The 72,089-nt window shown below is 44.4% G+C and overlaps 1 protein-coding gene across 1 annotated transcript; it reads right to left on the reverse strand.

Annotated features, from left to right (window-relative positions):
* Positions 1–38,697: 38,697 nt before the first annotated feature.
* On the reverse strand, positions 38,698–58,278 carry LOC110536785 (procollagen galactosyltransferase 2). Its single transcript, XM_036936940.1, has 12 exons — positions 57,824–58,278; positions 55,999–56,109; positions 55,433–55,550; positions 51,652–51,786; positions 51,220–51,424; positions 50,656–50,775; positions 50,448–50,524; positions 49,262–49,368; positions 48,959–49,091; positions 48,453–48,580; positions 43,903–44,106; positions 38,698–40,271 (listed from the first exon to the last, which is right to left on the reverse strand). The coding sequence occupies exons 1-12, from the start codon at positions 58,024–58,026 to the stop codon at positions 40,040–40,042; spliced, it is 1,773 nt and encodes a 590-aa protein (XP_036792835.1). The 5' UTR covers positions 58,027–58,278; the 3' UTR covers positions 38,698–40,039.
* Positions 58,279–72,089: the final 13,811 nt, after the last annotated feature.

The following is a 72,089-nucleotide window of genomic DNA, read 5'->3' on the forward strand; positions in this document are numbered from 1 at the left end:
ACGGTATGAATTCATTTACAAAACATCCCAACACATTCATTAATCCATAGCTGCATAAGCCAAAGCCCACAGGGTTGTTGGTAGTGGGTAGTACCTACCTGCTGTGTGCCAGTTGGTTCCGGCGGGCAGTCTGTCTCTCTCCAACATCCCCACATTGGCCAACTTGGCTAGGTGGTAGACGGTCTGGCATCTCAGACTGCCCCCTCCGATCACCACAGCCTCTGCTGACTTGTGTAGGGGCTTGGTGGGCCCACTGCCACCCTACCTACACCTGCCATGACATGTTTCTTAGACACATTTTAATCAAATTGAAAAATACATTTATTTCACCTTTAACTTAACCATGCAAGGCCCGGTTTCCAGGATAGCAATGGAATTTAGGCTTACGAGTGTTTAAACGATGCATCATTCCTACAAAGGCATAAGAAGTAACGTGCATTTTCCAAAACACCACACAGAGAGAACGGTCACTAGGTGTGTCTTTGGAGCATGAGTCTATACTGGTACGCTCAAAACAACTAGAGCGCTGCTTTCTCAGATCAAATCTTACTTAACATTAGAATTATTTCACAATACTGACGATGGATCAGCTCCTGGAGAGATATCACCTACAGCTGCAAATATAGAGGCAGATTGTTCTGGGTATCCTATAATAATACACTAGACCAGGGTTTCCCAAACTCGGTCCTGGGCCCCCCCTCTGGGTACACCTTTTGGTTTTGCCCTAGCACTACAAAGCTGATTCAAATAACCAACTCATCATCAAGCTTTGGTTATTTGCATCACCGATTTGGCATATCTAGACTACACATCATGGAATATATTGAGACAAATGACAGACAATAGCCTACAAGTAGCGAAATAGAACTCAGTTGATTCATATCTAGACTACACATCATGGAATATATTGAGACAAATGACAGACAATAGCCTACAAGTAGCGAAATAGAACTCAGTTGATTCATATCTAGACTACACATCATGGAATATATTGAGACAAATGACAGACAATAGCCTACAAGTAGCGAAATAGAACTCAGTTGATTCATATCTAGACTACACATCATGGAATATATTGAGACAAATGACAGACAATAGCCTACAAGTAGCGAAATAGAACTCAGTTGAATGAACATGAAATATATGTCAATATGATTGAAACAGGTCTATTAGCTTACTGTTTACAATTTAATGCAGGCATCTGCTTTTTCATTTGAACCATCTTCTTATACGTCACTTTTTGTATCAATTGCAAAGACATTGGCAACATTGTATTTGTAGTCGACTTTGTTCTGGAGTTATCAGTGGTCACAGAGAGACGGATAAACCATGTAATGTTTAGTGGAGATCTTCTGTGCATAAAGTGAAGCAGGAGGGCAAAAATGTATCTAACAAAGCTGTTCTACAAGTGGTCTGAGGCAAGCATTCAATTACAAGCATCAGGGATTTGAATTAGCCCAACACTGTTAACTGCTAACAGACACTCTTACCCAGAGCAACTACAGTTAAGTGCCTTGCTCAAGGGAACATCCACAGATTTTTTTCACCTAGTCAGCTCGGGATTCAAACTAGCAACCTTTAGGTTACTGGCCCAACGCTCTTAACCTCTAGACTATCTGCAGCACCCAAGACTTTTACTAACACTGCTAGCTTATTTTGGGGTTAACTTTTTTGCACAGATACAGTGAGACACATGGAAATTCAAGTGTAATGTTAATAACGATTGTTTTGGGAAACAGCTCGGAGATTTAACGATGCTCCTACGAAGGTTCTAACGATGAACTTAGTCTTCATATTCTTTTGGGAAACGGGGCCCAAGTCAATTAAGTACAAATATTTATTTACAATGATGGCTTATGTAGTGCACTACTCTAGACCAGTGCCCATAGAGACTAGGGCAAGAGTGCTCAACTCTTATCCAACGAGGTCCGGAGCATGCTGCTTTTCTGTTCTACCTGATAGTGAATTGAACCCACCAGTCCCTGATTAGAGGGGAACAAAAATAATGCAGTGGAACTGGCTTTGAGGTCCAGAGTTGAGTTTGAGGGGACTAAGGAATGGAGTGCCATTTCAGACATACAGTACCTATAGCATAGAGCAGGGTTACTCAACTCTGACCCTACGACGTCTGGAGCCTACTGGGTTTCTGTCCTACCTGATCATTAATTGCACACATCTGGTGCCCCAGGTCTAAATCAGTCCCTGATTAGAGGGGAACAATGAACACAATGTAGTGGAACTGACTTCAAGGTCCAGAGTTGAGTTTGATCGGCATAGAGGATGACAAAACCAGTCACACAGACCTTGAGTACGTTCTCGTAGGGGACTCTCTTCTCAGTGGTGGGTTCTGAGGTGGAGAAGGTGGGACGTGTTAGCAGAGCGGCACAGGGGGGAGAGGGCCAGGCGGAAGATTGCTACCCTCCACACTGCTGTCCCCAGGAACGCCATGGCCCCTGCACACAGAGAGAGACAGAGACACCTTTACTTGAGTAACTTTCTATTAAGGTATCTATACTTTTATGACAATTGGGTACTTTTGCCACCACTGAAACTGTGCCAAGCCCTAAACTGTACTCAGTGGGCATACGACGTGATAAAGATTTATTTTTCTGGTTGAAATATGGTTGGGACAGATCACAACCAGATTAAGGCGTATTTTTCGACGTCATGAAAAAGACATCTTATTTTGGTTGTTGTCTGTTTTTAGGTTGAAATCTGATTGAACACTAAATATGTGCGTAGTGTTTGTTGGCCAGTCACCCATTCGATATAAGACACTAGAACCATCACAATTATACAAATCGGAGTAATGTTTTTCAGCAGGGTTTGCATGATTCATCTTAGCCCAGTTGGCAAACTACAGCTGGCAGAGCGCACCAAAGTGGGCTCCGGTTAACGGTCCTGGGCCAAGTCCACTTCAGCTTATCCGGTCCAATTCACTTTTTTCTGAAGATTTTTTTCATTCGGCAGGTGATGAAATACCAATTTTAAAAAACTAAGAAATGTGACATACACTGAGTGTACAAAACGTGAACTGTTCTTTCCATGACATAGACTGACCAGTTGAATCCAGGTGAAAGCAATGATCCTTTATTGATGTCACCTGTTAACTACACTTCAATCAGTGTAGATGAAGGGGAGGAGACAGGTTAAAGAAGGAGTTTTCAGCCTTGAGACAACTGAGACATGGATTGTGTATGTGTGCCATTCAGAGGGTGAATGGGCAAGACAAAATATTTAAGTGCCTTTGAATGGGGTATCGGGGCAGGCGGGAGGTCAAGTTGTGTACATTGTTCGCAGGAGGTTCCTTGATTGATGAAGCGTGTTAGAGTTAGAGATCCATAGTTTGGGGAATGGGAAATGGCTGGTGAAGCAACAGCTGTGCTGGAATGAGAACAATATGTGTGTCTGATGGTACGGAGCGGGAGGATGAGGGTCAAGGACCAGAATGCTCGGTAGTGGAAAGACATAGGAAGAAGAGAGATCATGATGCAGAAAGCAGTGGAGTGTCTAGTAAAGAGAGCATAAAGAGGGCCAAGGTAGGAAGCAATAGTAGTGATGTGTTGGAGTGGAAAGTGGTGTTTGATGAGACCACTAGGCCTCACACCCTATCCAACTAACTAATGCCATAGAGAAAGAGGTCGGTGAAGTGAAATGAGCTTATTTCATTGGAAATGGTAGATTGTTAACATTGTGTGGTAGACGGGCTCAGCAAGAGGAGATTCTGAAAGTGGAAAAGCTTAATGGGAAGAAGATTAAAAGCCTTGTCCCTGGTGATAATGCTAGATTGAGGGGTCTTCACTGGGGTCCCAATATCTACGTCCACAGTTGATAATAAAGAGAATGGGAAGGAAGGCAGAGTGATTGAGGCCAAAAGGTTAATCAGTAGGAAAGAGGGTCAAACAAGTGAAAGCTTATCAGTGATGCCAAGGTTTGAGAAAGTCTTCCTTAGTTTCAATGTTAGAGAATTTGTCCCATATGCACTGTGGTGTTTTAAATGCCTAAAGAATGGGACATGTAGCTGCTCAGAGTAAAGGAAGGACAAGATGTGCCAAGTGTGTAGGGGAACATGATTATGGTGAATGTGGAAGCAATGTGAAGGTTAAGTGTTGTAATTATGGGGCAAAACACAGAGCAGCTTTTGGTGGATGCCAACTACAGAGAGGCTAGAGAGGCTCAGAGATACAGGATCAGTCATGATGTATCATATGCAGAGGCTGGAAAACAGATTGGTAGAACTACAGTGTAGACTGATGGATCATGGATGTACCTGTAGTAAGTGGACCTACTGTCAGACTGATGGGTCATGGATGTACCTGTAGTAAGAGGACCTACTGTCAGACTGATGGATCATGGATGTACCTGTAGTAAGTAGACCTACTGTCAGACTGATGGATCATGGATGTACCTGTAGTAAGTGGACCTACTGTCAGACTGATGGGTCATGGATGTACCTGTAGTAAGTGGACCTACTGTCAGACTGATGGATCATGGATGTACCTGTAAGTGGACCTACTGTCAGACTGATGGATCATGGATGTACCTGTAGTAAGAGGACCTACTGTCAGACTGATGGATCATGGATGTACCTGTAGTAAGTGGACCTACTGTCAGACTGATGGATCATGGATGTGTCTGTAGTAAGTGGACCTACTGTCAGACTGATGGATCATGGATGTACCTGTAGTAAGTGGACCTACTGTCAGACTGATGGATCATGGATGTACCTGTAGTAAGTGGACCTACTGCCAGACTGATGGATCATGGATGTGTCTGTAGTAAGTAGACCTACTGTCAGACTGATGGATCATGGATGTACCTGTAGTAAGTAGACCTACTGTCAGACTGATGGGTCATGGATGTACCTGTAGTAAGTGGACCTACTGCCAGACTGATGGATCATGGATGTGTCTGTAGTAAGTGGACCTACTGTCAGACTGATGGATCATGGATGTACCTGTAAGTGGACCTACTGCCAGACTGATGGATCATGGATGTACCTGTAGTAAGTGGACCTACTGTCAGACTGATGGATCATGGATGTACCTGTAGTAAGTAGACCTACTGTCAGACTGATGGATCATGGATGTACCTGTAGTAAGAGGACCTACTGTCAGACTGATGGATCATGGATGTACCTGTAGTAAGAGGACCTACTGCCAGACTGATGGTTCATGGATGTGTCTGTAGTAAGTAGACCTACTGTCAGACTGATGGATCATGGATGTACCTGTAGTAAGTGGACCTACTGTCAGACTGATGGTTCATGGATGTGTCTGTAGTAAGTGGACCTACTGTCAGACTGATGGATCATGGATGTGTCTGTAGTAAGTGGACCTACTGTCAGACTGATGGATCATGGATGTACCTGTAGTAAGTAGACCTACTGCCAGACTGATGGGTCATGGATGTACCTGTAGTAAGTAGACCTACTGTCAGACTGATGGGTCATGGATGTACCTGTAGTAAGTGGACCTACTGTCAGACTGATGGATCATGGATGTACCTGTAGTAAGTGGACCTACTGCCAGACTGATGGGTCATGGATGTACCTGTAGTAAGTAGACCTACTGTCAGACTGATGGGTCATGGATGTACCTGTAGTAAGTGGACCTACTGTCAGACTGATGGATCATGGATGTACCTGTAGTAAGTGGACCTACTGTCAGACTGATGGATCATGGATGTACCTGTAGTAAGTGGACCTACTGCCAGACTGATGGATCTTACATGGATGTACCTGTAGTAAGTGGACCTACTGTCAGACTGATGGATCATGGATGTACCTGTAAGTGGACCTACTGTCAGACTGATGGGTCATGGATGTACCTGTAGTAAGTGGACCTACTGCCAGACTGATGGTTCATGGATGTACCTGTAGTAAGTGGACCTACTGCCAGACTGATGGATCATGGATGTACCTGTAGTAAGTGGACCTACTGTCAGACTGATGGATCATGGATGTACCTGTAGTAAGTGGACCTACTGTCAGACTGATGGGTCATGGATGTACCTGTAGTAAGTAGACCTACTGTCAGACTGATGGATCATGGATGTGTCTGTAGTAAGTAGACCTACTGTCAGACTGATGGTTCATGGATGTGTCTGTAGTAAGAGGACCTACTGCCAGACTGATGGATCATGGATGTACCTGTAGTAAGTAGACCTACTGTCAGACTGATGGATCATGGATGTACCTGTAGTAAGTGGACCTACTGCCAGACTGATGGTTCATGGATGTGTCTGTAGTAAGTAGACCTACTGTCAGACTGATGGATCATGGATGTACCTGTAGTAAGTGGACCTACTGTCAGACTGATGGTTCATGGATGTGTCTGTAGAAAGTGGACCTACTGTCAGACTGATGGATCATGGATGTGTCTGTAGTAAGTGGACCTACTGTCAGACTGATGGATCATGGATGTACCTGTAGTAAGTAGACCTACTGCCAGACTGATGGGTCATGGATGTACCTGTAGTAAGTAGACCTACTGTCAGACTGATGGGTCATGGATGTACCTGTAGTAAGTGGACCTACTGTCAGACTGATGGATCATGGATGTACCTGTAGTAAGTGGACCTACTGCCAGACTGATGGGTCATGGATGTACCTGTAGTAAGTAGACCTACTGTCAGACTGATGGGTCATGGATGTACCTGTAGTAAGTGGACCTACTGTCAGACTGATGGATCATGGATGTACCTGTAGTAAGTGGACCTACTGTCAGACTGATGGATCATGGATGTACCTGTAGTAAGTGGACCTACTGCCAGACTGATGGATCTTACATGGATGTACCTGTAGTAAGTGGACCTACTGTCAGACTGATGGATCATGGATGTACCTGTAAGTGGACCTACTGTCAGACTGATGGGTCATGGATGTACCTGTAGTAAGTGGACCTACTGCCAGACTGATGGTTCATGGATGTACCTGTAGTAAGTGGACCTACTGCCAGACTGATGGATCATGGATGTACCTGTAGTAAGTGGACCTACTGTCAGACTGATGGATCATGGATGTGTCTGTAGTAAGTAGACCTACTGTCAGACTGATGGTTCATGGATGTGTCTGTAGTAAGAGGACCTACTGCCAGACTGATGGATCATGGATGTACCTGTAGTAAGTGGACCTACTGTCAGACTGATGGATCTTACATGGATGTACCTGTAGTAAGTGGACCTACTGTCAGACTGATGGATCATGGATGTACCTGTAAGTGGACCTACTGTCAGACTGATGGGTCATGGATGTACCTGTAGTAAGTGGACCTACTGCCAGACTGATGGTTCATGGATGTACCTGTAGTAAGTGGACCTACTGCCAGACTGATGGATCATGGATGTACCTGTAGTAAGTGGACCTACTGTCAGACTGATGGATCATGGATGTACCTGTAGTAAGTGGACACTACTGTCAGACTGATGGGTCATGGATGTACCTGTAGTAAGTAGACCTACTGTCAGACTGATGGATCATGGATGTGTCTGTAGTAAGTAGACCTACTGTCAGACTGATGGTTCATGGATGTGTCTGTAGTAAGAGGACCTACTGCCAGACTGATGGATCATGGATGTACCTGTAGTAAGTGGACCTACTATCAGACTGATGGATCATGGATGTACCTGTAGTAAGTGGACCTACTGTCAGACTGATGGATCATGGATGTACCTGTAGTAAGAGGACCTACTGCCAGACTGATGGATCATGGATGTACCTGTAGTAAGTGGACCTACTGTCAGACTGATGGATCATGGATGTACCTGTAGTAAGTAGACCTACTGTCAGACTGATGGATCATGGATGTACCTGTAGTAAGTGGACCTACTGCCAGACTGATGGATCATGGATGTACCTGTAGTAAGTAGACCTACTGCCAGACTGATGGATCATGGATGTACCTGTAGTATGCGGACCTACTGTCAGACTGATGGATCTTACATGGATGTACCTGTAGTAAGTGGACCTACTGTCAGACTGATGGATCATGGATGTACCTGTAGTAAGTAGACCTACTGCCAGACTGATGGATCTTACATGGATGTACCTGTAGTAAGTGGACCTACTGCCAGACTGATGGATCATGGATGTACCTGTAGTAAGTAGACCTACTGCCAGACTGATGGATCTTACATGGATGTACCTGTAGTAAGTGGACCTACTGCCAGACTGATGGGTCATGGATGTACCTGTAGTAAGTGGACCTACTGTCAGACTGATGGTTCATGGATGTACCTGTAGTAAGTGGACCTACTGTCAGACTGATGGGTCATGGATGTACCTGTAGTAAGAGGACCTACTGTCAGACTGATGGTTCATGGATGTACCTGTAGTAAGTGGACCTACTGTCAGACTGATGGGTCATGGATGTACCTGTAGTAAGTGGACCTACTGTCAGACTGATGGATCATGGGTGTACCTGTAGTAAGTGGACCTACTGTCAGACTGATGGATCATGGATGTACCTGTAGTAAGTGGACCTACTGCCAGACTGATGGATCATGGATGTGTCTGTAGTAAGTAGACCTACTGTCAGACTGATGGTTCATGGATGTGTCTGTAGTAAGTAGACCTACTGTCAGACTGATGGATCATGGATGTGTCTGTAGTAAGTGGACCTACTGTCAGACTGATGGATCATGGATGTACCTGTAAGTGGACCTACTGTCAGACTGATGGTTCATGGATGTACCTGTAGTAAGTAGACCTACTGTCAGACTGATGGATCATGGATGTACCTGTAGTAAGTGGACCTACTGCCAGACTGATGGTTCATGGATGTGTCTGTAGTAAGTAGACCTACTGTCAGACTGATGGATCATGGATGTACCTGTAAGTGGACCTACTGTCAGACTGATGGATCATGGATGTACCTGTAGTAAGTGGACCTACTGCCAGACTGATGGATCATGGATGTACCTGTAGTAAGAGGACCTACTGTCAGACTGATGGATCATGGATGTACCTGTAGTAAGTGGACCTACTGCCAGACTGATGGATCATGGATGTGTCTGTAGTAAGTAGACCTACTGTCAGACTGATGGATCATGGATGTACCTGTAGTAAGTGGACCTACTGCCAGACTGATGGATCATGGATGTACCTGTAGTAAGTGGACCTACTGTCAGACTGATGGATCATGGATGTACCTGTAGTAAGTGGACCTACTGCCAGACTGATGGATCATGGATGTGTCTGTAGTAAGTAGACCTACTGTCAGACTGATGGATCATGGATGTACCTGTAGTAAGTGGACCTACTGCCAGACTGATGGATCATGGATGTACCTGTAGTAAGTGGACCTACTGTCAGACTGATGGATCATGGATGTACCTGTAGTAAGTGGACCTACTGTCAGACTGATGGATCATGGATGTACCTGTAGTAAGTGGACCTACTGCCAGACTGATGGATCATGGATGTACCTGTAGTAAGTGGACCTACTGCCAGACTGATGGATCATGGATGTACCTGTAGTAAGTGGACCTACTGCCAGACTGATGGTTCATGGATGTGTCTGTAGTAAGTAGACCTACTGCCAGACTGATGGATCATGGATGTACCTGTAGTAAGTGGACCTACTGTCAGACTGATGGATCATGGATGTGTCTGTAGTAAGTAGACCTACTGTCAGACTGATGGATCATGGATGTACCTGTAAGTGGACCTACTGTCAGACTGATGGTTCATGGATGTACCTGTAGTAAGTGGACCTACTGCCAGACTGATGGATCATGGATGTACCTGTAAGTGGACCTACTGTCAGACTGATGGGTCATGGATGTACCTGTAGTAAGTGGACCTACTGCCAGACTGATGGGTCATGGATGTACCTGTAGTAAGTAGACCTACTGTCAGACTGATGGATCATGGATGTACCTGTAGTAAGTAGACCTACTGCCAGACTGATGGATCATGGATGTACCTGTAGTAAGTGGACCTACTGTCAGACTGATGGATCATGGATGTACCTGTAAGTGGACCTACTGCCAGACTGATGGATCATGGATGTACCTGTAGTAAGTAGACCTACTGCCAGACTGATGGATCATGGATGTACCTGTAGTAAGTGGACCTACTGCCAGACTGATGGATCTTACATGGGTGTACCTGTAGTAAGTGGACCTACTGTCAGACTGATGGATCATGGATGTACCTGTAGTAAGTAGACCTACTGCCAGACTGATGGATCATGGATGTACCTGTAGTAAGTGGACCTACTGCCAGACTGATGGATCATGGATGTACCTGTAGTAAGTGGACCTACTGCCAGACTGATGGGTCATGGATGTACCTGTAGTAAGTGGACCTACTGTCAGACTGATGGATCATGGATGTACCTGTAAGTGGACCTACTGTCAGACTGATGGTTCATGGATGTACCTGTAAGTGGACCTACTGTCAGACTGATGGGTCATGGATGTACCTGTAGTAAGTAGACCTACTGCCAGACTGATGGATCATGGATGTACCTGTAGTAAGTGGACCTACTGCCAGACTGATGGGTCATGGATGTACCTGTAGTAAGTGGACCTACTGTCAGACTGATGGATCATGGATGTGTCTGTAGTAAGTAGACCTACTGTCAGACTGATGGATCATGGATGTACCTGTAAGTGGACCTACTGTCAGACTGATGGTTCATGGATGTACCTGTAGTAAGTGGACCTACTGCCAGACTGATGGATCATGGATGTACCTGTAAGTGGACCTACTGTCAGACTGATGGGTCATGGATGTACCTGTAGTAAGTGGACCTACTGCCAGACTGATGGGTCATGGATGTACCTGTAGTAAGTAGACCTACTGTCAGACTGATGGATCATGGATGTACCTGTAGTAAGTAGACCTACTGCCAGACTGATGGATCATGGATGTACCTGTAGTAAGTGGACCTACTGTCAGACTGATGGATCATGGATGTACCTGTAAGTGGACCTACTGCCAGACTGATGGATCATGGATGTACCTGTAGTAAGTAGACCTACTGCCAGACTGATGGATCATGGATGTACCTGTAGTAAGTGGACCTACTGCCAGACTGATGGATCTTACATGGGTGTACCTGTAGTAAGTGGACCTACTGTCAGACTGATGGATCATGGATGTACCTGTAGTAAGTGGACCTACTGCCAGACTGATGGATCATGGATGTACCTGTAGTAAGTGGACCTACTGCCAGACTGATGGATCATGGATGTACCTGTAGTAAGTGGACCTACTGCCAGACTGATGGGTCATGGATGTACCTGTAGTAAGTGGACCTACTGTCAGACTGATGGATCATGGATGTACCTGTAAGTGGACCTACTGTCAGACTGATGGTTCATGGATGTACCTGTAAGTGGACCTACTGTCAGACTGATGGGTCATGGATGTACCTGTAGTAAGTAGACCTACTGCCAGACTGATGGATCATGGATGTACCTGTAGTAAGTGGACCTACTGCCAGACTGATGGGTCATGGATGTACCTGTAGTAAGTGGACCTACTGTCAGACTGATGGGTCATGGATGTACCTGTAGTAAGAGGACCTACTGTCAGACTGATGGATCATGGATTACCTGTAGTAAGTAGACCTACTGCCAGACTGATGGATCATGGATGTACCTGTAGTAAGTGGACCTACTGTCAGACTGATGGATCATGGATGTACCTGTAGTAAGAGGACCTACTGTCAGACTGATGGTTCATGGATGTACCTGTAGTAAGTAGACCTAATGTCAGACTGATGGGTCATGGGATGTACCTGTAGTAAGTGGACCTACTGTCAGACTGATGGGTCATGGATGTACCTGTAGTAAGTAGACCTACTGCCAGACTGATGGTTCATGGATGTACCTGTAGTAAGTAGACCTACTGCCAGACTGATGGGTCATGGATGTACCTGTAGTAAGTGGACCTACTGTCAGACTGATGGATCATGGATGTACCTGTAGTAAGTGGACCTACTGTCAGACTGATGGATCATGGATGTACCTGTAGTAAGTGGACCTACTGTCAGACTGATGGGTCATGGATGTACCTGTAAGTGGACCTACTGTCAGACTGATGGATCATGGATGTACCTGTAGTAAGTGGACCTACTGCCAGACTGATGGATCATGGATGTGTCTGTAGTAAGTAGACCTACTGTCAGACTGATGGATCATGGATGTGTCTGTAGTAAGTAGACCTACTGTCAGACTGATGGATCATGGATGTACATGTAGTAAGTGGACCTACTGTCAGACTGATGGGTCATGGATGTACCTGTAGTAAGTGGACCTACTGTCAGACTGATGGATCATGGATGTGTCTGTAGTAAGTAGACCTACTGTCAGACTGATGGATCATGGATGTACCTGTAGTAAGTGGACCTACTGCCAGACTGATGGATCATGGATGTACCTGTAGTAAGTAGACCTACTGCCAGACTGATGGATCATGGATGTACCTGTAGTATGCGGACCTACTGTCAGACTGATGGATCTTACATGGATGTACCTGTAGTAAGTGGACCTACTGTCAGACTGATGGATCATGGATGTACCTGTAGTAAGTAGACCTACTGCCAGACTGATGGATCTTACATGGATGTACCTGTAGTAAGTGGACCTACTGCCAGACTGATGGATCATGGATGTACCTGTAGTAAGTAGACCTACTGCCAGACTGATGGATCTTACATGGATGTACCTGTAGTAAGTGGACCTACTGCCAGACTGATGGGTCATGGATGTACCTGTAGTAAGTGGACCTACTGTCAGACTGATGGTTCATGGATGTACCTGTAGTAAGTGGACCTACTGTCAGACTGATGGGTCATGGATGTACCTGTAGTAAGAGGACCTACTGTCAGACTGATGGTTCATGGATGTACCTGTAGTAAGTGGACCTACTGTCAGACTGATGGGTCATGGATGTACCTGTAGTAAGTGGACCTACTGTCAGACTGATGGATCATGGGTGTACCTGTAGTAAGTGGACCTACTGTCAGACTGATGGATCATGGATGTACCTGTAGTAAGTGGACCTACTGCCAGACTGATGGATCATGGATGTGTCTGTAGTAAGTAGACCTACTGTCAGACTGATGGTTCATGGATGTGTCTGTAGTAAGTAGACCTACTGTCAGACTGATGGATCATGGATGTGTCTGTAGTAAGTGGACCTACTGTCAGACTGATGGATCATGGATGTACCTGTAAGTGGACCTACTGTCAGACTGATGGTTCATGGATGTACCTGTAGTAAGTAGACCTACTGTCAGACTGATGGATCATGGATGTACCTGTAGTAAGTGGACCTACTGCCAGACTGATGGTTCATGGATGTGTCTGTAGTAAGTAGACCTACTGTCAGACTGATGGATCATGGATGTACCTGTAAGTGGACCTACTGTCAGACTGATGGATCATGGATGTACCTGTAGTAAGTGGACCTACTGCCAGACTGATGGATCATGGATGTACCTGTAGTAAGAGGACCTACTGTCAGACTGATGGATCATGGATGTACCTGTAGTAAGTGGACCTACTGCCAGACTGATGGATCATGGATGTGTCTGTAGTAAGTAGACCTACTGTCAGACTGAAGGATCATGGATGTACCTGTAGTAAGTGGACCTACTGCCAGACTGATGGATCATGGATGTACCTGTAGTAAGTGGACCTACTGTCAGACTGATGGATCATGGATGTACCTGTAGTAAGTGGACCTACTGCCAGACTGATGGATCATGGATGTGTCTGTAGTAAGTAGACCTACTGTCAGACTGATGGATCATGGATGTACCTGTAGTAAGTGGACCTACTGCCAGACTGATGGATCATGGATGTACCTGTAGTAAGTGGACCTACTGTCAGACTGATGGATCATGGATGTACCTGTAGTAAGTGGACCTACTGTCAGACTGATGGATCATGGATGTACCTGTAGTAAGTGGACCTACTGCCAGACTGATGGATCATGGATGTACCTGTAGTAAGTGGACCTACTGCCAGACTGATGGATCATGGATGTACCTGTAGTAAGTGGACCTACTGCCAGACTGATGGTTCATGGATGTGTCTGTAGTAAGTAGACCTACTGCCAGACTGATGGATCATGGATGTACCTGTAGTAAGTGGACCTACTGTCAGACTGATGGATCATGGATGTGTCTGTAGTAAGTAGACCTACTGTCAGACTGATGGATCATGGATGTACCTGTAAGTGGACCTACTGTCAGACTGATGGTTCATGGATGTACCTGTAGTAAGTGGACCTACTGCCAGACTGATGGATCATGGATGTACCTGTAAGTGGACCTACTGTCAGACTGATGGGTCATGGATGTACCTGTAGTAAGTGGACCTACTGCCAGACTGATGGGTCATGGATGTACCTGTAGTAAGTAGACCTACTGTCAGACTGATGGATCATGGATGTACCTGTAGTAAGTAGACCTACTGCCAGACTGATGGATCATGGATGTACCTGTAGTAAGTGGACCTACTGTCAGACTGATGGATCATGGATGTACCTGTAAGTGGACCTACTGCCAGACTGATGGATCATGGATGTACCTGTAGTAAGTAGACCTACTGCCAGACTGATGGATCATGGATGTACCTGTTGTAAGTGGACCTACTGCCAGACTGATGGATCTTACATGGGTGTACCTGTAGTAAGTGGACCTACTGTCAGACTGATGGATCATGGATGTACCTGTAGTAAGTAGACCTACTGCCAGACTGATGGATCATGGATGTACCTGTAGTAAGTGGACCTACTGCCAGACTGATGGATCATGGATGTACCTGTAGTAAGTGGACCTACTGCCAGACTGATGGGTCATGGATGTACCTGTAGTAAGTGGACCTACTGTCAGACTGATGGATCATGGATGTACCTGTAAGTGGACCTACTGTCAGACTGATGGTTCATGGATGTACCTGTAAGTGGACCTACTGTCAGACTGATGGGTCATGGATGTACCTGTAGTAAGTAGACCTACTGCCAGACTGATGGATCATGGATGTACCTGTAGTAAGTGGACCTACTGCCAGACTGATGGGTCATGGATGTACCTGTAGTAAGTGGACCTACTGTCAGACTGATGGATCATGGATGTGTCTGTAGTAAGTAGACCTACTGTCAGACTGATGGATCATGGATGTACCTGTAAGTGGACCTACTGTCAGACTGATGGTTCATGGATGTACCTGTAGTAAGTGGACCTACTGCCAGACTGATGGATCATGGATGTACCTGTAAGTGGACCTACTGTCAGACTGATGGGTCATGGATGTACCTGTAGTAAGTGGACCTACTGCCAGACTGATGGGTCATGGATGTACCTGTAGTAAGTAGACCTACTGTCAGACTGATGGATCATGGATGTACCTGTAGTAAGTAGACCTACTGCCAGACTGATGGATCATGGATGTACCTGTAGTAAGTGGACCTACTGTCAGACTGATGGATCATGGATGTACCTGTAAGTGGACCTACTGCCAGACTGATGGATCATGGATGTACCTGTAGTAAGTAGACCTACTGCCAGACTGATGGATCATGGATGTACCTGTAGTAAGTGGACCTACTGCCAGACTGATGGATCTTACATGGGTGTACCTGTAGTAAGTGGACCTACTGTCAGACTGATGGATCATGGATGTACCTGTAGTAAGTAGACCTACTGCCAGACTGATGGATCATGGATGTACCTGTAGTAAGTGGACCTACTGCCAGACTGATGGATCATGGATGTACCTGTAGTAAGTGGACCTACTGCCAGACTGATGGGTCATGGATGTACCTGTAGTAAGTGGACCTACTGTCAGACTGATGGATCATGGATGTACCTGTAAGTGGACCTACTGTCAGACTGATGGTTCATGGATGTACCTGTAGTAAGTGGACCTACTGTCAGACTGATGGGTCATGGATGTACCTGTAGTAAGTAGACCTACTGCCAGACTGATGGATCATGGATGTACCTGTAGTAAGTGGACCTACTGCCAGACTGATGGGTCATGGATGTACCTGTAGTAAGTGGACCTACTGTCAGACTGATGGGTCATGGATGTACCTGTAGTAAGAGGACCTACTGTCAGACTGATGGATCATGGATTACCTGTAGTAAGTAGACCTACTGCCAGACTGATGGATCATGGATGTACCTGTAGTAAGTGGACCTACTGTCAGACTGATGGATCATGGATGTACCTGTAGTAAGTGGACCTACTGTCAGACTGATGGATCATGGATGTACCTGTAGTAAGAGGACCTACTGTCAGACTGATGGTTCATGGATGTACCTGTAGTAAGTAGACCTACTGTCAGACTGATGGGTCATGGGATGTACCTGTAGTAAGTGGACCTACTGTCAGACTGATGGGTCATGGATGTACCTGTAGTAAGTAGACCTACTGCCAGACTGATGGTTCATGGATGTACCTGTAGTAAGTAGACCTACTGCCAGACTGATGGGTCATGGATGTACCTGTAGTAAGTGGACCTACTGTCAGACTGATGGATCATGGATGTACCTGTAGTAAGTGGACCTACTGTCAGACTGATGGATCATGGATGTACCTGTAGTAAGTGGACCTACTGTCAGACTGATGGGTCATGGATGTACCTGTAAGTGGACCTACTGTCAGACTGATGGATCATGGATGTACCTGTAGTAAGTGGACCTACTGCCAGACTGATGGATCATGGATGTGTCTGTAGTAAGTAGACCTACTGTCAGACTGATGGATCATGGATGTGTCTGTAGTAAGTAGACCTACTGTCAGACTGATGGATCATGGATGTACATGTAGTAAGTGGACCTACTGTCAGACTGATGGGTCATGGATGTACCTGTAGTAAGTGGACCTACTGTCAGACTGATGGATCATGGATGTGTCTGTAGTAAGTAGACCTACTGTCAGACTGATGGATCATGGATGTGTCTGTAGTAAGTAGACCTACTGTCAGACTGATGGATCATGGATGTACATGTAGTAAGTGGACCTACTGTCAGACTGATGGGTCATGGATGTACCTGTAGTAAGTGGACCTACTGTCAGACTGATGGTTCATGGATGTACCTGTAGTAAGTGGACCTACTGTCAGACTGATGGATCATGGATGTACCTGTAGTAAGTGGACCTACTGTCAGACTGATGGTTCATGGATGTACCTGTAGTAAGTGGACCTACTGTCAGACTGATGGTTCATGGATGTACCTGTAGTAAGTGGACCTACTGTCAGACTGATGGTTCATGGATGTGTCTGTAGTAAGTGGACCTACTGTCAGACTGATGGATCATGGATGTACCTGTAGTAAGTGGACCTACTGTCAGACTGATGGTTCATGGATGTACCTGTAGTAAGTGGACCTACTGTCAGACTGATGGTTCATGGATGTGTCTGTAGTAAGTGGACCTACTGTCAGACTGATGGATCATGGATGTACCTGTAAGTGGACCTACTGTCGGGGCTGGTGCTTCTGATTGTCCAGGATGGTTTCGAGACTGGTTCAGAAATGTTGTGCTCATGAATGTACGGTGTGATAATGAATAGGAGTCAGATGCACCGGTTTGTGTCAAGAACTGTAATGATGTTGGATTTTTCACGCTCAACAGTTTCCCATGTGTATCAAGAATGGTCCACCACCCAAAGGACATCCAGCCAACTTGACACAACTGTGGGAAGGAAGCATAGGAGTCACCGTGGGCCAGCATCCCTGTTCAACGCTTCGACCCCTTGTAGAGTCCAAGCCCCAACGAATTGAGGCTGTTTCGAGGGCAAAAGGTAGTGTGCAACTCAATATTAGGAAGGTGTTCACAATGTTCGAAGTACTCTGTGTATTTCACATCCAAATCATTGAATTTCCTAGGTCATTAAAAGCTACAATTTGTGACAGTCTGAGGTTTTATAGCGATCAGGCATGGTCCCTAAGAGTATCTCCGATGCTATAATGCTTTAAATTTTACTACAGGCTATGAATATATTTTTCATAGATGCTGTCCACCCAATTGAAAAGTGCACATTCACTTCCATAACATTTGTTCTAGGCTGCCAGCATGTAAGATAAACATAGAAAATAATACAGGATACCCATACAAAAATTCACTGCCGTTAAAATGCAGAAAACTAATGGTTTAATTAATGCTATCTGGTAGTTTGCTGTGTTGGCTTCTAATGGTAATCCTTTGTCTGTGTTAGCTAATTGCAGTGTTCATTGTGCTGCAAATGTTCTGTTCCACTGAATGCAGTTTTGATGTTCTATTTGGACCACCTTGTCATGTTGGTATAAAGGATCAGCAATGCGCAATCGTTTTTTTTTTTAATCACTACCCAAATTACAGCGAAATTACAGCAAAGGCACGGGGACAAAGACCAAACAAAACACGTATACAAAACACAGGGTTTAAACCCAAACAAAAGAGCGGGGAGTACCTTGAATAAATAACGCGGGGCGAGACCCGAAAACACAAGCGCACAATGATACAACACGGGACGAGACCCGTAATCATCAGTGCACAATACAAGCAGCACGAAAGCCAAAACAATCAAGCATATAAGTACTCACACGACCAATGGACATTGGAACAATAATTAACAAGACAATGGTGAACAAAGGTCACACTTATACAATTACTAATCAGGGGAGAATATGGGGACCAGGTGTGTGTAATGACAGTTCAGTTCCTAGAGACCGGTGACCGTAGACCTCTGAAACTGGTTCGCAGAAAGAACAACAGTACTGGAGGGATCCGTGACACAACTAAATATGTTTTCAGAATTTAACAAAATAACACATAGGCCTATGACCTATTTTTATTACATTTATTTTCATCAGTAATTAGTACAAATTATTGTACCTGAATTTGACCCTGATAATGACTATTTTCCCTTAAAGCCTTAACACTTAACATAATGTTTTATGAGGATGGGATCCACCCAAATCATTTGGGTTCCTGGATCCTTTCACAGCATTAAGGCTGCGTTGAGACAATGACTTGTCAATGACCCAAGCCCAGCTCAGTTAAACCCTAACATTGTGACAGAGTTGGCATAATGCTTCAGCAAAGGTACATTACACCAGGGGCGTTGGTAGACACAATGTATGTACCTCCAACTGCCCTGAATGCCTCTGCTGATCCTACAGCTATTGTATGCAGTAATAATGTATCTATGAACCAGATTTATACTGTTAGCACTAAGCCGGTGTGCCCTAGTAGGAAGTCTACTGTGTGCAGCTCACCCTGCACTAGCATAAAGAACATGAGCACATCTACTGCTGCTGAGATTCCCAGTAAAGCAATAAAAACAAGTATCCCAGAAGAAGTGTTCAAAATAGCCCACATTAACATATGTAGCTGAAGAAACAAGGTTCATGAAAGCAATAATTTGTTAGTAACAGATGACATTCATATTCTGACTATCTCTGAAACTCACTTAGATAATACCTTTGATACAGTGGTAGCAATACAAGGTTATAAGATCTACAGAAAAGGAGGTGCGGCTGTTTATGTTCAGAGTCATATTCCTGTGAAGATTAGAGAGGATCTCATGTTAAATACTGTTGAAGTCATATGGCTACAGGTTAATCTGCTTCACCTAAAGCCCGTTCTGGTGGGAAGCTGCTGTAGACCACCAAGTGCTAACAGTCAGTAGCTGGATAATGTGTGTAAAATGCTTGATAAATGTATGTGATGTCAATAGAGGTATATTATCTGGGCGATTTAAATATTGACTGGCTTTCAGCAAGCTGTCCACTCAAGAAAAACCTTCAATCTGTAACCAGTACCTTCAACCTGGTTCAGGTTATCAGTCAACCGACCAGGGTATTTACAAACAGCACAGGAATGAAATCATGTATTGATCACATCTTTACTAATGCTGCGGATATGTGTTTAAAAGCAATATCCAGATCCATCAGATGTAGTGATCACAGTATAGTAGCCATATCTAGGAAAACCAAAGTTCCAAAGGCTGGGCCTAATATAGTGTGTAGAGGTCATACAATACGTTTTGTAGTGATTCCTATGGTGTTGATGTAAAGAAATAGTTGTTGGTCTGTGGTGTGTAATGAGGACCAACCAGACACTGCACTTGACACATTTATGAAATAGTTTATTCCAGTTACTAATAAGCATTACACCCATTAAAAAAAACGACTGTCAAATCTGTTAAATCCCTGTGGATTGATGAGGAATTGAAAAAATTGTATGGTCGAGAGGGATGAGGCAAAAGGAATGGCAAGTAAGCCTGGCTGCACAACCGATTGGCAAACTTATGTTGCAAATTGAGAAACCATGTGACTAAACTGAATAAAAAGAAGAAACTACACTATGAAACAAAGATAAATGAAATAAAGAATTATAGTAAAAAGCTTTGGAGCACCTTAAATGACATTTTGGGAAAAAAGTCCAACTCGGCTCCATCATGGTTAAAATATATTGAGTTTTGACAGTAGCTAAGATGGGGAGAAGTATGTCCATAAAGTTAACACTATCAACAAGGCAGGTCCTACAGGCCCTAGTTCTGTCGCACATGGACTACTGTTCAGTCATATGGTCAGGTGCCACAAAAGAAGACTTAACCAATTGCAATTTCCCTCAGAACAGGACAGCACGGCTGGCCCTTGGGTGGACAGGGAGAGCTAATATTAATAATATGCATGTCAATCTCTCCTGGCTCAAAGTGGAGGAGAGATAGACTTCATCACTACTTGTATTTATGAGAGGTATTGACATGTTGAATGCACCAAGCTGTCTGAACAACTGGTGCACAGCTCGAACACCAACGCATACCCCACAAGACATGCCAGAGGTCTCTTCACAGTCCCCAAGTCCAGAACAGACTATGGGAGGCACACAGTACTACATAGAGACATGACTACATGGAACTCTATTCCACATCAAGTAACTGACGCAAGCAGTAAAATTAGATTTAAAAAAAAAAACACCTTATGGAACAGCGGGGACTGTGAAGCAACAAACATAGGCACAAACACATGCATACACACACAAACAATAACATCTGCACTAAACACACATGGATTTTGTACTGTAGATGTGGTAGTGGAGGAGTAGGGGCCTGAGGGTACACAGTGTTGTGAAATCTGTGAATGTTTTTAAAATTGTGTAAACTGCCTTCATTTTGGCAGAAGCTAATGGGGATGGATGATAAATACACATCTCTTTTTTGCCTGCGCACATCAACATGCACATCCATTGGGACAGAGCACCTGATAGGCTACAACGCAGCTGGAAAACAAACATTCAAATGTTTTGACTGAAAAATGGTCGTCCCTCTTCTCCTGCATTCTAGTTCTCTTGTAAGTAAAGCGGTGGTTTGCTGGAGAGAAGATGATCAAGGAAAGTTTAGCTAGCTCGCTAATGTTAGTTCTCTGGCTAATCATCCATGGACATGGTACATTTTCCATTTTACCTGTTGTAGCCATTGGTTGTAGCTAATGGGCTAATGTTTAATTAATGACAGTAAATATGTGTGTCACGTTCGTCGTATTGATGAGACCAGGGCGCAGAGTGATATGTAAACATTCTTCTTTATTAAAAAAACACTAAACAAACAAAACGAACGTGAAGCTATAATAACACGAGTGCTGACATGCAACTACACAGACATTAACCCAGAAAACCAAAATGGCAACGATAAACAGCTGCCTCTGATTGGGAACCAATTCAGGCCACCATAGACCTACATTTACCTAGACCTACCAAAACCCCATAGACAAGTAAAAACACACATACCACCCTCGTCACACCCTGACCTAACCAAAATAAAAGATGATAACTAAGGTCAGGGCGTGACAGTACCACCCCCACCCACCCCTCCCCCCTCCAAAGGTGCTGTGGCCCATCGTTGGAGACTGTGGAGACTGTGGCCCATCGTTGGAGACCCCGGGCTGTGGCCCGTCGCTGGAGGCCCCGGACTGTGGCTCGTCGTTGCAGGTTCCGGTCTGTGAACTGTCGCCGGACGCTCTGGACTGGGTACTGTCGCCAGACTCTCTGGACTGGGTACTGTCGCCAGACGCTCTGGACTGGGTACTGTCGCCAGACGCTCTGGACTGGGTACTGTCGCCGGACGCTCTGGACTGGGTACTGTCTCCGGACGGTCTGGACTGGGTACTGTAGCCGGACACTCTGGACTGGGTACTGTAGCCGGACACTCTGGACTGGGTACTGTCGGCGGACGCTCTGGACTGGGTACTGTCGGCGGACGCTCTGGACTGGGTAATGTCGCCGGACGCTCTGGACTCACCGGAGACACAGTACGCAGAGCCGGCGCAGGATATCCTGGTCCAAAGAGGTTTACTGGAAACCAGAAGCGCTGAGCTGGCACCCTGCTTCCTGGCTGAGGAGCTGGAATAGAGCGCACCGCAAACTGGAGAAACCATGCGCTCTACCGCATAAAACGGTGCCTGACCAGTAACATGCGCCCCACAGTAAGCACGAGGAGTTGGCTCAGGTCTCCTACCTGACTCATGCAATCTCCTCGTGCGCAAAGGGAATGAGTACAGAAGTGATCTGTTTCACTGTCTGTCTCTCTCCGTCTGTCTGCCTGACTGCCTGATTGCTGAGGGGCAATATAGTCAATATACTTGCTAAGTCTAATTTAGTGAAGACCTTAGGTATTGGTTAATCATGATTAGTCTGTCTTTACAGCTCCTGAAACATGTCAGTGATCTGATGTATGGCCTCTACAGCAGTGCTTGGCCACCCACTCAGTTACCAGTGACCTATTCTGCCACATCCCAGGGAAAGGAAAGAGCAGAATCACCCCTCCTTAAATCCATAGTCAGGAGCTAGGTTTCCATCCAATTGGCAACAGATTTTCATGTGAATATTCTAAAATCCACAAAAAAACAATATGCGCATCCCATCAGATATTGGGCCAGTAACCGAACGTTTGCTGGATCAAATCCCGAGCTGACAAGGTAAAAAATCTGTTGCTCTGCCACTGAGCAAGGAAGTTAACCCACTGTTCCCCGGGCGCCGAAGACGTGGCTGTCGATTTAAGAGGGGTTGGGTTAAATGTGGAAGACACATTTCAGTTGAAGGCATTCAGTTGTACAACTGACGAGGTATCCCACTTTCCCTTTTCCCTTTTCCATCAAATTGACTTGATGGGGATAAAAGTCTGTGTGTGATGACGTAGTGCACAAATAAATGCCTTTTGCTGGCCTCCCAAGTGGTGCAGTGGTCTAAGGCACCTCATCCCCATGCTACTGAGTATATTGACTATATTGCCCCTCAGCATGCTTTCCACCTGGCTACCCTTACCCCGGTCAACAGCCCTGCACCCCCCACAGCAACTTGCCAAGCCTCCCCATGTCTCCTTCACCCAAATGCAGATAGCTGATGTTCTGAAAGAGCTGCAAAATCTGTACCCCTACAAGTCAGCCGGGCTAGACAATCTGGACCCTCTCTTTCTAAAATGATCCGCCGAAATTGTTGCAACCCTTAATACTAGCCTGTTCAACCTCTCTTTCGTATCGTCTGAGATCCCCAAAGCTTGGAAAGCTGCCATGGTCATCCCCCTCTTCAAAGGTGGAGACACTCTGCAAAATTAAATCTAGAATCGGCTTCCTATTTCGCAACAAAGCATCCTTCACTCATGCTGCCAAACATACCCTCGTAAAACTGACCATCCTACCAATCCTTGACTTCGGCGATGTCATTTACAAAATAGCCTCCAACACTCTACCCAGCAAATTGGATGCAGTCTATCACAGTGCCACACAACCACTGCAACCTGTATGCTCTCGTTGGCTGGCCCTCGCTTCATACTCGTTGCCAAACCCACTGGCTCCAGGTCATCTATAAGTCTTTGCTAGGTAAAGCCCCACCTTATCTCAGCTCACTGGTCACCATAGCAGCACCCACCCATAGCACGCGTTCCATCAGTATTATTTCACTGGTCACCCCCAAAGCTATATTGTATTATTGACTGTATGTTTGTTTATTCCATGTGTAACTCTGTGTTGTTTTTTGTGTCGCACTGCTTTGCTTTATCTTGGCCAGGTCGCAGTTGTAGATGAGAACTTGTTCTCAACTAGCCTACTGGGTTAAATAAAGGTGAAATAAATAAATAACATAACATAAATTTAAAAAATTGCAGTGCTTGAGGCATCACTATAGACCCGGGTTTGACCGGGAGTCCTATAGGGCGGCGCACAATTGGCCCATCACGCTCTGGCGACTCCTTGTGGTGGGCCGGGCGCCTGCAGGCTGGTCGTCAGTTGAATGGTGTTTCCTCCGACACACCTGAGTTAAGTTGTCGGTGTTAAGAAGCTCGGCTAGGCGAGTCATGTTTCTGAGGACACATGACTCGACCTTCGCCTCTCCCGAGCCCATTGGGGAGTTGGAGCAATGAGACAAGATAGCAATTGGATATCACAAAATTGGGGAGAAAAGGGGTAAAATACAACAACAGAAATTATAATATACATATACCTTTTGCGGTTAAATCCCTATGTACCGAATAAAAATGTTAAGTGTAATGGGTTTCCATCGCATTTTCAACTCTACTGATGGTTTTCTCACTAAACAATGTGTTATATAGTGAGTTTGCCCACTCTGGTATTGGCACATGCTCTTTCGTCTATACAGTGCAGGTATAGCCTACATGATTAGATTATTATGGACAGAAGAGCAAGATCATTTTTATTTGTCAAACGGCAACCAAGCATTGCTGATCATGTCACCAGGATAAGATGGATCACACATGGTGTGTGTTCCTCCCTCTACAACTCGGGAAACCATGCAGTTTATTAGGCTACAGATTAAATAAATGATGATGAACTTGACTTTGGTGGTGAAAGTGCACCGTGATCTTGTTGCTCCTTTCCAATAAATATAGAGTGTCTGATTCTGATGACATGATCGATGCTTGACTGCCGTTTGACAAAGAGAAATATTCTCGCTCTTATACATAGTAATGTCATCATGTAGACCATCTTACCCACACAGTATCTATGAGCTGTTGGCTAGAGACCATGTGCCAAGACCAGAGTGGAGACATTTGCTATTTAATGCAACATGTGACAAAAACCCATCAGTAGAGTTGAAAAATATGATGGAAACACATTGAACTTTAGATTTTTATTCAGTACATGAACACTTAAGTGACAAAGTACATTTGTGTGCACTAGCTCGTCACAGAACTGATTTTTATCCACGATAAGTCAGATTTGTTTTCTTTATGCGGATCATAGAATATTCGTATGAAAATCTGTCGCCAGTTGGATGGAAATCTAGCTTGTGATACGTTTTGTGTGCAAATTTTTTTTTGTTGTTGTTATACTTGGATCTTCAATGTGTATTGATTCCTACTAAAAAGGTTGGTAAGAGCTAGGTTTGTACGAGCTATGATGATCATGAATGTTTTTTCTTGGCATCAGGTCTCACTGAGACTGGATTCTTCAAGAGACATTATATTCAGCTGCCCATGATTGCCTGTTCTTAGTGTAAGTAGTCAATTGAGTCAATTGAAATAGCTCAGCTTATAATATACATATGTTTGTAAAACAAATCAAAACCTATTTTAACTCACCCTTTTTTTCAGGTGCAAAACCCTTGTGTCCTGACCGTCTTGGTGAGTCATGTTACGTTTCTCTCCTTTCTCTCTTGTTCGTTCTCCCCGTCACTCAAACTCACATGTGCACAGTTGCAAAGAAGAGGAAGAGATTTGCCAATTACACCCATTTCTAACAATGTTTGTTGCAGTGATATGACAGAAAACTTTTGAAAAATAAATTATAGATATATTTTTTTAATTGTTTCTTTACACATACAGTAATTTTTTGCATTTATCTTTCTTTTTTTTTAAGACTGCCAAGCTGTCCTTAATTGGGGGAACCTCTGTCCGGACCAATGTCCTCAGGATTGTGGAACAGTGAGTTTATACATGTTTTTTTTTCAATATTACAACATGTATTAGGTGAAGCAAAACCAGTTGAGACATTTGACATAGACAATGAGACAAGTTTAGTAGATTATGTTAAAGATATTTTATTGAATTTGACTTTATTTACATTTTTACAGGGACAGTGTACATTATTCAACATTTCAGTAAAAGTGTCGGTTTAAGCCAGACTGCTAATTTTCAACCACAGTCCCTGGGGAGGTTATTAAAAAACAATACAGACAAACAATGGCATGGAGCAGATGGAGAGCAACACAGGACAAGCAACACGTAGCACGCAGACAGACATAGCAACACAGGACAAGCAACACGTAGCACGCAGACAGACAAAGCAAAACAGGACAAGCAACAAGTAGCACGCAGACAGACATAGCAACACAGGACAAGCAAGACGTAGCACGCAGACAGACACCGCAACACAGGACAAGCAACACGTAGCACGCAGACAGACACCGCAACACAGGACAAGCAACACGTAGCACGCAGACAGACACCGCAACACAGGACAAGCAACACGTAGCACGCAGACAGACAATGGGGTCATTGTCCAATTGGAAGACCCATTTGCGACCAAGCTTTAACTTCCTGACTGATGTCTTGAGATGTTGCTTCAATATATCCACATAATTTTCCTCACTCATGATGCCATCTATTTTGTGAAGTGCACCAGTCCCTCCTGCAGCAAAGCACACCCACAACATGATGCTGCCACCCACGTGCTTCACGGTTGAGATGGTGTTCCTCGGCTTGCAAGCCTCCCCCTTTTTCCTCCAAACATAACGACGGTCATTATGGCCAAACAGTATTTTTGTTTCATCAGACCAGAGGTCATTTCTCCAAAAAGTTTGATCCTTGTCCCCATGTGCAGTTGCAAACCTTAGTCTGGCTTTTTTATGGCGGTTTTGGAGCAGTGACTTCTTCCTTGCTGAGAGGCCTTTCAGGTTATGTCGATGTAGGACTCATTTTACTGTGGATATAGATACTTTTGTACCTGTTTCCTCCAGCATCTTCACAAGGTCCTTTACTGTTGTTCTAGGATTGATTTGCACTTTTCGCACCAAAGTACGTTCATCTCCAGGAGACCGAACGCGTCTCCTTCCTGAGTGGTATGACGGCTGCGTGGTCCCATGGTGTTTGTACATACGTACTATTGTTTGTACAGGTGAACGTGGTACCTTCAGGCATTTGGAAATTGCTCCCAAGGATGAACCAGACTTGTGGAGGTCTACAATTTTTTCTGAGGTCTTGGCTGATTTATTTAGATTTTCCCGTGATGTCAAGCAAAGAGCCACTGAGTTTGAAGGTAGGCCTTGAAATGCATCCACAGGTACACACCTAATTGACTCAAATGATGTCAATTAGCCTATCAGAAGCTTCTAAAGCCATGACATCATTTTCTGGAATGTTCCAAGCTGTTTAAAGGCACAGTCAACTAAGTGTATGTAAACTTCTGACCCACTAGAATTGTGATACAGTGAATTATAAGTGAAATAATCTGTCTGTAAACAATTGTTGGAAAAAGTACTTGTGTCATGCACAAAGTAGATGTCCTAACCGACTTGCCAAAACTATAGTTTGTTTAAGAAGAAATTTGTGGAGTGGTTGAAAAACAAGTTTTAATGACTCCAACTGAAGTGTCTGTGATCTTCTGACTTCAACTGTTCATGTGGAGATCTCATTCTTGGTAATAACTACTGTTCATGTGGAGATCTCATTCTTGGTAATAACTACTGTTCATGTGGAGATCTCATTCTTGGTAATAACTACTGTTCATGTGGAGATCTCATTCTTGGTAATAACTACTGTTCATGTGGAGATCTCATTCTTGGTAATAACTACTGTTCATGTGGAGATCTCATTCTTGGTAATAACTACTGTTCATGTGGAGATCTCATGGTTGGTAATAACTACATGTATATAGGACTTGCATCCTTGGCACAAGGTTTTATTGTAGTATACTCAATCCATTGGCTTCATTTGGGAATGTTTTGAAGTCGACACAACAGGCTATGATAGCTGAGGTTTATAGCTAGTTTCTGAACTAATATTTAGACCAAACGTTTTAGGGTCCATACACAGGCTACATTTTTAAAAATTATTCTACCTTTATTTAACTAGGAAATTCAGTTAAGAACAAACTCTTATTTTTAATAACGGCGTAGGAACAGTGGATTAACTGCCTTGTTCAGGAGCAGAACAACAAAATTTTACCTTGTCAGCTCTGGGATTTGATCTTGCAAACTTTCAGTTACAAATCCAATGCTCTAACCACTAGGCTACCTGCCGTCCCTACACTCTAACCACTAGGCTACCTGCCGTCCCTACACTCTAACCACTAGGCTACCTGCCGTCCCTACACTCTAACCACTAGGCTACCTGCCGTCCCTACACTCTAACCACTAGGCTACCTGCCGTCCCTACACTCTAACCACTAGGCTACCTGCCGTACCTACACTCTAAACACTAGGCTACCTGCAGTCCCTACACTCTAACCACTAGGCTACCTGCCGTCCCTACACTCTAACCACTAGACTACCTGCCGCCTCTACACTCTAACCACTTGGCTACCTGCCGCCCCTACACTCTAACCACTAGGCTACCTGCCGTCCCTACACTCTAACCACTAGGCTACCTGCCGTCCCTACACTCTAACCACTAGGCTACCTGCCGTCCCTACACTCTAACCACTAGACTACCTGCCGCCTCTAACCACTAGGCTACCTGCCGTCCCTACACTCTAACCACTAGGCTACCTGCCGTCCCTACACTCTAACCACTAGACTACCTGCCGCCTCTAACCACTAGGCTACCTGCCGTCCCTACACTCTAACCACTAGGCTACCTGCCGTCCCTACACTCTAACCACTAGGCTACCTGCCGTCCCTACACTCTAACCACTAGGCTACCTGCCGTCCCTACACTCTAACCACTAGGCTACCTGCCGTCCCTACACTCTAACCACTAGGCTACCTGCCGCCCCTACACTCTAACCACTAGGCTACCTGCCGTCCCTACACTCTAACCACTAGGCTACCTGCCGTCCCTACACTCTAACCACTAGGCTACCTGCCACCTGGCTTGAGCCCTAATGATTTGTTTCTTTGAGGGGAGAACTGCTCTCAGACATAACACTCCTACCACAGCAGCGTCAAACAGACTGACTTGAAACTAGGTGCAAATAGGCTTATGAAACAAACACACTTTCCTTCACATTATAATACTTGTCAATCAATGTAAAACATTTAAAACCAAATGAAGAAATACAAAATCCATGCTCTTTGATATATTTTCACTGCATTTGTAGGTACAGCATTGATTGCCTTACCTCCCTGATCGTCTACATTTGCACACACTGTACATAGATTTTTCTATTTTTCTTTTGTGTTATTGACTGTACGTTTGTTTATGTGTAACTCTGTGCTGTTGTTTGTGTCGAACTGCTTTGCTTTATCTTGGCCAGGTCGCAGTTGTAAATGAGAACTTGTTCTCAACTAGCCTACCTGGATAAATAAAGCTAAATAAATAAAAACAGTGTATGTGCATGTGATACAGTCTCTTGTCTGAGGTAACCCTTGGGGCCATACCCATCTCTTTCCTCCCTAGCCAGAGCAGACCTGTATGTGCATTTGCGTGTGACTGTAAAAACACCAGGAAATCAGCTCCAAGTGATTTTAATTTAGGAAATTAAAGTCTCCTTCCTTCCCCCTCCTCTCCTCCCCTTTCTCATTTCCCTGCAGTCTGCTCTCCTCCTCTGCCCTTCTCCTTTCCCCTGCTCAGAGCTCAGACCAAACCAATCTGAAGTAGAGTAGCAAAAGCACCAGTCACATCTGGATGTGTGAAATTCAGCAACTCTCATATCATGAGACGGAATAACCATGACAACATAACTGTGGAATGTAGATTAAACAAAGAACAAGTAGAAATAGTGAATAGAGGGGGTTACTGGGAGATGTTGAAACAAGGTGTGCACCCTCCAGAGTTGTGGATAGGGTGGAGAGTAAAGTGTTGTGGTCTCAGCGTTTTACCCAATCTGTGCTGAGGGGAGTGTGTCGGGACAGCGGTTAGAAGAGGACGGGGAGGGTCTTTCCAGCACAGCGAGTTCACTAACTTACATTACGAAACCAGACAAGCTACGCAATGTAGCCTATGACAAAAGCTCATGTAATGGAGTATTCAGATGTGTTATTTGGGCATGACTCTAGCTCAGTCAGTTGAAGGTTTGATACATAGAGAGATTGTCAGCCTTATTCTAAGACATTAGAAAGAGTGTACAAAACATTAAGAACACCTGCCCTTTCCATGACAGATCCTCAAAATGTTATACAGCTGCACCATTGAGAGCATCTTGACTGGCTGCATCACCACTTGGTTGGGCAACTGTTTGGCATCCTACCGCAAGGCACTACAGAGGGGAGTGCGTACAGCCCAGTACATCACTGGGGCCGAGCTTCCTGCCAATCCAGGACCTCTATACCAGGCGGTGTCAGAGGAAGTCCCTAAAAATGGTCAAAGATTCCAGCCACCCAAGTCATAGACTGTTCTCTCAGCTACCGCACGGCAGGTAGTACCGACGCACCAAGTCTAGAATCAACAGGACCCTGAACAGCTTCTACCCCCAAGCTATAAGACACATAAATAGTTAGTTAAATAGTTAACCAATAGTTACCCAGAATATTTGCAATAACTCTTTTGACTCATCACATTCGCTGCTGTTACCGCTTGTTATCTATGCCGCAGCCCAGTCACTTTATCCCAACCAAATGGACTTATCGATCTCAGTTACCTCTTACCCCTGCACATCGACTCGGTACTTACCCCGTGTATATAGCCAAGTTATCGTTACTCATTGTGTATCTATTCCTTGTGTTGTTTTTCTATTAAAAAATAAAATCTCTATGCATTGTTGGGAAGGGCCCGTAAGAAAGCATTTAAGTGTTACTATCATTATTGATGATTTTTAAGCCTTGAGACAATTGATACAGGAATTGTGTACAGTGTGTGTGCCAATCAGAGGGTGAATGAGCAAGACAAAAGATTATGGTAGTAAGGTGTCAGACACACCGGGTTGAGTGTGTCAAGAATGGCAAATCTGCTGGGTTTACACATTATAAAGAATTGATCCTGTCTGATCTTTATCTGCTGGGTTAACACATTATAAAGAATTGATCCTGTCTGATCTTTATCTGCTGGGTTAATACATTATAAAGAATTGATCCTGTCTGATCTTTATCTGCTGGGTTAATACATTATAAAGAATTGATCCTGTCTAATCTTTATCTGCTAGGTTTACACATTATAAAGAATTGATCCTGTCTAATCTTTATCTGCTAGGTTTATACATTATAAAGAATTGATCCTGTCTGATCTTTATCTGCTGGGTTTATACATTATAAAGAATTGATCCTGTCTGATCTTTATCTGCTAGGTTTATACATTATAAAGAATTGATCCTGTCTGATCTTTATCTGCTAGGTTTACACATTGTAAAGAATTGATCCTGTCTGATCTTTATCTGCTGGGTTTATACATTATAAAGAATTGATCCTGTCTGATCTTTATCTGCTAGGTTTACACATTGTAAAGAATTGATCCTGTCTGATCTTTATCTTATGCATGAACGTGTGTTTATTATTCAAGTGCGTGTTTGTGTGAGTAAGCGTGGCACAGTTTCTAAGTTACAGCCAGTACAGAGCACAGAGTTCTCTGCTCCTCCTTGTCTAGCTAGAGGCTGTCTGGACTGGAGAGACCCTGCTTCCAGGGTGGGGACCTCAGCATGGCTTCTGATTGGCTCTCATGCAGAGGTCAAATAAATATGGGGTGGTACACACACACACACATACCTAAATCTCTGTTGGTATTGGCCATTTTCCATGCCATGGGACAAACTCAGAGCTGGTTCATTCAAGTTCCTCTCTGGGAATCCACCTGAAGAACAGCACTTATTTTCAAATAAATTATATAATGTTGTGCTGACTATTGGCTCTGAATAAGAGAAATGTGGTCACAGAGTTCACAAAAGTGCATACAGTTCACAGAATGTCCCTAATGTAAATGTTACTATGCATGTGTGCAGTTCAGTCCACCCTATAGCATACAGCAGCGTTCCCCAACTGGTGGCACACAGGTTTTTTTTCTTTTTTTTTTCTTAGATATTAACTATATAATTTTTTTTCATTGTTGGATATAGAAGACTGTCAAAAACATCAGGAAATCAGCTACAAGTGATTTTAATGTAGGAAATGTGTTCCCAAGTATTCCCACTCATAATAGATTGGGCTTCTTGGGGTCAATTTGCAGTGTACCCCCCCCCCCCCCCCCCCCCCCAACCATCCATACAAGAAAATAATCTTCCCACAGCTGAATGTGGTTGAGGACCCCTGACATATAGGTTACTATGCATGTGTGTGTATGTGTGAAGAATGTCTGGGAAGGAATGTACTCGTCCCATTTCAGACCCAGCACTTCTCAGCCTCGACAGACAAGTCTTGTTCTTAAGAGAGATGGACAGAAATAAAATGTAGGGAGTAAGGATATGCTTAAACCATCTGACCAAGTCTTAAAGCAATGGAATTCCCTAAATCTTTCTCTGATTATTACCAATCCCACAAGGTATGACTCCAAACACCCAGAAAATGCTGCTCTCCTTGATGTTATCCTCGCAAATAATCCTGAGACGTATCAGTCTGGTGTTTTCTGTAATGACCTTACAATGATCACCACTGTTTTACAGGCTGTGTTCATAACGGCTGCTCAGTGAAACGACCTGTCCTGACTTGTCATAGACGCTTTCTAAAAAACTAATGAGCAAGCCTTTCTTTAATGACCTGGCCTCTATAAATTGGTACAGAATCAGCTTGATCCCATCTGTCGAAGATGCTTGGACCTTCTTTTTTGATATTTTCAGTGGTGTTGTTAACAAACACGCCGCCATAAAGAAAATGAGAATGAAAAACAGGTTCAGTCCCCTGGTTCGACCGTGATCTTGCAGAGTTACTCCACCTCAAGAATTCCATTAGGCGAAAGGCTCTGCACACGCATACTCAGGCTGACTGGCTGTCGTTCAGGCAAATGAGAAATAAGTGCACTCAGGCTATCAGGAAGGCCAAAGGCAGTTAAAGCAGTTCTCTCTCTGTGGGTCTAACCCCAAAAAGTTCTGGGAAATGGTTAAAGACCTAGAGAATAAATCCTCCTCCTCACAGCTGCCCATGTTCCTTAATGTTGATGATGTGGTTGTGACTGACAAGGAGCGCATGGCTGAGCTTTTTAATCACCACTTCATTAAGTCAGGATTCCTGTTTGACTCAGCCATGCCTCATTGCCCATCCAACATTCCCTCATCTCCCAGCCCTTCTAATGTGACTAGCCCCGATGCTCCTCCCTCTTTTTCCTCTTCCCCGATACACAGTTTCAGATGGTTTTGATCCTTTCTTATTTAAGGTTACTTCCCCTATCATCCCCAAGCCTATCACTGACCTTTTTAACCTGTCTCTCCTATCTGGGGAGGTTACCATTGCTTGGAAGGCAGCCATAGTGGGTCCTTTATTTAAAGGGGGAGAGCAAGCTGATCCTAACTGTTATATGCGAATTTCTATTTTGCCCTGTTTATCAAAAGTGTTGGAAAAAAAACTTGACAATAATCAACTAACTGGCTTCCTTGATGTCTATAGTATTCTCTCTGGTATGCTATCTGGTTTCCGCTCAGGTTATGGATGTGTCACTGCAACCTTAAAGGTCCTAAATGATTTCACCATTGCCCTTGATTCTAAGCAATGTTGTGGTGCTATTTTTATTGACTTGGCCAAAGCTTTTGATACGGTAGAACATTCCATTCTTGTGGGCAGGCTAAGGAGTAATGGTGTCTCTGAAGGGTTTTTGGCCTAGTTCGCTAACAACCTCTCGCAAAGAGTGCAGTGTATAAAGTCAGAACATCTGCTGTCTCAACCACTGCTTGTCACAAAGGGAGTACCCCAAGGCTCGCACCTAGGCCCCATGCTCTTCTCAATTTACATCAACAACATAGCTCAGGCAGTAGGAAACGCTCTTATCCATTTATAAGCTCTCTCATCCATTTATAACACAACAGGTGTTGGTACATCACACTAATTTCCAGTGGAGTAAAGTACTTAAGTAAAACATACTTTAAAGTACTACTTAAGTAGTATCTGTACTTTATTTTGCTATTACATTTTTGATAACTATTACTTTGCTACATTCCTGAAGAAAATATTATACTTTTTACTGCATACATTTTCCTTGACACCGAAAAGTACTCATTACATTGTCAATGCTTAGCAGGGCAGAAAATGGCACAATTTATTCACTTATCAAGAGAACATTCCTGGTCTTCCCTACTGCCTCTGATATGGCGGACTCACTAAACACAAATGCTTTGTTTGTAAATTATGTCTGAATGTTGGAGTGTGCCCCTGGCTATCTGTAAATGACACCTGTGTCAGGTTCGTCATAACGAGGAGACCAAGGCACAGCGTGATAAGCATACATTATTCTTTTAATAAACAAATAAACACTAAACAAGCTAACAAAGAAACAAAACAAACGTGACGCTATAATACATGAGTGCTGACAAGCAACTACACATAGACAATAACCCACAAAACCAACATGGAAGATGGCAACCTAAAAAGGATCCCCAATCAGAGACAACGACAAACAGCTGCCTCTGATTGGGAACCAATTCAGGCCACCATAGACCTATATATACCTAGACAAACCAAAAACTCTAGACAAGACAAAGCACACATACCACCCTCGTCACACCCTGACCTAACCAACATAATAAAGAAAACCAAGATAACTAAGGTCAGGGCGTGACAGTACCCCCCCCCCCCCCCCAAAAGTGCGGACTCCTGGCCGCAAACCTAAACCTATATGGGAGGGTCTCGGAGGGCATCTAACCTCGGTGGCGGCTCTGGTTCTGGACGCTGCCCCCTCTTCTTTACACTGAGTCCGCTCTTGTAGCACTGAATCGTGGATCATCGCCGGATGTTCTGGACAGGGGACCGCCGCTGGAGGTTCCAGTCTGTGGCCCGTCACCGGACGCTCTGGACTGGGTAATGTCGCCTGATGCTCTGGACTGGGTAATGTCGCCTGACGCTCTGGACTGGGTAATGTCGCCTGACGCTCTGGACTGGGTAATGTCGCCTGACGCTCTGGACTGGGTAATGTCGCCTGACGCTCTGGACTGGGTACTGTAGCCGGACGCTCTGGACTGGGTACTGTCGCCAGACGCTCTGGACTGGGTACTGTCGCCGGACGCTCTGGACTGGGTACTGTCGCCGGACGCTCTGGACTGGGTACTGTAGCAGGGCGCTCTGGACTGGGTACTGTCGCCGGACGCTCTGGACTGGGTACTGTCGCCGGACGCTCTGGACTGGGTAATGTCGCCAGACGCTCTGGACTGGATACTGTCGCCGTAAGCTCTGGACTGGGTACTGTCACCAGACGCTCTGGACTGGGTACTGTCACCAGACGCTCTGGACTGGGTACTGTCACCGGACGCTCTGGACTGGGTACTGTCACCGGACGCTCTGGACTGGATAATGTCGCCAGACGCTCTGGACTGGATACTGTCGCCGTAATCTCTGGACTGGGTAATGTCACCAGACGTTCTGGACTGGGTAATGTCACCAGACGCTCTGGACTGGGTACTGTCACCGGACGCTCTGGACTGAATACTGTCGCCGGACACTCTGGACTGGGTAATGTCACCAGACGCTCTGGACTGGGTAATGTCACCAGACGCTCTGGACTGGGTAATGTCACCAGACAATCTCCTCGTGTTTCCCCACCCAAAACATTTATTGGGGCTGCCTCTCGGGCTTCCGTACTAGTCGTGTACCTTCATCTCGTCGCCATTCTTCTATTCTCCTGTATTTTTACTCGTAGTATCGCCATTCCGCTGCCTTGACCGGGGTAACTCCTCCTTAGGACGGCGATACTCCCCCGGCTGTGTCCAGGGTCCTGCTCCATCTCCTCCCAGGTCCATTTCCCCATTAAGCGCTGTTCCTCCTTTTCATGCTGCTTGGTCCTGGTTTGGTGGGTTATTCTGTCACGTTCGTCATAATGAGGAGACCAAGGTGCAGCGTGTTATAAATACATTATTCTTTTAATAAACAAATAAACACTAAACAAACTAACAAAGAAACAAAACGACCGTGACGCTATAATACATGAGTGCTGACAGGCAACTAACTACACATAGACAATAACCCACAAAACCAACATGGAAAATGGCAACCTAAACAGGATCCCCAATCAGAGACAACGACAAACAGCTGCCTCTGATTGGGAACCAATTCAGGCCACCATAGACCTATATACACCTAGACCAACCAAAACCCCATAGATATACAAAAACCCTAGACAATACAAAAACACACATACCACCCTCGTCACACCCTGACCTAACCAAAATAATAAAGAAAACAAAGATAACTAAGGTCAGGGCGTGACAGTCTGAGTGTTGGAGTGTGCCCCTGGCTATCTGTAAATGATGTCTGAGTGTTGGAGTGTGCCCCTGGCTATCTGTAAATGATGTCTGAGTGTTGGAGTGTGCCCCTGGCTATCTGTAAATGATGTCTGAGTGTTGGAGTGTGCCCCTGGCTATCTGCAAATTATGTCTGAGTGTTGGAGTGTGCCCCTGGCTATCTGTAAATGATGTCTGAGTGTTGGAGTGTGCCCCTGGCTATCTGTAAATGATGTCTGAGTGTTGGAGTGTGCCCCTGGCTATCTGTAAATGATGTCTGAGTGTTGGAGTGTGCCCCTGGCTATCTGCAAATTATGTCTGAGTGTTGGAGTGTGCCCCTGGCTATCTGTAAATGATGTCTGAGTGTTGCAGTGTTCCCTGGCTATCTGTAAATTATGTCTGAGTGTTGGAGTGTGCCCCTGGCTATCTGCAAATTATGTCTGAGTGTTGGAGTGTGCCCCTGGCTATCTGTAAATTATGTCTGAGTGTTGCAGTGTTCCCCTGGCTATCTGCAAATTATGTCTGAGTGTTGCAGTGTTCCCCTGGCTATCTGTAAATTATGTCTGAGTGTTGGAGTGTTCCCCTGGCTATCTGTAAATTATGTCTGAGTGTTGGAGTGTTCCCCTGGCTATCTGTAAATTATGTCTGAGTGTTGCAGTGTGCCCCTGGCTATCTGTAAATTATGTCTGAGTGTTGCAGTGTGCCCCTGGCTATCTGTAAATTATGTCTGAGTGTTGCAGTGTGCCCCTGGCTATCCATAGATTAAAACAATATATAATAATTGTGCTGTCTGGTTTACTTAATATAAGACATTTGAAAGGATTTATACTTCTACTTTTACTTTTGATACTTAAGTACAGTCGTGGCCAAATGTTTTGAGAATTACACAAATATTAATTTTCACAAAGTCTGCTGCCTCAGTTTGTATGATGGCAATTTGCATATACTCCAGAATGTTATGTAGAGTGATCAGATGAATTGTATGACTCTCACCATACAAATGAACTGAATCCCCAAAAAACATTTCCACTGCATTTCAGCCCTGCCACAAAAGGACCAGCTGGTATCATGTCAGTGATTCTCTTGTTAACACAGGTGAGAGTGTTGACGAGGACAAGGCTGGAGATCACTCTGTCATGCTGATTGAGTTCGAATAACAGACTGGAAGCTTCAAAAGGAGGGTGGTGCTTGGAATCATTGTTCTTCTTCTGTCAACCATGGTTACCTGCAAGGAAGCACGTGCTGTCATCATTGCTTTGCACAAAAAGGGCTTCACAGGCAAGGATATTGCTGCCAGTAAGATTGCACCTAGATCAACCATTTATCAGATCATCAAGAACGTCAAGGAGAGCGGTTCAATTGTTATGAAGAAGGCTTTAGGGCGCCCAAGAAGTCCAGCAAGCGACAGGACCGTCTCCTAAAGTTGATTCAGCTGCGGGATCGGGGCACCACCAGTACAGAGCTGGCCTGGTGTCAAGAATGTCAACAAAGAAGCCACTTCTCTCCAGGAAAAACATCAGGGACAAACAATGACGAACAATGCCTTTTCCAGCATGATGGAGCACCTTGCCACAAGGCATAAGTGATAACTAAGTGGCTCAGGGAACAAAACATTGATATTTTGGGTCCATGGCCAGGAAACTCCCCTGAACTTATTCCCATTGAGAACTTGTGGTAAATCCTCAAGAGGTGGGTGGACAAACAAAAACCCACAAAATCGGACAAACTCCAAAGATTGATTATGCCAGAATGGGCTGCCATGTGGCCCAGAAGTTAATTGACAGCATGCCAGGGCGGATTGCAGAGGTCTTGAAAAAGAAGGGTCAACACTGCAAATATTGATTCTTTGCATCAACTTCATGTAATTGTCAATAAAAGCCTTTGACACTTATGAAATGCTTGTAATTATACTTTAGTATTCCATAGTCACATCTGACAAAAATATCTAAAGACACTGAAGCAGCAAACTTTGTGGAAATTAATCTTTGTGTCATACCTCAAAACTTTTGGCCACGACTGTGTATTTTAAACCAAATACTTTTAGACGTTTACTCAAGTAATACAAACTGTATGACTTTCACTTTTACTTGAGTAATTTTCTATTAAGGCGTTTTTACTTTTCCTCAAGTATGACAATTGGGTACTTTTTCCGCAGCTGATCATTTCAGAGTAACCAACTACACTAACTACACTTCCCTAAAAATGCCTTATTCATACACTGCCCTCTTGTGGTGCTTTCATGTCAGTACATGTATCTTAAAAATGTCAGTGCATTTTCATAGAATTTCAATAAAAATTGAAAAAGTTGATTTTTAATCATGTATAAAGTTAGTTACATCATTGTCACATCCGTTTTTGAACAGTTTTGGCACTGACAAAGCTTCTGCCAAATGTGCTACTATTGAAAAACATTTGATCTTCAAAGTTGCTTGACATCAAGGTACAGTATAGTCATTTATTTGACAAAGAGGGAATTTCATTACAATTAAGACATTGCACTTGGGTTTAATACTGTGCATTCAAAAAGCACAATATAATGCTAGAAATAAATTAGGAAAACTGTCCATATGAATTGTACAAATAATAGAATTTGTACACAGAAAAAATACATCAACACAAACCAATATAGATGAGCTCAGTCAGAATGTAACTTGATTGTCGTGGCAACTGACACCATCAATGATGTCAGGAGAATATGGTTTGCAGGCTTCTCTCTGGACTGTTGATCTGGTGTAAGTCTACCATGAGGTCAGGCCTAGAGAGAGACACTGCTCCTAACATATTACCACACAGAATGAGTAGAATGTGATATAAAAGAGAATGGTTTCCTCCAGTATTTCTGTTTTCTGACGCCCAGTGACTAGATGTACAGCGAGGGTCACTCACCCAGGCCCTGGAGTGCTATGCAGTGCAAAATAGCACAGTTGGGGTCAATTCCTATTGATATATATATTTATTTATTTATTTTATTTTATCAATGATGTCTTAATAAACTGAATAGTAGAAGCTTATTTATTTAATTAATTTTAAATTCAATTCACTACCTGAACTGACTGGCTTCAATAGGAATTGACCCCAACTGTGCTATATATATATATATATATATTTTTTTTTTAATCCATAATTGAAATGTAATTTCAGTTTACTTCCTGAATTGAATGCCTTCAATTTGAAATTGACCCCAACCCTTGAAGGTGTCTGACAGTATAGGAGAGTGCCATTCCTAACATGCATCACTTGATTTGAACACACACAAACAAACCCACACACACTTTGAAATTAGGTCTTGGGGCACTTGACCAAGTCTATAGAGCCTCCGCCAGCATCACTGCTGTCTGTATATTCAGTCACTCCCAGTGATTATGGACCGACGTACCAAATACAAAATGGCCAATTATACAGTGAGAAAGGAAGTGTCGCTGATGAATGGCACAGTCAGCAATGACACCATAACCAGTAACCCTTCTCACACTACCGAGTCAAACCAAACACTACCTGCCTCGTTATGCATCCACAGTTGTTTTTGGAACCGTGTTGTAAAAGAACAACGTGAAAAGACCAAATCCAAGTCAGCGCAGTAAGGATGGGGTTGGCCGTGCAGTGTGAATCAGGCATGAATACGTGTGGTTGAACTACAGCTCATCTTTATATGACGTCTGCAGCATGTCGGGTTGGGGAGCCCCCTTCAGCGTTTTGTGGGAGCCCCTCCAGTCTGTTCGCACGTTGTCGTCGTCCCACAGCGTGGAGGTCTCTGTGTCGCTCACCCACTTGGGGTCCCCGGCGTATTGGGCTGGTTGCACCAGTAGGGGGCGTGTGGAGAACGCCTGCAGGTTACGGTTAGGATAGTGGGACTTGTAGTTCTCACTGTTGACCAACAGGACAGGGAGGTTAGAGATACAGTGCCTTGCGAAAGTATTCGGCCCCCTTGAACTTTGCGACCTTTTGCCACATTTCAGGCTTCAAACATAAATATATAAAACTGTATTTTTTGTGAAGAATCAACAACAAGTGGGACACAATCATGAAGTGGAACGACATTTATTGGATATTTCAAACTTTTTTAACAAATCAAAAACTGAAAAATTGGGCGTGCAAAATTATTCAGCCCCTTTACTTTCAGTGCAGCAAACTCTCTCCAGAAGTTCAGTGAGGATCTCTGAATGATCCAATGTTGACCTAAATGACTAATGATGATAAATACAATCCACCTGTGTGTAATCAAGTCTCCGTATAAATGCACCTGCACTGTGATAGTCTCAGAGGTCCGTTAAAAGCGCAGAGAGCATCATGAAGAACAAGGAACACACCAGGCAGGTCCGAGATACTGTTGTGAAGAAGTTTAAAGCCGGATTTGGATACAAAAATATTTCCCAAGCTGTAAACATCCCAAGGAGCACTGTGCAAGCGATAATATTGAAATGGAAGGAGTATCAGACCACTGCAAATCTACCAAGACCTGGCCGTCCCTCTAAACTTTCAGCTCATACAAGGCATACAAGGAGAAGACTGATCAGAGATGCAGCCAAGAGGCCCATGATCACTCTGGATGAACTGCAGAGATCTACAGCTGAGGTGGGAGACACTGTCCATAGGACAACAATCAGTCGTATATTGCACAAATCTGGCCTTTATGGAAGAGTGGCAAGAAGTAAGCCATTTCTTAAAGATATCCATAAAAAGTGTTGTTTAAAGTTTGCCACAAGCCACCTGGGAGACACACCAAACATGTGGAAGAAGGTGCTCTGGTCAGATGAAACCAAAATTGAACTTTTTGGCAACAATGCAAAACGTTATGTTTGGCGTAAAAGCAACACAGCTCACACCATCCCCACTGTCAAACATGGTGGTGGCAGCATCATGGTTTGGGCCTGCTTTTCTTCAGCAGGGACAGGGAAGATGGTTCAAATTGATGGGAAGATGGATGGAGCCAAATACAGGACCATTCTGGAAGAAAACCTGATGGAGTCTGCAAAAGACCTGAGACTGGGACGGAGATTTGTCTTCCAACAAGACAATGATCCAAAACATAAAGCAAAATCTACAATGGAATGGTTCAATAATAAACATATCCAGGTGTTAGAATGGCCAAGTCAAAGTCCAGACCTGAATCCAATCGAGAATCTGTGGAAATAACTGAAAACTGCTGTTCACAAATGCTCTCCATCCAACCTCACTGAGCTCGAGCTGTTTTGCAAGGAGGAATGGGAAAACATTTCAGTCTCTCGATGTGCAAAACTGATAGAGACATACCCCAAGCGACTTACAGCTGTAATCGCAGCAAAAGGTGGCGCTACAAAGTATTAACTTAAGGGGGCTGAATAATTTTGCACGCCCAATTTTTCAGTTTTTGATTTGTTAAAAAAGTTTGAAATATCCAATAAATGTCGTTCCACTTCATGATTGTGTCCCACTTGTTGTTGATTCTTCACAAAAAAATACAGTTTTATATCTTTATGTTTGAAGCCTGAAATGTGGCAAAAGGTTGCAAAGTTCAAGGAGGCCGAATACTTTCGCAAGGCACTGTACATTGGTCACAGGACGATGACAATATTACGTCTGATGTTAAAACTCCCACTAAGGAGATAAAAACTAGCCTGTCATGTACATAGCTTGAGAGTGTATGTAAATATCCAGAACAGGGCCACACTTCGTCATACAGTACATGATACAGTGTTATGGTGGGCAACAATACACAGATAAAATGTAATCCTATGAAAGGTAACAGTTTTAAAATGTACTGGTCATTTCGAAACATTACAAAGAGAGATGAAATGACATGAAATATATTTTGTGGAAACAAGGTTATAATAGAAGTACTGGGAATAAGTTTGTGGGTTGGGCAACTCTTGGAAAGAATGAATCAGTTAGTCAGAAGACCCAGAATCAACTCCAAGCATATTGAAGCAGAACCACACAGGGAAGAGGATGGGAAGGGGGAGGGGGACAAGGACTAGGGATGATGGCAGCTGGCCAGGTTTCCACACATGACAGAACACTAAGGCATTCTCAACGGAACACAGAACACACAGGAATTCTCAACAGAACACTAAGGCATTCTCAACGGAACACAGAACACACAGGCATTCTCAACGGAACACTAAGGCATTCTCAACGGAACACAGAACACACAGGAATTCTCAACAGAACACTAAGGCATTCTCAACGGAACACAGAACACACAGGAATTCTCAACAGAACGCAAAGGCATTCTAACAGACTTCTGGATGCATGCCTGGTTCCCATTGGCTCAGAGAGGCTCTGGGTTCTATTAGCTTGGTCTGGCAGACACATGTCATGCAGCCAGAGAGAGAGACAGGGAGTTGACCACATGAACCTGGAACGCTACAACAAGCCAAGTCAGTCAGCAGAGACTAAAACTAACATGAAGCAAAGTACAAAACATTTGGACTTCTTGACATAACTAAAATGTGAATGCGTTTCAGAATTAGAGGGAACATTTTAATTGTGGCAAGCTATTTTAAAAGCAGGCTTTTAAGAGTTGAGCTAAGAATGTGTTCACAGGAAGGTGAACATCAATGGGAGGCTATAGTTGTGAAACCATAGGCTGGTGATAGTAACAGTGGTTTTTAAATCTGTCCATTCCAAAGCTACATTTATGCTTAACGTTTATCCAAAACTGCAGCTAATTAGGAGTTGTTGCTATAGGTTGTTGCTATAGGTTGTTGCTATAGGGTGTTGCTATAGGTTGTTGCTATAGGTTGTTGCTATAGGTTGTTGCTATAGGTTGTTGCTATAGGTTGTTGCTATAGGGTGTTGCTATAGGTTGTCGCTATAGGGTGTCGCTATAGGTTGTCGCTATAGGTTGTTGCTATAGGTTGTTGCTATAGGTTGTTGCTATAGGTTGTTGCTATAGGGTGTTGCTATAGGGTGTTGCTATAGCTTTGGAAGTTCAATGCTGGCAAAGGGTCAGAACAAGTTACACAAGATGAAATGCAATTTTTAATGGCACAAAGCAGAGTTGCCTGACAGCTTTGTAGCACTAAAATCATTATAAGTTCCATTGGCAATGGATGAAGGATGGTCCTAGTAAAACAAATCTTTCAGGAACGATCCCAGGGTGCTACTGGACTATCTTGGAGCTGATTCTTGAGAACTTATGACACTACTTTTCAAAGACAATTTGGCTACTTCGTTTCACCAGCTCTCTCCCCTATGGAGCATTGTTGTCAGACTTACATACCAACTGGGTTTGAACCTGGATCTCCTGCACATTACAAACCTGTCTGGTGTCCCAGGTCTAAATCAGTCCCTGATTAGAGGGCAATAATGAAAAAATGCAGTGGAACTGGCTTCGAGGTCCAGAGTTGAATTTGAGGGGTATAGGCAATTAGCACAGGGCGAGCTAACATAATTATTCAGGTTTCAGTTCCACCTACTTGGTGTGTCTGGTCTCAGTGATCTGAGAACATCTTAAGAATGGCTAAATAAATACAAGAATAAATATATATTTTTTTTAAACAGTTGAGGTACTTACTTGGTGTGTTTGTCGTACATGATGGGTAAGAATTCGTCTACGGGCAGCATCTTGGAGAGGGGTTCAGCGTTGAGCAGTTTCTGGGCACCCTGGAGAGAGATGGCATAGGACAGGGTCCAGTAGGAATAGTCTGCTACCACCAGGTTCCTCACGTTCTCCACCACCTCCTCATCACCTGGCTTCACCTGCTTACGGCCCAGGTAACTGGGGACAGAGGACAGACAGAGTTAGTCAGAGTACTGGACAGAGGACAGACAGTGTCAGTCAGAGTACTGGACAGAGGAGAGAGAGAGACAGGGTTAGTCAGAGTACTGGACAGAGGAGAGAGAGAGAGACAGGGTTAGTCAGAGTACTGGACAGAGGACAGACAGAGTCAGTCAGAGTACTGGACAGAGGAGAGAGAGAGACAGGGTTAGTCAGAGTACTGGACAGAGGACAGACGGAGTCAGTCAGAGTACTGGACAGAGGAGAGAGAGAGACAGGGTTAGTCAGAGTACTGGACAGAGGAGAGAGAGAGACAGGGTTAGTCAGAGTACTGGACAGAGGACAGACAGAGTCAGTCAGAGTACTGGACAGAGGACAGACAGAGTCAGGGTTAGTCAGAGTAGTGCACAGAGGAGAGAGAGACAGGGTTAGTCAGAGTACTGGACAGAGGAGAGAGAGACAGGGTTAGTCAGAGTACTGGACAGAGGAGAGAGAGAGACAGGGTTAGTCAGAGTACTGGACAGAGGAGAGAGAGAGACAGGGTTAGTCAGAGTAGTGGACAGAGGAGAGAGAGAGACAGGGTTAGTCACAGTAGTGGACAGGGGAGGGAGGGAGTCACCAACCAAGACTTCACAAAATGGGACAAACACCAAATTGAGACTCTGCACGCAGAATTCTGCAAAAATATCCTCCGTGTACAACGTAGAACACCAAATAATGCATGCAGAGCAGAATTAGGCCGATACCCACTAATTATCAAAATCCAGAAAATAGCCGTTAAATTCTACAACCACCTCAAAAGAAGCGATTCCCAAACCTTCCATAACAAAGCCATCACCTACAGAGAGATGAACCTGGAGAAGAGTCCCCTAAGCAAGCTGGTCCTGGGGCTCTGTTCACAAACACAAACACACCCTACAGAGCTTCAAGACAGCAGCACAATTAGACCCAACCAAATCATGAGAAAACAAAAAGATAATTACTTGACACATTAGAAAGAATTAACAAAAAACAGAGCAAACTAGAATGCTATTTGGCCCTACACAGAGAGTACACAGCGGCAGAATACCTGACCACTGTGACTGACCCAAAATTAAGGAAAGCTTTGACTATGTACAGACTCAGTGAGCATAGCCTTGCTATTGAGAAAGGCCGCCGTAGGCAGACATGGCTCTCAAGAGAAGACAGGCTATGTGCTCACTGCCCACAAAATGAGGTGGAAACTGAGCTGCACTTCCTAACCTCCTACCCAATGTATGACCATATTAGAGAGACATATTTCCCTCAGATTACACAGATCCACAAAAAAATTGAGAACAAATCCAATTTTGATAAACTCCCATATCTACTGGGTGAAATTCCACAGTGTGCCATCACAGCAGCAAGAGTTGTGACCTGTTGCCATGAGAAAAGGGTAACCAGTGAAGAACAAACACCATTGTAAATACAACCCATATTTATGCTTATTTATTTTATCTTGTGTCCTTTAACCATGTGTACATTGTTAAAACACTGTATATACAGTGCCTTGCGAAAGTATTCGGCCCCCTTGAACTTTGCAACCTTTTGCCACATTTCAGGCTTCAAACATAAAGATATAAAACTTTATTTTTTTGTGAAGAATCAACAACAAGTGGGACACAATCATGAAGTGGAACGACATTTATTGGATATTTCAAACTTTTTTAACAAATCAAAAACTGAAAAATTGGGCGTGCAAAATTATTCAGCCCCTTTACTTTCAGTGCAGCAAACTCTCTCCAGAAGTTCAGTGAGGATCTCTGAATGATCCAATGTTGACCTAACTGACTAATGATGATAAATACAATCCACCTGTGTGTAATCAAGTCTCTGTATAAATGCATCTGCACTGTGATAGTCTCAGAGGTCCGTTAAAAGCGCAGAGAGCATCATGAAGAACAAGGAACACACCAGGCAGGTCCGAGATACTGTTGTGAAGAAGTTTAAAGCCGGATTTGGATACAAAAAGATTTCCCAAGCTTTAAACATCCCAAGGAGCATTGTGCAAGCGATAATATTGAAATGGAAGGAGTATCAGACCACTGCAAATCTACCAAGACCTGGCCGTCCCTCTAAACTTTCAGCTCATACAAGGAGAAGACTGATCAGATATGCAGCCAAGAGGCCCATGATCACTCTGGATGAACTGCAGAGATCTACAGCTGAGGTGGGAGACTCTGTCCATAGGACAACAATCAGTCGTATATTGCACAAATCTGGCCTTTATGGAAGAGTGGCAAGAAGAAAGCCATTTCTTAAAGATATCCATAAAAAGTGTAGTTTAAAGTTTGCCACAAGCCACCTGGGAGACACACCAAACATGTGGAAGAAGGTGCTCTGGTCAGATGAAACCAAAATTGAACTTTTTGGCAACAATGCAAAACGTTATGTTTGGCATAAAAGCAACACAGCTCATCACACTGAACACACCATCCCCACTATCAAACATGGTGGTGGCAGCATCATGGTTTGGGCCTGCTTTTCTTCAGCAGGGACAGGGAAGATGGTTAAAATTGATGGGAAGATGGATGGAGCCAAATACAGGACCATTCTGGAAGAAAACCTGATGGAGTCTGCAAAAGACCTGAGACTGGGACGGAGATTTGTCTCTACAATCTACAATGGAATGGTTCAAAAATAAACATATCCAGGTGTTAGAATGGCCAAGTCAAAGTCCAGACCTGAATCCAATCGAGAATCTGTGGAAATAACTGAAAACTGCTGTTCACAAATGCTCTCCATCCAACCTCACTGAGCTCGAGCTGTTTTGCAAGGAGGAATGGGAAAACATTTCAGTCTCTCGATGTGCAAAACTGATAGAGACATACCCCAAGCGACTTACAGCTGTAATCGCAGCAAAAGGTGGCGCTACAAAGTATTAACTTAAGGGGGCTGAATAATTTTGCACGCCCAATTTTTCAGTTTTTGATTTGTTAAAAAAGTTTGAAATATCCAATAAATGTCGTTCCACTTCATGATTGTGTCCCACTTGTTGTTGATTCTTCACAAAAAAAATACAGTTTTATATCTTTATGTTTGAAGCCTGAAATGTGGCAAAAGGTCGCAAAGTTCAAGGGGGCCAAATACTTTCGCAAGGCACTGTATATAATATGACATTTGTAATGTCTTAATTGTTTTGAAACTTCTGTATGTGTAATGTTTACTGTTAATTTTGATTGTTTATTTCACTTTATATATTCACTTCATGTATTATCTACTTCACTTGCTTTGGCAATGTTAACACATGTTTCCCATGCCAATAAAGCCCCTTGAATTGAATTGAATTGAATTGACAGGGTTAGTCAGAGTACTGGACAGAGGAGAGAGAGAGAGACAGGGTTAGTCAGAGTACTGGACAGAGGAGAGAGAGAGACAGGGTTAGTCAGAGTAGTGGACAGAGGAGAGAGAGAGACAGGGTCAGTCAGAGTACTGGACAGGGGAGAGAGAGAGACAGGGTTAGTCAGAGTAGTGGACAGAGGAGAGAGAGAGACAGGGTCAGTCAGAGTACTGGACAGGGGAGAGAGAGAGACAGGGTTAGTCAGAGTACTGGACAGAGGAGAGAGAGACAGGGTCAGTCAGAGTACTGGACAGAGGAGAGAGAGACAGGGTCAGTCAGAGTACTGGACAGACAGGGTCAGTACTCTGACTGACCCTATCTGTCCTCTGTCCAGACTAACCCCACCCAGTATGACTTTACATGTTGTAGAATATCTGTGGAATAATGCTGTTGAAATAGGCTCTCCGACCCTACTCTACTCTTCCTCCTACTTCACCTTCTCCTTCCCCTTCTCCTCCTCCCCCATCCTCTTCCACCTACTCCTCCTCCTCCACCTCCTCCTCCCCCTGCTCCTCTTCCACCTACTCCTCTGTCTCCTCCTCCTCCACCTCCTCCTCCCCCTGCTCCTCTTCTACCTACTCCTCCGTCTCCTCCTCCTCCACCTCCTCCTCCCTCTCCTCCCCCTCTGTCTCCTCCTCCCCCTCCGTCTCCTCCTCCTCCTCCCCCCTCTCCTCCACCTTCTCCTCCTCCCCCTCCTCCGTCTCCTCCTCCTTCTCTCCTCCCCCTCCTCCTCCCCCCTCTCCTCCTCCTTCTCCTCCCCCCTCTCCTCCTCCTTCTCCTCCCCCCTCTCCTCCTCCTTCTCCTCCTCCCCCCTCCTCCTCATTCTCCCTCCTCCTCCTCATTCTCCCTCCTCCTCCCTCCCTCCTCACCCAGATTAGTTTATCATACAAAATGAGTCCAGGGCAGCTAGGCCCTTTCCTCTTCATGGCAACACGGGTAGGCAGTAGTCATCTGGTCACCAGGGTGACCGTTTGTGACAGTGACTCACATGATGTCCCAGTCCAGTTCCACCATCTCCACCTCCTCCATCAGACGCAGTACGCGCCGCTTGAAGTTGGCCTGGAAACGCACGTCATCCTCGAAGATCAGCGCCTTGTCCATCTGCTGGTCTACCATCTAAGGGGGGGGGGGTGGGGGGGGGGGGGGGGGGGGACATGTAGTTTAAATAAGCTCTAATTACAGACCTCAGAGGCTTTTCTACTTTACTGAACGAGCCAATTAAGCTCCTACTGACATGGCCCTCCAGGTCCCATGGCCCAAGATGTGTGTGTGTGTGTGTGTGTGTGTCCGTGTCCGTGTGTGTGTGTGTCCGAGTCTGTGTGTGTGTGTGTGTGTGTCCGAGTCTGTGTGTGTGTGTGTGTGTGTGTGTGTGTGTGTCCGAGTCTGTGTGTGTGTGTGTGTGTGTGTGTGTGTGTGTGTGTGTGTGTGTGTGTGTGTGTGTGTGTCCGTGTGTGTGTGTGTGTCCGTGGCTGTGTGTGTGTCTGTGCTCCTCACCTCCTTCCAGATGTAGTAATGACTCAGGAAGCATCCCACCTCTCCTTTGGTCAGGGTACGGCGAGAGAACGGGTCATAGTAACCAGGCAGTATGTCCACTCCCAGAATCTTTATATCACTGCTGTTCAGAGCTCTGCAGGACACACACCGACATCATAGTCTCCAACTCTCTCTAAACCTCCCTCAGAGCCACAGCTATGCCAAGCTTTGTATCCTCACCTAGCCTGGACATCCAGACTGAATTCAACTCTTGTTTAGTGAAACGTAGCACAAATGAGTCAGGATTCGCAGGCTAATTCTCACCCTCCATCGATGGCGTCCACCACCTTGACATCTATCTCCAGCTCATTGAGAGAATACAGCATCCTGTCTCTACGGTCCTGACGACGACGCAGGTTAATCAGGTACACCTACAACACAGGACAGCCAGGGTCAGAGGTCAAGGGTCAACTCAGAGACACAGTGATCCATAGATTGTGTGTGTATAACAGTGGGTTTGAGTCAAAAGTAGAAGACAAATGTCTATCCTGTATGAACTAATAAAGTATATCTTATATTGAGCGTGAGAGATCATACTACCATTATAAACTGGGTGGTTCGAGCTGACAGCCGTGGTATATCAGACCGTATACCACACCCCGTCGGGCGTCATCTATGTATAGTCATTTTACCCCTACCTACTGTACATGTATAAATTACCCCAACTAACCTGTACCCCCGCACATTGACTCGGTACCGGTACCTGCTGTACATGTATAAATTACCCCAACTAACCTGTACCCCCGCACATTGACTTGGTACCCACTGTATATATCCGCATTATTGTTATTTTATTATGTAACTATTTATTACATGTTTTACTTTAGTTTATTTAGTAAATATTTTACTAAATCTATTTTTTAAAACTGCATTATTGGGAAAGGGCTTGTAAGTAATCACTTCACGGTAAGGTCTATACTTCTCGGTAAGGTCTATACTTCACGGTAAGGTCTATACTTCTCGGTAAGGTCTATACTTCACGGTAAGGTCTATACTTCTCGGTAAGGTCTATACTTCACGGTAAAGTCTATACTTCTCGGTAAGGTCTATACTTCACGGTAAGGTCTATACTTCTCGGTAAGGTCTATACTTCTCGGTAAGGTTTATACTTCACGGTAAGGTCTATACTTCACAGTAAGGTCTATACTTCACGGTAAGATCTATACTTCACGGTAAGGTCTATACTTCTCGGTAAGGTCTATACTTCTCGGTAAGGTCTATACTTCTCGGTAAGGTCTATACTTCACGGTAAGGTCTATACTTCACGGTAAGGTCTATACTTCACGGTAAGGTCTATACTTCACGGTAAGGTCTATACCTGTTTTCGCGCGTGTGACAGATAAAATGTAATTTGATGTAAATAGTCTACAGCAGTGTTCCAAGCCACTGCTAATTATTTAATCTATTCAGGTAGGTGATGAGGAGTTTGGGCTCCTGGCCTTTGTCTCACCTCATCGAAGCCCATGAGGTCTCTCTGTTTGGGGAAGAGGCTCACGTATTTGGAGGGGGCCATGGGGGGGCCATCGACTGGGGGAAGAACATAGAGACGTGGTATTTTTACCGTTATTACCTAGTTATTACACATCTATTACTGTTAGACACCGACTCTTAAATAACTTTAGAATTATGTAAAAAAACGACCAAATAAGGTTTCTTACTGGTGGCCTCCAGGATGAGATGACTAAAGCTGATGCTGTCGTCCTCTATGGTGTGGTGAGGTTTGGCTGGGACGTTCAAGTAACCATACCTCACCTTGTTACACAGGTACATCTGCACCTCTGGAAAACACAGTACAATAAACTCTGTTATTAAACATGGCCTCCATGGCCTCGACGTGCCAGCAACATGTGCATGTAATCATCTAGCCTTTTACACAAGGAACACACTGATTACACCCCAGCAGCAGGGATGTGGATGCTTGCGATTGCACGTTATTAGACTAAGTGTGTGTGGGTGCACGTTATTAGACTAAGTGTGTGTGGGTGCACGTTATTAGACTAAGTGTGTGTGGGTGCACGTTATTAGACTAAGTGTGTGTGGGTGCACGTTATTAGACTAAGTGTGTGTGGGTGCACGTTATTAGACTAAGTGTGTGTGGGTGCACGTTATTAGACTAAGTGTGTGTGGGTGCACGTTATTAGACTAAAAGTGTGTGGGTGCACGTTCGTTCATGACTGACTGTGTGTGCATCATAATGTACATGCTGTACTGTAGACCCCAACCTGAGACGCGGCAGGAGAAGGCGAAGACGATGATGTCATCGAAGGGCCAGGAGTAGTCCAGGTGAGGAGGGTGGAAGGCCAGCTTCTTCATACCCGTCTTCCTCATGTCCAGCAGGAAGGTAGAGTGGACCATGGGCACCGGGTAGCAGCCTAGCCGGTGGCGCTGTCTGGTGGGGAAATACTCAGCTGTACGCCGGTAGTAACCCTGGGAACAGACACACAGGGTACTGGAAATTAGCATAAGCTGCAACGTATCTGACTGTTTGTACATTCAATGTGTCAATGTTTTAATTGCATCTGTACCCATGTAAATTAATGATTGAAATGAAAACAATATGGTCTTTAATCGCATTTATACAAACCAACTTTCCATTTCACACAATCGTGCCTACCCACAACCCACTGTGCTGGCTCAGATCTTTACTGTCTTACTTGGGGAGTGATGCCGCACCAGTAGTTGGAGTAGGCTCCCTGAGAGTCCAGCATGGGGGCCACAACAGACTTGTTCTCTGCTATCAGAAGGTTCAGAGTCTCTGGGTTGGTCAGGATGTTGTCTGTGTCAGCGTACTGGAGGAGACAGAGATGTAATAATATGATATATTATCATATTATATAATAATAATATCGTGGAGATCAAGGGCACAGACAGAGATGGTCAACGGATGACACGGTGTGTTTAGTGAGGCGGTTGAAACCAAAGCACACTGATCTTTTTGGTAACAACCATAGCAGGGTCACACTCTGTATGTGGGTAATGAAAGAAAGCTATGATACTACTTGTAGTACAGAGGACAGAGTAGATATTTATTTTATTTTATTTTACCTTTATTTAACCAGGTAGGCAAGTTGAGAACAAGTTCTCATTTACAATTGCGACCTGGCCAAGATAAAGCAAAGCAGTTCGACACATACAACGACACAGAGTTACACATGGAGTAAAACAAACATACAGTCAATAATACAGTATAAACAAGTCTATATACGATGTGAGCAAATGAGGTGAGATAAGGGAGGTAAAGGCAAAAAAGGCCATGGTGGCAAAGTAAATACAATATAGCAAGTAAAACACTGGAATGGTAGATTTGCAATGGGAGAATGTGCAAAGTAGAAATTAAAATAATGGGGTGCAAAGGAGCAAAATAAATAAATTAATGAAATACAGTAGGGAAAGAGGTAGTTGTTCGGGCTAAATTATAGGTGGGCTATGTACAGGTGCCGTAATCTGTGAGCTGCTCTGACAGTTGGTGCTTAAAGCTAGTGAGGGAGATAAGTGTTTCCAGTTTCAGAGATTTTTATAGTTCGTTCCAGTCATTGGCAGCAGAGAACTGGAAGGAGAGGCGGCCAAAGAAAGAATTGGTTTTGGGGGTGACTAGAGAGATATACCTGCTGGAGCGTGTGGGAGATGCAATGGTGACCAGCGAGCTGAGATAAGGGGGGACTTTACCTAGCAGGGTCTTGTAGATGACATGGAGCCAGTGGGTTTGGCGACGAGTATGAAGCGAGGGCCAGCCAACGAGAGCGTACAGGTCGCAATGGTGGGTAGTATATGGGGCTTTGGTGACAAAAACGGATTGCACTGTGATAGACTGCATCCAATTTGTTGAGTAGGGTATTGGAGGCTATTTTGTAAGTGACATCGCCAAAGTTGAGGATTGGTAGGATGGTCAGTTTTACAAGGGTATGTTTGGCAGCATGAGTGAAGGATGCTTTGTTGCGAAATAGGAAGCCAATTCTAGATTTAACTTTGGATTGGAGATGTTTGATATGGGTCTGGAAGGAGAGTGTACAATCTAACCAGACACCTAAGTATTTGTAGTTGTCCACGTATTCTAAGTCAGAGCCGTCCAGAGTAGTAATGTTGGACAGGCGGGTAGGTACAGGTAGCGATCGGTTGAAGAGCATGCATTTAGTTTTACTTGTATTTAAGAGCAATTGGAGGCCACGGAAGGAGAGTTGTATGGCATTGAAGCTTGCCTGGAGGGTTGTCAACACAGTGTCCAAAGAAGGGCCAGAAGTATACAGAATGGTGTCGTCTGCGTAGAGGTGGATCAGAGACTCACCAGCAGCAAGAGCGACCTCATTGATGTATACAGAGAAGAGAGTCGGTCCAAGAATTTAACCCTGAACCCTGATGATATGATATGATGCTACTTGTAGGCCAGGGGACAGAGTAGATATGATTCTACTTGTAACCCAGAGGACAGAGTAGATATGATTCTACTTGTAAACCCAGAGGACAGAGTAGATATGATGCTACTTCTTGGCCAGAGGCAGAGTAGATATGATGCTGCTTGTAGGCCAGAGGACAGAGTAGATATGATGCTACTTGTAGGCCAGAGGACAGAGTAGATATGATGCTACTTGTAGGCCAGAGGACAGAGTAGATATGATTCTACTTGTAAACCCAGAGGACAGAGTAGATATGATGCTACTTCTTGGCCAGAGGCAGAGTAGATATGATGCTGCTTGTAAGCCAGAGGACAGAGTAGATATGATGCTACTTGTAGGCCAGAGGACAGAGTAGATATGATGCTACTTGTAGGCCAGAGGACAGAGTAGATATGATTCTACTTGTAAACCCAGAGGACAGAGTAGATATGATGCTACTTCTTGGCCAGAGGCAGAGTAGATATGATGCTGCTTGTAGGCCAGAGGACAGAGTAGATATGATGCTACTTCTTGGCCAGAGGCAGAGTAGATATGATGCTGCTTGTAGGCCAGAGGACAGAGTAGATATGATGCTACTTCTTGGCCAGAGGCAGAGTAGATATGATGCTGCTTGCAGGCCAGAGGACAGAGTAGATATGATGCTACTTCTTGGCCAGAGGCAGAGTAGATATGATGCTACTTGTAAACCCAGAGGACAGAGTAGATATGATTCTACTTGTAAACCCAGAGGACAGAGTAGATATGATGCTACTTGTAAACCCAGAGGACAGAGTAGATATGATTCTACTTGTAGGCCAGAGGACAGAGTAGATATGATGCTACTTGTAGGCCAGAGGACAGAGTAGATATGATGCTACTTGTAGGCCAGAGGACAGAGTAGATATGATGCTGCTTGCAGGCCAGAGGACAGAGTAGATATGATGCTACTTCTTGGCCAGAGGCAGAGTAGATATGATGCTACTTGTAGGCCAGAGGACAGAGTAGATATGATGCTGCTTGTAGGCCAGAGGCAGAGTAGATATGATGCTGCTTGCAGGCCAGAGGACAGAGTAGATATGATGCTACTTCTTGGCCAGAGGCAGAGTAGATATGATGCTACTTGTAGGCCAGAGGACAGAGTAGATATGATTCTACTTGTAGGCCAGAGGACAGAGTAGATATGATGCTACTTGTAGGCCAGAGGACAGAGTAGATATGATGCTACTTCTTGGCCAGAGGCAGAGTAGATATGATGCTGCTTGTAGGCCAGAGGACAGAGTAGATATGATGCTACTTCTTGGCCAGAGGCAGAGTAGATATGATGCTGCTTGCAGGCCAGAGGACAGAGTAGATATGATGCTACTTCTTGGCCAGAGGCAGAGTAGATATGATGCTACTTGTAAACCCAGAGGACAGAGTAGATATGATTCTACTTGTAAACCCAGAGGACAGAGTAGATATGATGCTACTTCTTGGCCAGAGGCAGAGTAGATATGATGCTGCTTGTAGGCCAGAGGCAGAGTAGATATGATGCTGCTTGTAAACCCAGAGGACAGAGTAGATATGATTCTACTTGTAACCCAGAGGACAGAGTAGATATGATGCTACTTGTAGGCCAGAGGACAGAGTAGATATGATGCTACTTGTAGGCCAGAGGACAGAGTAGATATGATGCTACTTGTAGGCCAGAGGACAGAGTAGATATGATGCTACTTGTAGGCCAGAGGACAGAGTAGATATGATGCTACTTGTAGGCCAGAGGACAGAGTAGATATGATTCTACTTGTAGGCCAGAGGACAGAGTAGATATGATGCTACTTGTAGGCCAGAGGACAGAGTAGATATGATGCTACTTGTAGGCCAGAGGACAGAGTAGATATGATGCTACTTGTAGGCCAGAGGACAGAGTAGATATGATGCTACTTGTAGGCCAGAGGACAGAGTAGATATGATGCTACTTGTAGGCCAGAGGACAGAGTAGATATGATTCTACTTGTAGGCCAGAGGACAGAGTAGATATGATGCTACTTGTAGGCCAGAGGACAGAGTAGACATGTGACTGTACCAGTATGTAGTCAGCCCAGCGTGTCTTGGCGAAGTTGAGAGCAGCCTGTTTAAGTTTCATCAGGTATTCATATCTGCCGTTGCTCCAGTATTTAGGCCCCATCTCTCCTGGGTAGGACCTGTGAGGGAGTCAGAATGAGACACACACACACACCAACCGACGCACACCAACCGACACACACACACACACACACACACACACACATGCAGAGGCATGCTACAGCATCATTTCTGCATTGCTTTGAGGTACTTAGAGAGAGAAAATGAGAGGTGACCTCAGGTCAGGTAGTACTGTTGTCACCAGGCTCTGTAAACACCAAACATTTATTTAAGGCTTTCTTTTCTATTCACACTGTGTTTTAAAGTTACATTGTGAGTTGAGGCTCAGCTGTCGGCTACTGCTACTACTGTCCGGATGTTCAGGTAAGCTAATACAGAGTTTATACAAATGAGCTGATAATCAAGGGTTTTTCAGAGCTAATCAACTGTGTCAACACACACACACACGTACAAGCATGCATACTTCTAGAAGAAAACAAGATAATGCTGAACACAACTCAAACCTACGTAGGATGCTCCATAGGCCTCCATTCCACGTAGTGATAAAACTGTTGCATGACTGTCAGCCATTCTCTCAGAACAGCTGTAGTGTTGTCAGCATTGTGATCTGTCGCTGCCCTGCGGACATGGGGACATAGACACACTGTCTGACATGGGGACATAGACACACCTAACCCACTCCTTGGCCCCAGGACTTTTTACAGATTTTGTCTTAACCCTAAACTGGCATACCTGATTCAATTAGGCAACTAATCATCAAGCCTTTGACTAATTGAATCAGGTGTGCCCATTGCCAAGGGAGGTAGGGGTTCTGAGGCTGCTGCAGCACCCCTGAAAATTCTGAACATTTGTTTTGTTCAAAAAAACATGTATATACATATATACAGTACCAGTCAAAGGTTTGGACACACCTACTCATTCCAGGTTTTTTTTCTTCATTTTGGCTATTTTCTACATTGTAGAATAATAGTGAAGACATTGAATGAGTAGGTGTGTCCAAACTTTTGACTGGTACTGTTTATAAAATATAAGAAAGTCACAAAAGTAATGCACTGTGTCTTAACTAGTATTAGCGGACCGATAGAGACATTTGTAGCGGGAAAAAATACTTTTTTCAGCATATCTGCTTTGGCAAAAAGATAGATGTATAATTAAGAACAGTATCTAGCAGGATTCAATAGTTGATCTTGTAAGAGTTGTTGTCCTGTACAATTTCTCTGTGACTGTCATTCTAATGATCCAGAAAGAACATTCCCCTGTCCTTTTCTCTGTGACTGTCATTCTAATGGGATCCAGAAAGAACATTCCCCTGTCCTTTTCTCTGTGACTGTCATTCTAATGGGATCCAGAAAGAACATTCCCCTCTCCTTTTCTCTGTGACTGTCATTCTAATGGGATCCAGAAATAACTTTCCCCTGTCTTTTTCTCTGTGACTGTCATTCTAATGGGATCCAGAAAGAACAATCCCCTGTCATTTTGTCTGTGACTGTCATTCTAATGGCATCCAGAAAGAACAATCCCCTGTCCTCAAATATTTAGGTTATCAGCAAAGACACAAAACATCCACACCAAATTAAATATTTTTCTTGATCAAATAACATTGAAAACAACCACTTTTTTGTGCAGTATTAATTGACCATCCTTACAAACCACTTAATGGAAATGTACATGACTGTATTGTACATAGGCTGGTCATCTAGGTTTGTACCTGTAGACTTTCTATCAGCATGATGAAAAACAATGACCAATACAGTATTGAGTACATTGAGACATCAAGTGGTTTGTGATGATGAGATGTGATGATGTGGCTCAGTTGGGAGAGCATGGAACTTGCAAAGCTAGGGTTGTGGGTTCAATTCCCACAGGGGCCCAGTACAGTATTAACTGTACTGGAAATGTACTGAACATTTCCCTGGATAAGAGTGTCTATGGAAAAAGGAATGAAAATACTATTTCAGCTTCAACATAGAAATAAATTGGATTTCCAAAGTACTTCAAGAAACTGGAAAACATATATCCAGCAAGGAAAGTCTGGTGTAAAGTACAGGCTAATGTGAAAATTGCATAATACAATGGTTTAAAATATTACTTCATGAACTCTGCATTGGAGAAAAATAAAGAAAGCATAATTAGAGTACCCAATAGAAGCTGAAGCATTGTATTTTGTTAGGAGATGAATGGTTCTAACGGGATTATGGGGATTGGCGATTTGGGGACGAGAGGTATTCTTAATCTAATCCAAATGCCATTGATCGCCCACGAGTTTGATAAAAATGACATTTTAACAAATAGCGGCCAGGGAAAGAGCGCTGGCAGGACGTCTGCCACCTACCAAACAGAAATGCGTGCTTTGGGATAGTTCAGTCTCTCCAATGCTCCGAGGTAGTAAGGCAAGGAATGCGCCGCGTTCCGAGCAATGATCGCAATAACAACCGTTGGCGGCTGCATTTTCGATTCTTCTGGATATTTCTCCTCCGAAAAGTAACATTCTGATCTAGAAACGAAGACCCCTAAAACTAAAACCCAAAGAAACATGGTGGATGTAGCAGTCCAAGCTACTGCATGTAGCTACAGCTCCCAGTCCGCGTCAGCAATAAGGAAAATGGTGTTTTCCTCAATTTTAAACCCCCCTCAAGATGAATCTCTTTCCTTGGCAGTATCGGTGGAAGGTTTTAAATTACAACTTCCGCACCAAAAGCCCTGTGAGAAAATTGTATCACCTGCATGATACAATGTAACTATTTGCTTATAGTAGGCTACTATTTGCGCACATTTTAACGGGTTTTTAAAGGAATTGATAACCTGCTGCTGGTGTGCGTTTAAACATTTAGAAAAAGTAGCTTTGGTTTATGAGCGATTATTGTCATCACAGTTACCGACGGCGACATTTTTTTCTGGTCCTATCAGGACCGGTTGTCTTTTTGGTGTGCAGTCAGTACCAACCTTGATTTCAAATCCAATTACATATATTTTTGGTTAGGGACAATCTTCAGTTGGCTCATCTTTCCTATATTAAGAGGCTTGAAAAGGTATTATTGTGATATAATAATTAATTGAGAATGTATGCGAAACTGAAATTTGGCCATAAAATCAATGAGTCCAAAATATATATTTTGAACCTCTCTAAATAACGTAAATAACGCAAAAGACATATTTTCCCCTTTCATTCAGCACATAAATGCACCCGATGTCAACGTTGCTTACTGGGATTCTAACAACCGTATTCTAACAACCGTATTAAAGCTAGGCTACGGCTACTCAACACACAATGTTTGAATATACAATATCTAACAACCAAATAGTGGCCATAATCTAAACAATACACACTTCTGATAGTCCATGAGGGAGAAATTAAGTTTACAAATTTAACACAATGTTTGTTTCCGTCAATATCAACCTATTGCCTGAAGAGGGAGGCATTGAGTTTACATTCCAAACGCAGTTATTCAATGAACAGTTAGTTATTCAAGGGCAGGAAGAGAGACCAAGCAACACTGAAAGAGGGTATAATCAGGAAAGAAAGAGACAGAGAGTGAAAGAGAGACAGAAAGAGAGATTGGCATGACATAGGTCAGAGGAGAAGAAGAGAGTAGAAGAGAGAAGAAGAGAGTAGGAGAAGAAGAGAAGTATAAATATGACAGGAATCTAAACTGAATTCAGGGAGCTTTTGGAGGGCCTCAATTCAATCAATGAGCCAGCCACAGCAATGTCAGGGGGGACAATCAGTTTTTGCCTTGCTCTCTGGAAAGGGGATCAAGACGGGAAAAGGGACATCTATTCATGACACCCTGTCACACACCCTGACCCCCATGACCCTGCTGGCCAGTTTCCCAGCACCCTCTGCAGCTGCAGGTCTGGGAGAGTTCAATAACTTTTACAGGCTGGGTTAAAGGTGAGAGGTGAAGGGTCAGTGGCGTGGTGGGGTGGCAGGGTGTGCAGAGAGGGCCAACAGGTTCACAGCCGAGCTAGATGGAGGCTTTGGAGAGAGACTAAATTTTTACTCAGTGAATGGACACAGACAAACGTGTTCTCTCTCACACATACACACGTGACACATAGTGGGGGGTCTGACAGCCAGGGGCCCCACTGATACATACCCCCCCCCCCCCCCCCCCCCCGGAAGCGGTCACTGTCTATCTATCTATCTACCACCACCAATCTCCTTCTCTCTCTTTTGTTCCCCAAGTCACAATCCCTCCGGGGGCCCCAGTCGTGACACTCTGAAAACCCTGCGGAACCTTTATTGCCGTGGCGATAATCAATAACCGCGTTCCCACACTGACGTCTCAGAGCCTGCTGGGTCAATAACTGTCGCTCACACTCCCTCGGTTGGCACTTACATTCTTACTCAGCAGCCTTTTAGCAGAGGCCAGAGTAGGTTTTGTGTGTGTGTGTGTGTGTGTGTGTGTGTGTGTGTGTGTGTGTGTGTGTGTGTGTGTGTGTGTGTGAGAGAGAGAGAGAGCAGAGCGTAGAAATGCTCATTTGTCTAGTTCCCTCCCCATCCCAGCTCCATCTTTCCCCCACTCTGCTTGCTTGTTGTATTTGGAAGGCATATGGTTTTATTGGAGAACACAAACACCAGACAACTCCTAGTTTTTTTGTTTCTCTCTCTCTCTCCCTCTCTCTCACACACACATGAACACACAACAGCTTGCCCACTTCATGACCATAGAGATCAATCTTTACCTCCACAACAATGGAAGTCACTAAAGAGTTAATGGAGAAGATGCTTTACCACACCCAGGAGTCACATGCAACACACACACACACACACACCTCAGGACAGCCTGGTCTCATAGACTAGACATAACATAGTAAACATAATTCTGGAAAAATCGAATTAGTATGATGTTATGTATGGTATGGTTGGTTACATGCTGTTAGACAGATGGTTAATTATGTCAAAAGCGAAAAGTAGGGTGGTTGGTCGGGGTGGATGCGTAGGCATATATCGCAAACATCTAGCAACCCAAAGGTTGCGAGCTTGAATCTCATCACAGACAACTTTAGCATCTTAGCTACTTTGCGACTACTTGGCCTGTTAGCTAACACTAGCCTTAACCCTTTAACCTAACACCTAAACTTAACCCTAACCTTAACCCTAACCTTAACCCTTTAACCTAACACCTAAACTTAACCCTAACCTTAACCCTTTAACCTAACACCTAAACTTAACTCTAACCTTAACCCTAACCCCTGACCCTAAACCCTAGCCAGGCTAACATTAGCCAGATAGCTAACGTTAGCCACCTAGCTAGAATTAGTTTTACAAATATGTAACGTATTGTACATATAATACGAATTGTAGTTTGTAACATATCATACAAATGGGCGAAGGACATTGACAAATGAATACATACCATATGAACTGTTACATATCATACTAAATGGGGTGTATAGGATTTACGTACAGAATTATCAAATCTAATTTTATTTGTCACATGTGCCAAATACAACTGATGTAGACCTTACAGTGAAATGTGTGCTTACAAGCCATTAACCAACAATGCAGTTTTATGAAAATACGTTTGAAAAAGAAAGTAATAAAAGTAACAAATAATTAAAGAACAGAAGCATAATAACAATAGCGAGGCCATATAGAGGGGGTACCGGTACAGAGTCAATGTGCGGGGGCACCGGTTAGTAAATAAGGTAATATGTACATGTAGGTAGAGTTATTGAAGTGACTATGCATAGATAATAACAGAGAGTAGCAGCAGTGTAGAAGAGGGAGGGGGGATGCAAATAGTCTGGGTAGCCATTTGATTAGATGTTCAGGAGTCTTATGGCTTGGGGGAAGAAACTGTTTAGAAGCCTCTTGGACCTAGACTTGGCACTCCGGTACCGCTTGACGTGCGGTAGCAGAGACAACAGTCTATGACCAGGGTGGCTGGAGTCTTTGATAATTTTTAGGGCGTTCCTCTGACACCGCCTGGTATAGACGTCCTGGATGGCAGGAAGCTTGGCCCCGATGATGTACTGGGCGGTACGCATTACCCTCTGTAGTGCCTTGCAGTCGGAGGCCGAGCAGTTGCCATACCAGGCAGTGATGCAATCCATCAGGATGCTCTCGATGGTGCAGCTGTAGAACCTTTTGAGGATCTGAGGACCCATGCCAAATCTTTTCAGGCTCCTGGGGGGGAATAGGTTTTGTCGTGCCCTCTTTACAACTGTCTTGGTGTGCTTGGACCATGTTAGTTTGTTGGTTACGTGGACACCAAGGAACATGAAGCTCTCAACCTGCTCCACTACAGCCCCGTCGATGAGAATGGGGGCGTGCTCGGTCCTCTTCTTCCTGTAGTCCACAATCATCTCCTTTGTCTTGATCACGTTGAGGGAGAGGATGTTGTCCTTGCACCACACGGTCAGGTTTCTGACCTCCTCCCTATAGGCTGCCTCGTCGTTGTCGGTGATCAGGCCTACTATGACACTGTTGTGTCATCGGCAAACTTAATGATGGTGTTTGAGTTGTGCCTGGCTGTGCAGTTTTGTGGGATGAGCGTGGCGGATGTGTTGTTACCTACCCTTACCACCTGAGGGTGACCCGTCAGGAAGTCCAGGATCCAGTTGCATAGGAAGATGTTTAGTCCCAGGGTCCTTAGCTTAGTGATGAGCTTTGAGGGCACTACGGTGTTGAACCCTGAGCTGTAGTCAATGAATAGCTTTCTCACGTAGGTGTTCCTTTTGTCCAAGTGTGAAAGGGCAGTATGGAGTGCAATAGAGATTGCATCATCTGTGGAACTGTTGGGGCGGTATGCGAATTGGAGTGCGTCTAGGGTTTCTTGGATAATGGTGTTGATGTGAGTCACGGGTCGGTAGTCATTTAGGCAGGTTACTTGAGTGATCATGGGCACAGGGACTATGGTGGTCTGCTTGAAACATGTTGGTATTACAGACTCAGACAGGGAGATGTTGAAGTCAGTGAAGACACTTGTCAGTTTGGCAGATCATGCTCGGAGTACACGTCCGTCTGGCCCTGCGGCCTTGTGAATGTTGACCTGTTTAAAGGTCTTTCTCAGATCGGCTGTGGAGAGCGTGATCACACAGTCGTCCGGAACAGCTGATGCTCTCATGCATGTTTCAGAGTTACTTGCCTCGAAGCAAGCATATAAGATATTTAGCTTGTCTGGTAGGCTCGTTTCACTCGGATGTGCTTCTATTTGTGATCTGTAATAGTTTTCAAGCCCTAACACATCCGACGAGCATCTGAGCTGGTGTAGTTCGATTCGATCTTAGTCCTGTATTGATGCTTTCCCTGTTTGATGGTTCATCGGAGGGAGGGCATAGCGAGATTTCCTATAAGCTTCTGGGTTAGAGTCCCGCTCCTTGAAAGCGGCAGCTCTAACATTTAGCTCAGTGCGGATGTTGCCTGTAATCCATGGCATCCGGTTGGGGTATGTACGTTCAGTCACTGTGGGGACGACATCTTCGATGCACTTATTGATGAAACCAGTGACGGATGTGGTGTACTCCTCAATGCCATTGGAAGAATCCCAGAACATGTTTCAGTCTGTGCTAGTAAAACAGTTCCCGACCATTTTAATACGAAATGCTCTGAGACCAGGTTGCTCAGGAGGGAGGAATCGGCAGTGGGAAGGAATGTTTGGGTGGCAGTATAGATAAATTGACTGGTGAGCAAAAGCTTGAAGGTTTTATCCCAAGTGGCCAATACTGCTGTTTGACTAAAGCACTTAAACAGAATTGCTTTAGTGAAAAATGACTCAAGCAAGCCCAGAGTCCGAGCCATGGCACTTCTTGGTCAGCTCGAGGATGTTTTTGCTCTGTAAGAATGATGTAAATCTATTGTAGATTTACCTATGTTTTACCTAGAAAGGAAGCTCCCGCACTGCGGTTGCAAAGTCACATATCTATTGAATGGCTTTGCATAGGCTACACAAGGAAAAGTAATAAAATTACTGTTTTATACAGATTCAGAATTGGATTTTATACTGCCAAGCAGCCCACGTGTGTATTGCAAGATGTAAGTAGTGGTCCTTCAGACATTTGAGGATTTAACTAGTTTTGATTGGTCCTCCCAAGCACCTAAAAACACATTAACACCTGCACTAAACAAAGGCAGTTCCATTGTTCATTGCTTTTCTTCAGACTTCACTGGTCTAATCCCTCATGAGGAAGGTTGCTGTGTCCTTATAAACTTTACCGTTATTAAAGTTGAGATTTTATAAGGACACTGCAACCTTCCTCTTGAGGGGTTTGATTATCATACACAACACACAACCCACAACACATGGCTGGTTATGAGAGTCACAGAAAGATAAAAGAGGTTTAATGAACTCGCAAGGAGGAATACATTTGTCTACTGTACAGCAGCCATAATGCAAAAAAATAGAAACAACCACACATTTTTTAAACAATCAGTACAATTACAACAAAGACACCCAGAAACACCCATCTGGATTTGGGTGAATTAGAATGTTGAAAAAGGAAGTCCTGGTTGGATGTGGGTGAGAGGTTAAGATGACTGTTCTGGTTGAGGGACAGAGCAGGGGAAGCCCTGATTGATTAAGGCTGGAGATGGTTATAATAGGAAGTGGTTATAATATGAGCTGGTTATAATATGAGCTGGTTATAGTGGGAGGGGGTTATAATATGAGCTGGTTATAATATGAGCTGGTTATAATAGGAGGTGGTTATAATAGGAGGTGGTTATAATAGGAAGTGGTTATAATATGAGCTGGTAATAATAGGAGGTGGTTATAATAGGAGGTGGTTATAATAGGAGGTGGTTATAATATGAGCTGGTTATAATAGGAGCTGGTTATAATAGGAGGTGGTTATAATAGGAGGTGGTTATAGAGGGAGGTGGTTATAAAACGATGTGGTTATAGTGGGAGGTGGTTACAGTGGGAGGTGGTTAAAGTGGGAGGTGGTTAAAGTGGGAGGAGGTTATAATAGGAGGTGGTTATATTTGGAGGTGGTTATAATAGGAGGTGGTTACATTTGGAGGTGGTTATAATAGGAGGTGGTTATAATAGGAGGTGGTTTTTAATAGTAGGTGGTTAAAATAGGAGGTGGTTATAATGGGAGGTGGTTATAATAGGAGGTGGTTAAAATAGGAGGTGGTTATAATGGGAGGTGGTTATAATAGGAGGTGGTTATAGTGGGAGGTGGTTATAATAGGAGGTGTTTATAATAGGAGGTGGTTATAATAGGAGGTGGTTATAGTAGGAGGTGGTTATAGTGGGAGGTGGTTATAGTGGAGGTGGTAATAGTAGGAGGTGGTTATAGTGGGAGGTGGTTATAGTGGGAGGTGGTTATAATAGGAGGTGGTTATAATAGGAGGTGGTTATATTGGGAGATGGTTATAGAGGGAGGTGGTTATAATAGGACCTGGTCATAGAGGGATGTTGTTATAGTGCGAGGTGGTTATAGAGGGAGGTGGTTATAATCTTATAGAGACTACCTCGTTCCTTCCTACAGGCTCTTTAACCACATCCACTGCTGTTTCTGTCTGTCTCTCTCCCTGTTGCCAGGCAACTATGCAGTCACCGTCAAAGAATTGCCAGAGACATTTAGGCAGTTGCATGGTTAGGGGGGGGGGGGACCAATAGGATTGAACGAAGGGTCCCCAAAACATTCTTATGTCACAACTATTGGTATCTTTCAGATCCTTTTACTAGTTACTACCTGCTCAGTAACATAGCAGAGCAGTTTCAAACTGCTGTCTCCCCTATTTACATAGCACTAGCTGCTCATTGCCCTAGCAGCAGGGTAGAGATGCTTTCATCCAAGGAGGCTTATTGGTGGATTCTTCTGATTCCTCTCCTCGATTGTTAACTTCCTTCTTCTCTAACTTCTCCAGGGACGGGTTCATTGACCACACCCTGTGGCTTCAGACTCCTCCCCCCCACTGCTCCTTTTAGCCAGTGAGTTAAACATTTATTTGTGAATGGAGACCGAATGGAGAAGAGTACAATGGCACTGAGGAAAGGATGCCGACCCCCCCCCTCCACTGTTTCTGTGTAGAACCACCAACTAACATAAAAGCTAACTGCTTCTGCTGTGCTGTCCTGGCTGGCTGGCTGGCTTCAACAACTCACATTCTTGATCTGGCTCTAGTGCATTTTTAGGCAGGTTTCCCAGACAAACTTAATGGTCAATGGAGACCCTCCTTACAGTGCTTTTTAGTCCAAGACTAGGCTTAATCTATGTCCAGGAAACTAGCCCCTTAAGGTATTTGTTTTTATTATCTAAAGGAAATTCACAACCATGAACAACCAATCGTTTCGGCTGTTCCTGCACACAAAGAAAATTCTCGAGACAAGCCGAAGTTTGAAGCTGAAGTCTACATCCCTTAGTCGGGGATTGGTCAACAGTAGGGATTTGAGAATGAAGTGTTTGTTGTCATTCAATGAGAGACAAATCATTTTCATTCAATACTGCACCAAACATGCGTAACTCTGCAAAAACGTCCAAATGAATGAGAGTTTTTTTGGGCTACGGCATCTCAAAATAGACAAACAGTACTCTTGCCACTTTTTTTGTTTTGTTTTTCAAGCGAAGGTTTTTTTTTAGGGAGTATGCGAGCACACTCGTTCGGTTCGTTTGGCTAGGCGCCAGTCGAACTGAGGCCTGCTGAGGCCTTAACAATGAGAGGGGGAAATTAATCCTGGAAAAACTGATGTTTAAAACAGGATTACCTAGATAACACAGTTATTCTGTATTAAACCTCCTCATAGCAGACAGAAGCTGTCCTCCCACATATCGGCCTACTTTATTTAATATTTTTGGGGATATTAAAAGTTAACCAGTACACCCACCAAATCATCCTCTCAGTAAAAAAAGATAATTGTGGGAAATTCATCTCTAAAACATGATCGATAGATGGTTATGATAAACAAAGCCTGAGGTAGCCTGGTCCCAGATCTGGTTGTGTTGTCTTGCTAACTGAAGACAGCACACAGATCTGGGATCAGGCGTGAGGAGGCTCCACTGCTAGCCTACCTCCTCTCAGGATTCCGTCTCTCTAGTCAGAACATGAAAAGGCGGTGGAGAGGGATTTGCTCTCCAAGATCCAAATGAGCAATGAATGGAGCAGTGGGAGTATGTGAGGAGAGAGAGAGAGAATGTGCATGCGTGCGTGCGTGTGTGTGTGTGTGTGTGCGCGTGTGTGTGTGTGTGCATGTGAGGAGACCCAGCCGAGCTGATCAGGAGCGCTTAACTCCTCTCCTTGAGACAGATGAAATAGGAAAAGGTTTTTACTTTAAAGCAGCAATCAGCAGTTTAAACAATAACAAAGGATTTTCCCGGCCCCTGTTGCAGTAAAAAGCTGAGGGATGGGGCTGGACAGGCTGGTCGTGCCGCGCATGTGCCCTATGACGTGTGTGTGTGCGTGTGTGTTTAGGGGGGTGTGCTCGCGCACATTAGGCTATGTTATGTGAGATAACTTCTAGCTAGCTAGTCGCCCATCTCGCCCCGTTGCAATGGATCGTTTTCTGATCAAGAGAAGAGCGCGGTATGAAATGAAAATCCAGACCCAGACCTTGTCTCCGAGGAAAGAAGAAGAGAAGAAGAGAAGAAAGAAGAAGAAGAAGAAAGAAGAAGAAGAAGAGGGAGATAAGAAAGATGAGCCACCGTTAGCTGCACTGTCAGCACAGCCACCTCTACCTCTGATTTTAGCCAGTCACCTGTTGAAGAACCAAGGCGCCGCCTTCTTCGGCGTTATCCAGCCACAAAAGTTGAACAACAGGACCGCTACTTCAATCGTAGATGGTATGAGGATTACAAATGCCTGGAATATTCTATTACAAAGGACCGTGATTTCTGCTTTGCATGCCGCACTTTCAACGTCCAGGAAACCATGGTGGAGGAAAGGCGGCATTTACCCACGATGGCTACCAGAACTGGAAGAAGGCCACAAGTTTGCTCAAGACACACAATGCTTATGTGGAGCAAAAATATGCAATGACAGCGTGGAATGAGTGGGCTATTCAGAAAGAGTCTGGCTCAACAATATGCAATGCTCTAAGTGATGGACATTCGAAAATAGTCAGAGAGAACAGAGAGTATATGAGAGCAGTCGTGGAGGCATTGCGTTACTCTGAATACCAAGGACTTTCACAGAGAGGAGACATAGAAAACGACATGGCTGTCAACCAAGCACATTCATACCCCATCCGAAACATTATTACCAATGCACAGTTGTCTGATTATGCATATGGAATAAATGCACTTGTAAATAGTCATGAAATCAACTATTTTTTTAGCATCCCCACGTATATGTCAAGCCCCCCTCCAGTTCACCTGGTCGTGCTGCTGCTCCAGTTTCAGCTGTTCTGCCTGCGGCTATGGAGCCCTGACCTGTTCACCGGACATGCTACCTGTCCCAGACCTGCTGTTTTCAACTCTCTAGAAACAGCAGGAGCGGTAGAGATACTCTTAATGATTGGCTATGAAAACCCAACTGACAATTGCTCCTGAGGTGTTGACCTGTTGCACCCTCTACAACCACTGTGATTATTATTATTTGACCCTGCTGGTCATTTATGAACATTTGAACATCTTGGCCATGTACTGTTATAATCTCCACCCGGCACAGCCAGAAGAGGACTGGCCACCCCTCATAGCCTGGCTCCTCTCTAGGTTTCTTCCTAGGTTCCGGCCATTCTTGGGAGTTTTTCCTAGCCACTGTGCTTCTACACCTGCATTGGTTGCTGTTTGGGGTTTTAGGCTGGGTTTCTGTACAGCACTTTGTGACATCAGCTGATGTACGAAGGGTTTATATATACATTTGATTGATTGATTGATTGATTGATTGGTTGATTATCACCAGGAGAGAAACAATCCTGGCACCGTGCACGGGGCTGGTAAAATGTAAACAGTCTCAAATTCATAGACAGAGCTACAGACTCAAGGACTGAACATCCATGATATACAAATTATAGTGTTAACCATGTTTTGAGGCTATATAGTGTTTGTTTACATTTACGTTGTTTACAAATATTGGAGTGAAACAAGCTTACATTTTGAGTTCTGATGGGGTACGACAGTTGAACTAAGCTCATGAGGCATTTATAAGTTATGTTCTTCAAGAATCAATGGGTACATATCCTTAATTTAGAAGTCTGGAAATGGATGTAGCAACTGCTGATTGCCTCTTTAAGAAGGAGGACCCCCCATGCCCACTGGTCTATCTGCTAGATGAGAGAGACTGCGAGGGAAGAACGACTGCCCCTTTTCATTGAAGCAACGGAAGTCAGGAAATCAGGACCCCCCCCCCCCATTATATTGAATGGAAAAATTGCAATATTCGTGGTCAATCTTCGTGTAAATAAAGTGTATGTATGTCCTTGAACCAATGATGTAAAAATCATTTACAGAAGAAGTTAAAAGGATAATTCATTAGCGAACGGCAGTCTGCAGTACCCCAGTCGGCCTTCAAATTGAGTTAATCAATGAGAGGGGGCAGCACTGAGCTAGCCTGCAACGTCACTTCCTGGAGTAGCTCAAACTGTGCATGTTATTTTTACCCCTTCAGCCCTTAGTGCAAGCCACTTCCCACAGGGGAATCCCCGTTGAAACCAGATGCAGTTTTATTGCCATCTTAAGTGGAGGTCCAATTCACTAACGTTGCCCCCTTGGCCCTTGATTTAGCTTGAGGGAGCAAGTGAAGAACTATGATCACTTATGGGGTTGATATGACACACACTTCAATGCAAACTGTAGTCACGTATCAAACTCCGGTGGCCGCATAGTGTCAAATTTAATCAACACAGCTGCATTTTGGGGATGTCAGACAAAATTATAGACGACATTGAGTTTAGCATTGGCAAATTGGCTTAGTCTCGTGGTGAGGACCCTTTAAGATGGAGCTAGCTTCATAAACATATTTTTAAGAATTCTGAAATGTATTGGAATAAAAGACCAAAATATAAAACTAGCTAGCCAACTATGGGTAACTGTAGCTAGCTAATCTGACTCGAGTGCTAGCTAGCTATGTTAGCTTGCTAGGTACATTCATAGCTTTAGGTTGTTTTTTTTAAATTTCCACGAAGGCCATTGCCTCGCCAATCATCACTCTCCCTCGCTTGGGCAACGGACATTTAAGGTACACTCGGATGTGACAATGTAAAACCTCATTCAAGGGCTGAGGGTTTAGGACCATGGGCTGTCTACTTTCTCCATTTTGTTTACAGTCATTGGAGGCTACGTGCTGGCTCGGGATCCTTCACTAGCAGGTTAGAGCATACAAGCTGCACACACAACAAGGCCACGTTCAGCAAGACACAAGGTTTTGAAACAAAGCAGATAGAAACACAATGAAAAGTGCCAACGTGGCCTCCCGGGTGGCACAGTGGTCTAGGTAGGCCTTCCTATCAGGGTTAACTGTGAGTTGTGTACAGTGAAGGGAGGACAGATGGTAGGCCTTCCTATCAGGGTTAACTGTGAGTTGTGTAAGGTGAAGGGAGGACAGATGGTAGGCCTTCCTATCAGGGTTAACTGTGAGTTGTGTACGGTGAAGGGAGGACAGATGGTAGGCCTTCCTATCAGGGTTAACTGTGAGTTGTGTACAGTGAAGGGAGGACAGATGGTAGGCCTTCCTATTAGGGTTAACTGTGAGTTGTGTAAGGTAAAGGGAGGACAGAGGGTAGGCCTTCCTATTAGGGTTAACTGTGAGTTGTGTACGGTGAAGGGAGGACAGATGGTAGGCCTTCCTATCAGGGTTAACTGTGAGTTGTGTAAGGTGAAGGGAGGACAGATGGTAGGCCTTCCTTTCAGGGTTAACTGTGAGTTGTGTAAGGTGAAGGGAGGACAGATGGTTGGCCTTCCTATCAGGGTTAACTGTGAGTTGTGTAAGGTGAAGGGAGGACAGATGGTAGGCCTTCCTATCAGGGTTAACTGTGAGTTGTGTAAGGTGAAGGGAGGACAGATGGTAGGCCTTCCTATCAGGGTTAACTGTGAGTTGTGTACGGTGAAGGGAGGACAGATGGTAGGCCTTCCTATCAGGGTTAACTGTGAGTTGTGTAAGGTGAAGGTAGGACAGATGGTAGGCCTTCCTATCAGGGTTAACTGTGAGTTGTGTAAGGTGAAGGGAGGACAGATGGTAGGCCTTCCTATCAGGGTTAACTGTGAGTTGTGTACGGTGAAGGGAGGACAGATGGTAGGCCTTCCTATCAGGGTTAACTGTGAGTTGTGTAAGGTGAAGGGAGGACAGATGGTAGGCCTTCCTTTCAGGGTTAACTGTGAGTTGTGTAAGGTGAAGGGAGGACAGATGGTAGGCCTTCCTATCAGGGTTAACTGTGAGTTGTGTAAGGTGAAGGGAGGACAGATGGTAGGCCTTCCTATCAGGGTTAACTGTGAGTTGTGTACAGTGAAGGGAGGACAGATGGTAGGCCGTCCTATCAGGGTTAACTGTGAGTTGTGTACGGTGATGGGAGGACAGAGGGTAGGCCTTCCTATCAGGGTTAACTGTGAGTTGTGTACAGTGAAGGGAGGACAGATGGTATGCCTTCCTATCAGGGTTAACTGTGAGTTGTGTAAGGTGAAGGGAGGACAGATGGTAGGCCTTCCTATCAGGGTTAACTGTGAGTTGTGTACGGTGAAGGGAGGACAGATGGTAGGCCTTCCTATCAGGGTTAACTGTGAGTTGTGTAAGGTGAAGGGAGGACAGATGGTAGGCCTTCCTTTCAGGGTTAACTGTGAGTTGTGTAAGGTGAAGGGAGGACAGATGGTTGGCCTTCCTATCAGGGTTAACTGTGAGTTGTGTAAGGTGAAGGGAGGACAGATGGTAGGCCTTCCTATCAGGGTTAACTGTGAGTTGTGTAAGGTGAAGGGAGGACAGATGGTAGGCCTTCCTATCAGGGTTAACTGTGAGTTGTGTACGGTGAAGGGAGGACAGATGGTAGGCCTTCCTATCAGGGTTAACTGTGAGTTGTGTAAGGTGAAGGGAGGACAGATGGTAGACCTTCCTTTCAGGGTTAACTGTGAGTTGTGTAAGGTGAAGGTAGGACAGATGGTAGGCCTTCCTATCAGGGTTAACTGTGAGTTGTGTAAGGTGAAGGGAGGACAGATGGTAGGCCTTCCTATCAGGGTTAACTGTGAGTTGTGTAAGGTGAAGGGAGGACAGATGGTAGGCCTTCCTATCAGGGTTAACTGTGAGTTGTGTAAGGTGAAGGGAGGACAGATGGTAGGCCTTCCTATCAGGGTTAACTGTGAGTTGTGTACGGTGAAGGGAGGACAGATGGTAGGCCTTCCTATCAGGGTTAACTGTGAGTTGTGTAAGGTGAAGGTAGGACAGATGGTAGGCCTTCCTATCAGGGTTAACTGTGAGTTGTGTAAGGTGAAGGGAGGACAGATGGTAGGCCTTCCTATCAGGGTTAACTGTGAGTTGTGTACGGTGAAGGGAGGACAGATGGTAGGCCTTCCTATCAGGGTTAACTGTGAGTTGTGTAAGGTGAAGGGAGGACAGATGGTAGGCCTTCCTTTCAGGGTTAACTGTGAGTTGTGTAAGGTGAAGGGAGGACAGATGGTAGGCCTTCCTATCAGGGTTAACTGTGAGTTGTGTACGGTGAAGGGAGGACAGATGGTAGGCCTTCCTATCAGGGTTAACTGTGAGTTGTGTAAGGTGAAGGGAGGAC

The sequence above is a fragment of the Oncorhynchus mykiss genome, chromosome 12, assembly GCF_013265735.2.
Source record: "Oncorhynchus mykiss isolate Arlee chromosome 12, USDA_OmykA_1.1, whole genome shotgun sequence".
Taxonomy (NCBI): Eukaryota; Metazoa; Chordata; class Actinopteri; order Salmoniformes; family Salmonidae; genus Oncorhynchus; species Oncorhynchus mykiss.

Excerpts from the sequence above, each read along its gene's own strand:
- LOC110536785 (XM_036936940.1), bottom strand. The coding sequence starts at position 58,026 with ATGTTTCTTTGGGTTTTAGTTTTAGGGGTCTTCGTTTCTAGATCAGAA. Across the intron at positions 55,551-55,998 it reads AGGCCTATGGAGCATCCTAC|GTCCTACCCAGGAGAGATGG; the intron begins GTAGGTTTGAGT and ends ACTCCCTCACAG. Across the intron at positions 44,107-48,452 it reads GAACTGGACTGGGACATCAT|TTACCTGGGCCGTAAGCAGG; the intron begins GTGAGTCACTGT and ends CTCTGTCCCCAG.